Source organism: Oncorhynchus tshawytscha, linkage group LG08 (assembly GCF_018296145.1).
Source record: "Oncorhynchus tshawytscha isolate Ot180627B linkage group LG08, Otsh_v2.0, whole genome shotgun sequence".
NCBI classification, from domain to species: Eukaryota; Metazoa; Chordata; class Actinopteri; order Salmoniformes; family Salmonidae; genus Oncorhynchus; species Oncorhynchus tshawytscha.
Genome location: NC_056436.1, coordinates 90,317,289 through 90,389,377, shown reverse-complemented (window position 1 = coordinate 90,389,377; position 72,089 = coordinate 90,317,289). Strand labels below are relative to the sequence as shown.

Genomic DNA, 72,089 nt, shown 5'->3' with positions numbered 1-72,089 from the left:
CTATAGAACTCTCCACCACATAACTATACTATAGAACTCTCCACCACATAAACTATAGAACTCTCCACCACATAACTATCCTATAGAACTCTCCCACCACATAACTCTCCTATAGAACTCTCCACCACATAACTCTATCCTATAGAACTCTCCACCACATAACTCTCCTATAGAACTCTCCCACCACATAACTCTCCTATAGAACTCTCCCACCACATAACTCTCCTATAGAACTCTCCCACCACATAACTGTCCTATAGAACTCTCCCACCACATAACTCTCCTATAGAACTCTCCCACCACATAACTCTCCTATAGAACTCTCCCACCACATAACTATACTATAGAACTCTCCCACCACATAACTATACTATAGAACTCTCCCACCACATACTCTACTATAGAACTCCCAACCACATAACTATACTATAGAACTCTCCCACCACATAACTATCCTATAGAACTCTCCCACCACATAACTATACTATAGAACTCTCCCACCACATAACTCTCCTATAGAACTCTCCCACCACATAACTCTCCTATAGAACTCTCCCACCACATAACTATACTATAGAACTCTCCACCACATAACTATACTATAGAACTCTCCACCACATAACTCTCCTATAGAACTCTCCCACCACATAACTATCCTATAGAACTCTCCCACCACATAACTATACTATAGAACTCTCCCACCACATAACTCTCCTATAGAACTCTCCCACCACATAACTCTCCTATAGAACTCCCACCACATAACTATCTCCTATAGAACTCCCACCACATAACTCTCCTATAGAACTCTCCACCACATAACTATCCTATAGAACTCTCCCACCACATAACTATACTATAGAACTCTCCCACCACATAACTATACTATAGAACTCTCCCACCACATAACTATACTATAGAACTCTCCCACCACATAACTCTCCTATAGAACTCTCCACCACATAACTATCCTATAGAACTCTCCACCACATAACTATCCTATAGAACTCTCCCACCACATAACTACTATAGAACTCTCCCACCACATAACTCTCCTATAGAACTCTCCCACCACATAACTATACTATAGAACTCTCCCACCACATAACTATACTATAGAACTCTCCCACCACATAACTATCCTATAGAACTCTCCACCACATAACTATACTATAGAACTCTCCCACCACATAACTATACTATAGAACTCTCCCACCACATAACTATACTATAGAACTCTCCCACCACATAACTATCCTATAGAACTCTCCACCACATAACTATACTATAGAACTCTCCACCACATAACTCTCCTATAGAACTCTCCCACCACATAACTATACTATAGAACTCTCCCACCACATAACTCTCCTATAGAACTCTCCCACCACATAACTCTCCTATAGAACTCTCCACCACATAACTATCCTATAGAACTCTCTCCCACCACATAACTATCCTATAGAACTCTCCACCACATAACTATCCTATAGAACTCTCCCACCACATAACTATACTATAGAACTCTCCCACCACATAACTATACTATAGAACTCTCCCACCACATAACTCTCCTACAATAAAACATGTCCTGTAGAACTCTCCCACCACATAACTATCCTATAGAACTCTCCCACCACATAACTATACTATAGAACTCTCCCACCACATAACTATCCTACAGAACTCTCCCACCACATAACTCTCCTATAGAACTCTCCCACCACATAACTATCATACCACATAACTCTCCTATAGAACTCTCCCACCACATAACTCTCCTATAGAACTCTCCCACCACATAACTCTCCTATAGAACTCTCCCACCACATAACTATCCTATAGAACTCTCCCACCACATAACTATACTATAGAACTCCCACCACATAATTCTCCTATAGAACTCTCCCACCACATAACTATACTATAGAACTCTCCCACCACATAACTATACTATAGAACTCTCCCACCACATAACTCTCCTATAGAACTCTCCCACCACATAACTCTCCTATAGAACTCTCCCACCACATAACTCTCCTATAGAACTCTCCCACCACATAACTATACTATAGAACTCTCCCACCACATAACTATCCTATAGAACTCTCCCACCACATAACTCTCCTATAGAACTCTCCCACCACATAACTCTCCTATAGAACTCTCCCACCACATAACTCTCCTATAGAACTCTCCACCACATAACTCTCCTATAGAACTCTCCCACCACATAACTCTCCTATAGAACTCTCCCACCACATAACTATACTATAGAACTCTCCCACCACATAACTATCCTATAGAACTCTCCCACCACATAACTATACTATAGAACTCTCCCACCACATAACTCTCCTATAGAACTCTCCCACCACATAACTATACTATAGAACTCTCCCACCACATAACTATACTATAGAACTCTCCCACCACATACTATACTATAGAACTCTCCCACCACATAACTATACTATAGAACTCTCCCACCACATAACTCTCCTATAGAACTCTCCCACCACATAACTCTACTATAGAACTCTCCCACCACATAACTCTCCTATAGAACTCTCCCACCACATAACTATACTATAGAACTCTCCCACCACATAACTATACTATAGAACTCTCCCACCACATAACTATACTATAGAACTCTCCCACCACATAACTCTCCTATAGAACTCTCCCACCACATAACTATCCTATAGAACTCTCCCACCACATAACTATCCTATAGAACTCTCCCACCACATAACTATACTATAGAACTCTCCCACCACATAACTATCCTATAGAACTCTCCCACCACATAACTATCCTATAGAACTCTCCCACCACATAACTATACTATAGAACTCTCCCACCACATAACTATCCTATAGAACTCTCCCACCACATAACTATCCTATAGAACTCTCCCACCACATAACTATACTATAGAACTCTCCCACCACATAACTCTCCTATAGAACTCTCCCACCACATAACTCTCCTATAGAACTCTCCCACCACATAATTCTCCTATAGAACTCTCCCACCACATAACTATACTATAGAACTCTCCCACCACATAACTATACTATAGAACTCTCCCACCACATAACTCTCCTATAGAACTCTCCCACCACATAACTATACTATAGAACTCTCCCACCACATAACTATCCTATAGAACTCTCCCACCACATAACTATACTATAGAACTCTCCCACCACATAACTATACTATAGAACTCTCCCACCACATAACTCTCCTATAGAACTCTCCCACCACATAACTATACTATAGAACTCTCCCACCACATAACTATCCTATAGAACTCTCCCACCACATAACTATACTATAGAACTCTCCCACCACATAACTATACTATAGAACTCTCCCACCACATAACTCTCCTATAGAACTCTCCCACCACATAACTCTCCTATAGAACTCTCCCACCACATAACTATACTATAGAACTCCCACCACATAACTCTCCTATAGAACTCTCCCACCACATAACTATCCTATAGAACTCTCTCCACCACATAACTATACTATAGAACTCTCCCACCACATAACTATAGAACTCTCCCACCACATAAACTCTCCTATAGAACTCTCCAACCACATAACTATACTATAGAACTCTCCCACCACATAACTATACTATAGAACTCTCCCACCACATAATTCTCCTATAGAACTCTCCAACCATATAACTATACTATAGAACTCTCCCACCACATAACTATCCTATAGAACTCTCCCACCACATAACTATACTATAGAACTCTCCCACCACATAATTCTCCTATAGAACTCTCCCACCACATAATTCTCCTATAGAACTCTCCAACCATATAACTATACTATAGAACTCTCCCACCACATAACTATACTATAGAACTCTCCCACCACATAATTCTCCTATAGAACTCTCCCACCACATAATTCTCCTATAGAACTCTCCAACCATATAACTATACTATAGAACTCTCCCACCACATAACTATACTATAGAACTCTCCCACCACATAACTATACTATAGAACTCTCCCACCACATAACTATACTATAGAACTCCCACCACATAACTACTATAGAACTCTCCCACCACATAACTATACTATAGAACTCTCCCACCACATAACTATACTATAGAACTCTCCCACCACATAACTATCCTATAGAACTCTCACCACATAAATCTCCTATAGAACTCTCCACCACATAACTATATAGAACTCTCCCACCACATAACTATACTATAGAACTCTCCCACCACATAACTATACTATAGAACTCTCCCACCACATAACTACTATAGAACTCTCCCACCACATAACTATACTATAGAACTCTCCCACCACATAACTATCCTATAGAACTCTCCCACCACATAACTACTATAGAACTCTCCCACCACATACTCTCCTATAGAACTCTCCAACCACATAACTATACTATAGAACTCTCCCACCACATAACTATACTATAGAACTCTCCCACCACATAACTATACTATAGAACTCTCCCACCACATAACTATACTATAGAACTCTCCACCACATAACTATACTATAGAACTCTCCCACCACATAACTATACTATAGAACTCTCCACCACCACATAACTCTCCTATAGAACTCTCCCACCACATAACTATACTATAGAACTCTCCCACCACATAACTATACTATAGAACTCTCCCACCACATAACTCTCCTATAGAACTCTCCCACCACATAACTATCCTATAGAACTCTCCCACCACACTATAGAATAACCACATAACTATACTATAGAACTCTCCCACCACATAACTATACTATAGAACTCTCCCACCACATAACTCTCCTATAGAACTCTCTCACCACATAACTCTCCTATAGAACTCTCCCACCAAATAACTCTCCTATAGAACTCTCCACCACATAACTCTCCTATAGAACTCTCCCATCACATAAACTACTATAGAACTCTCCCATCACATAACTCTACTATAGAACTCTCCTATTGAACTCTCCCAACACATAACTCTACTATAGAACTCTCCCAACACATAACTCTACTATAGAACTCTCCCATCACATAACTCTACTATAGAACTCTCCCACCACATAACTCTACTATAGAACTCTCCCACCACATAACTCTCCTATAGAACTCTCCCACCACATAACTCTACTATAGAACTCTCCCACCACATAACTATACTATAGAACTCTCCCACCACATAACTCTCCTATAGAACTCTCCCACCACATACTATAGAACTCTCCCACCACATAACTATCCTATAGAACTCTCCCACCACATAACTATACTATAGAACTCTCCCACCACATAACTATCCTATAGAACTCTCCCACCACATAACTATAGAACTCTACACATAACTCTCCTATAGAACTCTCCACCACATAACTATACTATAGAACTCTCCCACCACATAACTCTCCTATAGAACTCTCTCCACCACATAACTATCCTATAGAACTCTCCCACCACATAACTATCCTATAGAACTCTCCCACCACATAACTATACTATAGAACTCTCCCACCACATAACTCTCCTATAGAACTCTCCCACCACATAACTATCTACTATAGAACTCTCCCACCACATAACTATCCTATAGAACTCTCCACCACATAACTCTCCTATAGAACTCTCCCACCACATAACTATCCTATAGAACTCTCCCACCACATAACTATCCTATAGAACTCTCCCACCACATAACTATACTATAGAACTCTCCCACCACATAACTATACTATAGAACTCTCCACCACATAATTCTCCTATAGAACTCTCCAACCACATAACTATACTATAGAACTCTCCCACCACATAACTATCCTATAGAACTCTCCCACCACATAACTCTCCTATAGAACTCTCCCACCACATAACTCTCCTATAGAACTCTCCCACCACATAACTATACTATAGAACTCTCCCACCACATAACTATACTATAGAACTCTCCCACCACATAACTATACTATAGAACTCTCCCACCACATAACTATACTATAGAACTCTCCCACCACATAACTATACTATAGAACTCTCCCACCACATAACTCTACTATAGAACTCTCCCACCACATAACTATACTATAGAACTCTCCCACCACATAACTATACTATAGAACTCTCCCACCACATAACTCTCCTATAGAACTCTCCCACCACATAACTCTCCTATAGAACTCTCCCACCACATAACTCTCCTATAGAACTCTCCCACCACATAACTATACTATAGAACTCTCCCACCACATAACTATCCTATAGAACTCTCCCACCACATAACTCTCCTATAGAACTCTCCCACCACATAACTCTCCTATAGAACTCTCCCACCACATAACTCTCTATAGAACTCTCCCACCACATAACTATACTATAGAACTCCCACCACATAACTATACTATAGAACTCTCCCACCACATAACTATACTATAGAACTCTCCCACCACATAACTATACTATAGAACTCTCCCACCACATAACTCCTATAGAACTCTCCCACCACATAACTATACTATAGAACTCTCCCACCACATAACTCTCCTATAGAACTCTCCCACCACATAACTCTCCTATAGAACTCTCCCACCAAATAACTCTCCTATAGAACTCTCCCACCACATAACTCTCCTATAGAACTCTCATACCACATAACTATACTGTAGAACTCTCCCACCACATAACTCTCCTATAGAACTCTCCCACCACATAACTCTCCTATAGAACTCTCCCACCACATAACTATACTATAGAACTCTCCCACCACATAACTACTATAGAACTCTCCCACCACATAACTATACTATAGAACTCTCCCACCACATAACTATCCTATAGAACTCTCCCACCACATAACTATACTATAGAACTCTCCCACCACATAACTCTCCTATAGAACTCTCTCACCACATAACTCTCCTATAGAACTCTCCACCACATAACTATACTATAGAACTCTCCCACCACATAACTCTCCTATAGAACTCTCCCACCACATAACTCTCCTATAGAACTCCCACCACATAACTATCCTATAGAACTCCCACCACATAACTATACTATAGAACTCTCCCACCACATAACTATACTATAGAACTCTCCCACCACATAACTATACTATAGAACTCTCCCACCACATAACTATCCTATAGAACTCTCCCACCACATAACTATACTATAGAACTCTCCCACCACATAACTATACTATAGAACTCTCCACCACATAACTATACTATAGAACTCTCCCACCACATAACTATACTATAGAACTCTCCACCACATAACTATACTATAGAACTCTCCCACCACATAACTATCCTATAGAACTCTCCCACCACATACTATACTATAGAACTCTCCCACCACATAACTCTCCTATAGAACTCTCCACCACATAACTATACTATAGAACTCTCCCACCACATAACTATACTATAGAACTCTCCCACCACATAACTATACTATAGAACTCTCCCACCACATAACTCTCCTATAGAACTCTCCCACCACATAACTCTCCTATAGAACTCTCCCACCACATAACTATACTATAGAACTCTCCCACCACATAACTATCCTATAGAACTCTCCCACCACATAACTATACTATAGAACTCTCCCACCACATAACTATCCTATAGAACTCTCCCACCACATAACTCTCCTATAGAACTCTCCCACCACATAACTATCCTATAGAACTCTCCCACCACATAACTATACTATAGAACTCTCCCACCACATAACTATACTATAGAACTCTCCCACCACATAACTATCCTATAGAACTCTCCCACCACATAACTATACTATAGAACTCTCCCACCACATAACTCTCCTATAGAACTCTCCCACCACATAACTATACTATAGAACTCTCCCACCACATAACTATACTATAGAACTCTCCCACCACATAACTATACTATAGAACTCTCCCACCACATAACTATACTATAGAACTCTCCCACCACATAACTATACTATAGAACTCTCCCACCACATAACTATACTATAGAACTCTCCCACCACATAACTATCCTATAGAACTCTCCCACCACATAACTATCCTATAGAACTCTCCCACCACATAACTATCCTATAGAACTCTCCCACCACATAACTATACTATAGAACTCTCCCACCACATAACTATACTATAGAACTCTCCCACCACATAACTATCCTATAGAACTCTCCCACCACATAACTATACTATAGAACTCTCCCACCACATAACTATACTATAGAACTCTCCCACCACATAACTATACTATAGAACTCTCCCACCACATAACTATACTATAGAACTCTCCCACCACATAACTATCCTATAGAAACTCTCCACCACATAACTATACTATAGAACTCTCCCACCACATAACTCTCCTATAGAACTCTCCCCCCACATAACTATACTATAGAACTCTCCCCCCACATAACTATACTATAGAACTCTCCCATCACATAACTCTCCTATATAACATATCTCTCCACCACGTAACTCTCCTATAGAACTCTCTCACCACATAATTCTCCTATAGAACTCTCCCCCCACATAACTATACTATAGAACTCTCCCATCACATAACTATCCTATAGAACTCTCCCACCACATAACTATACTATAGAACTCTCCCACCACATAACTATACTATAGAACTCTCCCACCACATAACTATACTATAGAACTCTCCCCCCACATAACTATACTATAGAACTCTCCCATCACATAACTATACGACAGAACTCTCCCACCACATAAATATACGACAGAACTCTCCCACCACATAACTATACTATAGAACTCTCCCACCACATAACTATACTATAGAACTCTCCCACCACATAACTCTATAGAACTCTCCCACCACATAACTATACTCCTATAGAACTCTCCCACCACATAACTATACTATAGAACTCTCCCACCACATAATTCTCCTATAGAACTCTTCCACCACATAACTATCTTATAGAACTCTCCCACCACATAACTCTCCTATAGAACTCTCCCACCACATAACTATCCTATAGAACTCTCCCACCACATAACTATCCTATAGAACTCTCCCACCACATAACTATCCTATAGAACTCTCCCACCACATAACTATACTATAGAACTCTCCCACCACATAATTCTCCTATAGAACTCTCCCACCACATAATTCTCCTATAGAACTCTCCAACCATATAACTATACTATAGAACTCTCCCACCACATAACTATACTATAGAACTCTCCCACCACATAACTCTCCTATAGAACTCTCCCACCACATAACTATACTATAGAACTCTCCCACCACATAACTATCCTATAGAACTCTCCCACCACATAACTATACTATAGAACTCTCCCACCACATAACTCTCCTATAGAACTCTCCCACCACATAACTCTCCTATAGAACTCTCCCACCACATAACTATCCTATAGAACTCTCCCACCACATAACTCTCCTATAGAACTCTCCCACCACATAACTATCCTATAGAACTCTCCCACCACATAACTATACTATAGAACTCTCCCACCACATAACTATCCTATAGAACTCTCCCACCACATAACTCTCCTATAGAACTCTCCCACCACATAACTATCCTATAGAACTCTCTCACCACATAACTATCCTATAGAACTCTCCCACCACATAACTATACTATAGAACTCTCCCACCACATAACTATCCTATAGAACTCTCCCACCACATAACTATCCTATAGAACTCTCCCACCACATAACTATCCTATAGAACTCTCCCACCACATAACTATACTATAGAACTCTCCCACCACATAACTCTCCTATAGAACTCTCTCACCACATAACTCTCCTATAGAACTCTCCCACCACATAACTATACTATAGAACTCTCCCACCACATAACTATCCTATAGAACTCTCCCACCACATAACTATCCTATAGAACTCTCCCACCACATAACTCTCCTATAGAACTCTCCCACCACATAACTATCCTATAGAACTCTCCCACCACATAACTCTCCTATAGAACTCTCCCACCACATAACTATACTATAGAACTCTCCCACCACATAACTCTCCTATAGAACTCTCCCACCACATAACTATACTATAGAACTCTCCCACCACATAACTCTCCTATAGAACTCTCCCACCACATAACTATACTATAGAACTCTCCCACCACATAACTATACTATAGAACTCTCCCACCACATAACTATACTATAGAACTCTCCCACCACATAACTCTCCTATAGAACTCTCTCACCACATAAATCTCCTATAGAACTCTTCCACCACATAACTATCCTATAGAACTCTCCCACCACATAACTCTCCTATAGAACTCTCCCACCACATAACTATCCTATAGAACTCTCCCACCACATAACTCTCCTATAGAACTCTCCCACCACATAACTATACTATAGAACTCTCCAACCACATAACTATACTATAGAACTCTCCCACCACATAACTATCCTATAGAACTCTCCCACCACATAACTATACTATAGAACTCTCCCACCACATAACTATCCTATAGAACTCTCCCACCACATAACTATACTATAGAACTCTCCCACCACATAACTCTCCTATAGAACTCTCCCACCACATAACTATCCTATAGAACTCTCCCACCACATAACTCTCCTATAGAACTCTCCCACCACATAACTCTCCTATAGAACTCTCCCACCACATAACTATACTATAGAACTCTCCCACCACATAACTATACTATAGAACTCTCCCACCACATAACTCTCCTATAGAACTCTCCCACCACATAACTCTCCTATAGAACTCTCCCACCACATAACTATACTATAGAACTCTCCCACCACATAACTCTCCTATAGAACTCTCCCACCACATAACTATCCTATAGAACTCTCCCACCACATAACTATAGACTCTCCCACCACATAACCTCCTATAGAACTCTCCCACCACATAACTCTACTATAGAACTCTCCCACCACATAACTATCCTATAGAACTCTCCCACCACATAACTATCCTATAGAACTCTCCCACCACATAACTCTCCTATAGAACTCTCCCACCACATAACTATCCTATAGAACTCTCCCACCACATAACTCTCCTATAGAACTCTCCCACCACATAACTATACTATAGAACTCTCCCACCACATAACTATACTATAGAACTCTCCCACCACATAACTCTCCTATAGAACTCTCCCACCACATAACTATACTATAGAACTCTCCCACCACATAACTATACTATAGAACTCTCCCACCACATAACTCTCCTATAGAACTCTCCCACCACATAACTATACTATAGAACTCTCCCACCACATAACTCTCCTATAGAACTCTCCCACCACATAACTATCTATAGAACTCTCCCACCACATAACTATCCTATAGAACTCTCCACCACATAACTATACTATAGAACTCTCCCACCACATAACTCTCCTATAGAACTCTCCCACCACATAACTCTCCTATAGAACTCTCCCACCACAGAACTCTCCCACCACATAACTCTCCTATAGAACTCTCCCACCACATAACTATACTATAGAACTCTCCCACCACATAACTATACTATAGAACTCTCCCACCACATAACTCTCCTATAGAACTCTCCCACCACATAACTCTCCTATAGAACTCTCCCACCACATAACTCTCCTATAGAACTCTCCCACCACATAACTCTCCTATAGAACTCTCCCACCACATAACTATCCTATAGAACTCTCCCACCACATAACTATACTATAGAACTATAGAACTCTCCACCACATAATTCTATCCTATAGAACTCTCCCACCACATAACTATCCTATAGAACTCTCCCACCACATAACTATACTATAGAACTCTCCACCACATAACTTCTCCTATAGAACTCTCCCACCACATAACTATCCTATAGAACTCTCCCACCACATAACTATACTATAGAACTCTCCCACCACATAACTATACTATAGAACTCTCCCACCACATAACTATACTATAGAACTCTCCCACCACATAACTATACTATAGAACTCTCCACCACATAACTATACTATAGAACTCTCCCACCACATAACTATCCTATAGAACTCTCCCACCACATAACTATCCTATAGAACTCTCCCACCACATAACTATCCTATAGAACTCTCCCACCACATAACTATACTATAGAACTCTCCCACCACATAACTCTACTAGAACTCTCCCACCCACATAACTCTCCTATAGAACTCTCCACCACATAACTATCCTATAGAACTCTCCCACCACATAACTATCCTATAGAACTCTCCCACCACATAACTATACTATAGAACTCTCCCACCACATAACTATACTATAGAACTCTCCCACCACATAACTATCCTATAGAACTCTCCCACCACATAACTATCCTATAGAACTCTCCCACCACATAACTATCCTATAGAACTCCCACCACATAACTCTCCTATAGACTCTCCCACCACATAACTACTATAGAACTCTCCCACCACATAACTATCCTATAGAACTCTCCCACCACATAACTATACTATAGAACTCTCCCACCACATAACTATACTATAGAACTCTCCACCACATAACTATCCTATAGAACTCTCCCACCACATAACTATCCTATAGAACTCTCCCACCACATAACTATCCTATAGAACTCTCCCACCACATAACTATCCTATAGAACTCTCCCACCACATAACTATCCTATAGAACTCTCCCACCACATAACTATACTATAGAACTCTCCCACCACATAACTATCCTATAGAACTCTCACCACATAACTATACTATAGAACTCTCCCACCACATAACTATCCTATAGAACTCTCCCACCACATAACTATCCTATAGAACTCTCCCACCACATAACTATACTATAGAACTCTCCCACCACATAACTATACTATAGAACTCTCCCACCACATAACTATACTATAGAACTCTCCCACCACATAACTACTATAGAACTCTCCACCACATAACTATACTATAGAACTCTCCCACCACATAACTATCCTATAGAACTCTCCCACCACATAACTATCCTATAGAACTCTCCCACCACATAACTATCCTATAGAACTCTCCCACCACATAACTCTCCTATAGAACTCTCCCACCACATAACTATAGAACTCTCCCACCACATAACTATCCTATAGAACTCTCCCACCACATAACTATCCTATAGAACTCTCCCACCACATAACTATACTATAGAACTCTCCCACCACATAACTATCCTATAGAACTCTCCCACCACATATAACTCTCCTATAGAACTCTCCCACCACATAACTATACTATAGAACTCTCCCACCACATAACTATCCTATAGAACTCTCCCACCACATAACTATACTATAGAACTCTCCCACCACATAACTATACTATAGAACTCTCCCACCACATAACTATCCTATAGAACTCTCCCACCACATAACTATCCTATAGAACTCTCCACCACATAACTATCCTATAGAACTCTCCACCACATAACTATCCTATAGAACTCTCCCACCACATAACTATACTATAGAACTCTCCCACCACATAACTATCCTATAGAACTCTCCCACCACATAACTACTATAGAACTCTCCCACCACATAACTATACTATAGAACTCTCCCACCACATAACTATACTATAGAACTCTCCCACCACATAACTATCCTATAGAACTCTCCCACCACATAACTATACTATAGAACTCTCCCACCACATAACTCTCCTATAGAACTCTCCACCACATAACTATACTATAGAACTCTCCCACCACATAACTATCCTATAGAACTCTCCACCACACCACTATAGAACTCTCCCACCACATAACTATCCTATAGAACTCTCCCACCACATAACTATCCTATAGAACTCTCCCACCACATAACTATCCTATAGAACTCTCCCACCACATAACTATCCTATAGAACTCTCCCACCACATAACTATACTATAGAACTCTCCCACCACATAACTATCCTATAGAACTCTCCCACCACATAACTATCCTATAGAACTCTCCCACCACATAACTATCCTATAGAACTCTCCACCACATAACTATACTATAGAACTCTCCCACCACATAACTATCCTATAGAACTCTCCCACCACATAACTAACTATAGAACTCTCCACCACATAACTATCTCCTATAGAACTCTCCCACCACATAACTATACTATAGAACTCTCCCACCACATAACTATCCTATAGAACTCTCCACCACATAACTATACTATAGAACTCTCCCACCACATAACTATACTATAGAACTCTCCCACCACATAACTATACTATAGAACTCTCCCACCACATAACTATCCTATAGAACTCTCCCACCACATAACTATCCTATAGAACTCTCCCACCACATAACTATCCTATAGAACTCTCCCACCACATAACTCTCCTATAGAACTCTCCCACCACATAACTCTCCTATAGAACTCTCCACCACATAACTCTCCTATAGAACTCTCCCACCACATAACTATACTATAGAACTCTCCACCACATAACTATACTATAGAACTCTCCCACCACATAACTATACTATAGAACTCTCCCACCACATAACTATACTATAGAACTCTCCCACCACATAACTATACTATAGAACTCTCCCACCACATAACTATACGATAGAACTCTCCCACCACATAACTATCCTATAGAACTCTCCCACCACATAACTATACTATAGAACTCTCCCACCACATAATTCTCCTATAGAACTCTCCAACCATATAACTATACTATAGAACTCTCCCACCACATAACTATACTATAGAACTCTCCCACCACAACTCTCCTATAGAACTCTCTCACCACATAAATCTCCTATAGAACTCTCCCACCACATAATTCTCCTATAGAACTCTCCAACCATATAACTATACTATAGAACTCTCCCACCACATAACTATCCTATAGAACTCTCCCACCACATAACTCTCCTATAGAACTCTCCCACCACATAACTATACTATAGAACTCTCCCACCACATAACTATACTATAGAACTCTCCCACCACATAACTATCCTATAGAACTCTCCCACCACATAACTATACTATAGAACTCTCCCACCACATAACTATCCTATAGAACTCTCCCACCACATAACTATACTATAGAACTCTCCCACCACATAACTATCCTATAGAACTCTCCCACCACATAACTATACTATAGAACTCTCCCACCACATAACTCTCCTATAGAACTCTCCCACCACATAACTATACTATAGAACTCTCCCACCACATAACTATACTATAGAACTCTCCCACCACATAACTATACTATAGAACTCTCCCACCACATAACTCTCCTACAATAAAACATGTCCTGTAGAACTCTCCCACCACATAACTCTCCTATAGAACTCTCCCACCACATAACTATACTATAGAACTCTCCCACCACATAACTATACTATAGAACTCTCCCACCACATAACTCTCCTATAGAACTCTCCCACCACATAACTATCCTATAGAACTCTCCCACCACATAACTATACTATAGAACTCTCCCACCACATAACTATACTATAGAACTCTCCCACCACATAACTATCCTATAGAACTCTCCCACCACATAACTATACTATAGAACTCTCCCACCACATAACTATCCTATAGAACTCTCCCACCACATAACTATCCTATAGAACTCTCCCACCACATAACTATCCTATAGAACTCTCCCACCACATAACTATACTATAGAACTCTCCCACCACATAACTCTCCTATAGAACTCTCCCACCACATAACTATCCTATAGAACTCTCCCACCACATAACTATCCTATAGAACTCTCCCACCACATAACTATACTATAGAACTCTCCCACCACATAACTATCCTATAGAACTCTCCCACCACATAACTATACTATAGAACTCTCCCACCACATAACTATCCTATAGAACTCTCCCACCACATAACTATACTATAGAACTCTCCCACCACATAACTATCCTATAGAACTCTCCCACCACATAACTATACTATAGAACTCTCCCACCACATAACTATATCCTATAGAACTCTCCACCACATAACTATACTATAGAACTCTCCCACCACATAACTATCCTATAGAACTCTCCCACCACATAACTATCCTATAGAACTCTCCCACCACATAACTATCCTATAGAACTCTCCCACCACATAACTATCCTATAGAACTCTCCCACCACATAAATACTATAGAACTCTCCCACCACATAACTATCCTATAGAACTCTCCCACCACATAACTATACTATAGAACTCTCCCACCACATAACTCTCCTATAGAACTCTCCACCACATAACTCTCCTATAGAACTCTCCCACCACATAACTATCCTATAGAACTCTCCCACCACATAACTATACTATAGAACTCTCCCACCACATAACTATACTATAGAACTCTCCCACCACATAACTATACTATAGAACTCTCCCACCACATAACTATACTATAGAACTCTCCCACCACATAACTCTCCTATAGAACTCTCCCACCACATAACTCTCCTATAGAACTCTCCCACCACATAACTCTCCTATAGAACTCTCCCACCACATAACTATACTATAGAACTCTCCCACCACATAACTATACTATAGAACTCTCCCACCACATAACTATACTATAGAACTCTCCCACCACATAACTATACTATAGAACTCTCCCACCACATAACTATCCTATAGAACTCTCCCACCACATAACTATCCTATAGAACTCTCCCACCACATAACTATCCTATAGAACTCTCCACCACATAACTATACTATAGAACTCTCCCACCACATAACTATACTATAGAACTCTCCCACCACATAACTATCCTATAGAACTCTCCCACCACATAACTATACTATAGAACTCTCCCACCACATAACTATCCTATAGAACTCTCCACCACATAACTATACTATAGAACTCTCCACCACATAACTCTCCTATAGAACTCTCCACCACATAACTATACTATAGAACTCTCCCACCACATAACTATACTATAGAACTCTCCCACCACATAAATCTCCTATAGAACTCTCCACCACATAACTATACTATAGAACTCTCCCACCACATAACTATCCTATAGAACTCTCCCACCACATAACTATCCTATAGAACTCTCCCACCACATAACTATACTATAGAACTCTCCCACCACATAACTCTCCTATAGAACTCTCCCACCACATAACTATACTATAGAACTCTCCCACCACATAACTATCCTATAGAACTCTCCCACCACATAACTATACTATAGAACTCTCCCACCACATAACTATACTATAGAACTCTCCCACCACATAACTATACTATAGAACTCTCCCACCACATAACTATACTATAGAACTCTCCCACCACATAACTATCCTATAGAACTCTCCCACCACATAACTATACTATAGAACTCTCCCACCACATAACTCTCCTATAGAACTCTCCACCACATAAATCTCCTATAGAACTCTCCCACCACATAACTATCCTATAGAACTCTCCCACCACATAATTCTCCTATAGAACTCTCCCACCACATAACTATACTATAGAACTCTCCCACCACATAACTATACTATAGAACTCTCCCACCACATAACTATCCTATAGAACTCTCCCACCACATAACTATACTATAGAACTCTCCCACCACATAACTATACTATAGAACTCTCCCACCACATAACTATCCTATAGAACTCTCCCACCACATAACTATACTATAGAACTCTCCCACCACATAACTATCCTATAGAACTCTCCCACCACATAACTATACTATAGAACTCTCCCACCACATAACTATACTATAGAACTCTCCCACCACATAACTATCCTATAGAACTCTCCCACCACATAACTCTCCTATAGAACTCTCCACCACATAACTATAGAACTCTCCACCACATAACTATACTATAGAACTCTCCCACCACATAACTATCCTATAGAACTCTCCCACCACATAACTATACTATAGAACTCTCCCACCACATAACTATCCTATAGAACTCTCCCACCACATAACTATACTATAGAACTCTCCCACCACATAACTATCCTATAGAACTCTCCCACCACATAACTATACTATAGAACTCTCCCACCACATAACTATACTATAGAACTCTCCACCACATAACTATACTATAGAACTCTCCCACCACATAACTATACTACTATAGAACTCTCCCACCACATAACTCTCCTATAGAACTCTCCCACCACATAACTATACTATAGAACTCTCCACCACATAACTATCCTATAGAACTCTCCCACCACATAACTCTCCTATAGAACTCTCCACCACATAACTCTCCTATAGAACTCTCCCACCACATAACTATACTATAGAACTCTCCCACCACATAACTATACTATAGAACTCTCCCACCACATAACTCTCCTATAGAACTCTCCCACCACATAACTCTCCTATAGAACTCTCCCACCACATAACTATACTATAGAACTCTCCCACCACATAACTCTCCTATAGAACTCTCCCACCACATAACTATCCTATAGAACTCTCCCACCACATAACTATACTATAGAACTCTCCCACCACATAACTATCCTATAGAACTCTCCCACCACATAACTATACTATAGAACTCTCCCACCACATAACTATACTATAGAACTCTCCCACCACATAACTATACTATAGAACTCTCCCACCACATAACTCTCCTATAGAACTCTCCCACCACATAACTATACTATAGAACTCTCCCACCACATAACTCTCCTATAGAACTCTCCCACCACATAACTCTCCTATAGAACTCTCCCACCACATAACTATCCTATAGAACTCTCCCACCACATAACTATACTATAGAACTCTCCCACCACATAACTATCCTATAGAACTCTCCCACCACATAACTATACTATAGAACTCTCCCACCACATAACTCTCCTATAGAACTCTCCACCACATAACTATACTATAGAACTCTCCCACCACATAACTATCCTATAGAACTCTCCCACCACATAACTATACTATAGAACTCTCCCACCACATAACTATCCTATAGAACTCTCCCACCACATAACTATACTATAGAACTCTCCCACCACATAACTATACTATAGAACTCTCCCACCACATAACTCTCCTATAGAACTCTCCCACCACATAACTATACTATAGAACTCTCCCACCACATAACTCTCCTATAGAACTCTCTCACCACATAAATCTCCTATAGAACTCTTCCACCACATAACTATCCTATAGAACTCTCCCACCACATAACTATCCTATAGAACTCTCCCACCACATAACTATACTATAGAACTCTCCCACCACATAACTCTCCTATAGAACTCTCTCACCACATAACTCTCCTATAGAACTCTCCCACCACATAACTCTCCTATAGAACTCTCCCACCACATAACTCTCCTATAGAACTCTCCCACCACATAACTATACTATAGAACTCTCCCACCACATAACTATCCTATAGAACTCTCCCACCACATAACTATCCTATAGAACTCTCCCACCACATAACTATCCTATAGAACTCTCCCACCACATAACTCTCCTATAGAACTCTCCCACCACATAACTATCCTATAGAACTCTCCCACCACATAACTCTCCTATAGAACTCTCTCACCACATAAATCTCCTATAGAACTCTTCCACCACATAACTATCCTATAGAACTCTCCCACCACATAACTATACTATAGAACTCTCCCACCACATAACTCTCCTATAGAACTCTCCCACCACATAACTATACTATAGAACTCTCCCACCACATAACTATCCTATAGAACTCTCCCACCACATAACTATCCTATAGAACTCTCCCACCACATAACTATACTATAGAACTCTCCCACCACATAATTCTCCTATAGAACTCTCCAACCATATAACTACTATAGAACTCTCCCACCACATAACTATACTATAGAACTCTCCCACCACATAACTATACTATAGAACTCTCCCACCACATAACTATCCTATAGAACTCTCCCACCACATAACTATACTATAGAACTCTCCCACCACATAATTCTCCTATAGAACTCTCCCACCACATAACTCTCCTATAGAACTCTCCCACCACATAACTCTCCTATAGAACTCTCCCACCACATAACTCTCCTATAGAACTCTCCCACCACATAACTATACTATAGAACTCTCCCACCACATAACTCTCCTATAGAACTCTCCCACCACATAACTATCCTATAGAACTCTCCACCACATAACTCTCCTATAGAACTCTCCCACCACATAACTCTCCTATAGAACTCTCCCACCACATAACTCTCCTATAGAACTCTCCCACCACATAACTATACTATAGAACTCTCCCACCACATAACTATACTATAGAACTCTCCCACCACATAACTATCCTATAGAACTCTCCCACCACATAACTCTCCTATAGAACTCTCCCACCACATAACTATACTATAGAACTCTCCCACCACATAACTATCCTATAGAACTCTCCCACCACATAACTCTCCTATAGAACTCTCCCACCACATAACTCTCCTATAGAACTCTCCCACCACATAACTCTCCTATAGAACTCTCCACCACATAAATCCTATAGAACTCTCCCACCACATAACTATACTATAGAACTCTCCCACCACATAACTATACTATAGAACTCTCCCACCACATAACTATCCTATAGAACTCTCCCACCACATAACTATACTATAGAACTCTCCCACCACATAACTCTCCTATAGAACTCTCCACCACATAACTATACTATAGAACTCTCCCACCACATAACTCTCCTATAGAACTCTCCCACCACATAACTATACTATAGAACTCTCCCACCACATAACTATACTATAGAACTCTCCCACCACATAACTATCCTATAGAACTCTCCCACCACATAACTATACTATAGAACTCTCCCACCACATAACTCTCCTATAGAACTCTCTCACCACATAAATCTCCTATAGAACTCTCCCACCACATAACTCTCCTATAGAACTCTCTCACCACATAAATCTCCTATAGAACTCTCCCACCACATAACTATACTATAGAACTCTCCCACCACATAACTATCCTATAGAACTCTCCCACCACATAACTATACTATAGAACTCTCCCACCACATAACTCTCCTATAGAACTCTCTCACCACATAAATCTCCTATAGAACTCTTCCACCACATAACTATCCTATAGAACTCTCCCACCACATAACTATCCTATAGAACTCTCCCACCACATAACTATCCTATAGAACTCTCCCACCACATAAATCTCCTATAGAACTCTCCCACCACATAACTATCCTATAGAACTCTCCACCACATAACTATCCTATAGAACTCTCCCCCACCACATAGAACTACCACATAACTATACTATAGAACTCTCCCACCACATAACTATACTATAGAACTCTCCCACCACATAACTATCCTATAGAACTCTCCCACCACATAACTATCCTATAGAACTCTCCCACCACATAACTATACTATAGAACTCTCCCACCACATAACTATACTATAGAACTCTCCCACCACATAACTATACTATAGAACTCTCCACCACATAACTATACTATAGAACTCTCCCACCACATAACTATCCTATAGAACTCTCCCACCACATAACTATACTATAGAACTCTCCCACCACATAATTCTCCTATAGAACTCTCCAACCATATAACTATACTATAGAACTCTCCCACCACATAACTATACTATAGAACTCTCCCACCACATAACTCTCCTATAGAACTCTCTCACCACATAACTCTCCTATAGAACTCTCTCACCACATAACTCTCCTATAGAACTCTCCTACCACATAACTATACTATAGAACTCTCCCACCACATAACTCTCCTATAGAACTCTCCCACCACATAACTATACTATAGAACTCTCTCACCACATAAATCTCCTATAGAACTCTCCCACCACATAACTCTCCTATAGAACTCTCTCACCACATAATTCTCCTATAGAACTCTCCCACCACATAACTATACTATAGAACTCTCCCACCACATAACTATACTATAGAACTCTCCCACCACATAACTATCCTATAGAACTCTCCCACCACATAACTATACTATAGAACTCTCCCACCACATAATTCTCCTATAGAACTCTCCAACCACATAACTATACTATAGAACTCTCCCACCACATAACTATACTATAGAACTCTCCCACCACATAACTATACTATAGAACTCTCCCACCACATAACTATACTATAGAACTCTCCCACCACATAACTATACTATAGAACTCTCCCACCACATAACTATAGAACTCTCCCACCACATAATTCTCCTATAGAACTCTCCAACCATATAACTATACTATAGAACTCTCCCACCACATAACTCTCCTATAGAACTCTCTCACCACATAAATCTCCTATAGAACTCTTCCACCACATAACTATCCTATAGAACTCTCTCACCACATAACTATCCTATAGAACTCTCCCACCACATAACTATACTATAGAACTCTCCCACCACATAACTCTCCTATAGAACTCTCCCACCACATAACTCTCCTATAGAACTCTCCCACCACATAACTCTCCTATAGAACTCTCCTACAATATACATGTCCAATAGAACTCTCCCACCACATAACTCTCCTATAGAACTCTCCCACCACATAACTATCCTATAGAACTCTCCCACCACATAACTATACTATAGAACTCTCCCACCACATAACTATACTATACTATAGAACTCCCCCACATAACTCTCCTATAGAACTCTCTCACCACATACATCTCCTATAGAACTCTTCCACCACATAACTATCCTATAGAACTCTCCCACCACATAACTCTCCTATAGAACTCTCCCACCACATAACTATCCTATAGAACTCTCCCACCACATAACTATAGAACTCTCCCACCACATAACTCTCCTATAGAACTCTCTCACCACATAATTATCCTATAGAACTCTCCCACCACATAACTATCCTATAGAACTCTCCCACCACATAACTATACTATAGAACTCTCCCACCACATAACTATACTATAGAACTCTCCCACCACATAATTCTCCTATAGAACTCTCCCACCACATAACTATACTATAGAACTCTCCCACCACATAACTATACTATAGAACTCTCCCACCACATAACTATCCTATAGAACTCTCCCACCACATAACTATACTATAGAACTCTCCCACCACATAACTATCCTATAGAACTCTCCCACCACATAACTATCCTATAGAACTCTCCCACCACATAACTATCCTATAGAACTCTCCCACCACATAACTATCCTATAGAACTCTCCCACCACATAACTATCCTATAGAACTCTCCCACCACATAACTATACTATAGAACTCTCCCACCACATAACTATCCTATAGAACTCTCCCACCACATAACTATCCTATAGAACTCTCCCACCACATAACTATCCTATAGAACTCTCCCACCACATAACTATCCTATAGAACTCTCCCACCACATAACTATCCTATAGAACTCTCCCACCACATAACTATACTATAGAACTCTCCCACCACATAACTATCCTATAGAACTCTCCCACCACATAACTATCCTATAGAACTCTCCCACCACATAACTATCCTATAGAACTCTCCCACCACATAACTATCCTATAGAACTCTCCCACCACATAACTATCCTATAGAACTCTCCCACCACATAACTATACTATAGAACTCTCCAACCATATAACTATACTATAGAACTCTCCCACCACATAACTATCCTATAGAACTCTCCCACCACATAACTATACTATAGAACTCTCCCACCACATAACTATCCTATAGAACTCTCCCACCACATAACTATCCTATAGAACTCTCCCACCACATAACTATACTATAGAACTCTCCCACCACATAACTATTCTATAGAACTCTCCCACCACATAACTATACTATAGAACTCTCCCACCACATAATTATCCTATAGAACTCTCCAACCATATAACTATATAACACTCCCACCACATAATTCTCCTATAGAACTCTCCCACCACATAACTATACTATAGAACTCTCCCACCACATAACTATACTATAGAACTCTCCCACCACATAACTATCCTATAGAACTCTCCCACCACATAACTATCCTATAGAACTCTCCCACCACATAACTCTCCTATAGAACTCTCCCACCACATAACTCTCCTATAGAACTCTCCCACCACATAACTATACTATAGAACTCTCCCACCACATAACTCTCCTATAGAACTCTCCCACCACATAACTCTCCTATAGAACTCTCCCACCACATAACTATACTATAGAACTCTCCCACCACATAACTATACTATAGAACTCTCCCACCACATAACTCTCCTATAGAACTCTCCCACCACATAACTATACTATAGAACTCTCCCACCACATAACTCTCCTACAATAAAACATGTCCTGTAGAACTCTCCCACCACATAACTCTCCTATAGAACTCTCTCACCACATAAATCTCCTATAGAACTCTTCCACCACATAACTATCCTATAGAACTCTCTCACCACATAACTATCCTATAGAACTCTCTCACCACATAACTATCCTATAGAACTCTCCCACCACATAACTATACTATAGAACTCTCCCACCACATAACTATCCTATAGAACTCTCCCACCACATAACTCTCCTATAGAACTCTCCCACCACATAACTATACTATAGAACTCTCCCACCACATAACTATCCTATAGAACTCTCCCACCACATAACTATCCTATAGAACTCTCCCACCACATAACTATACTATAGAACTCTCCCACCACATAACTCTCCTATAGAACTCTCCCACCACATAACTATACTATAGAACTCTCCCACCACATAACTCTCCTATAGAACTCTCCCACCACATAACTATACTATAGAACTCTCCACCCCTATAGAACCACCACATAACTATACTATAGAACTCTCCCACCACATAACTTCTCCTATAGAACTCTCCCACCACATAACTCTCCTATAGAACTCTCCCACCACATAACTATACTATAGAACTCTCCCACCACATAACTCTCCTATAGAACTCTCCCACCACATAACTCTCCTATAGAACTCTCCCACCACATAACTATACTATAGAACTCTCCCACCACATAACTATACTATAGAACTCTCCCACCACATAACTATCCTATAGAACTCTCCCACCACATAACTATCCTATAGAACTCTCCCACCACATAACTATACTATAGCATTCTGGATGGTAACAGAGAGTAACAGACATACTGGATGGTAACAGAGAGTAACAGACATGCTGGATGGTAACAGAGAGCAACAGACATACTGGATGGTAACAGAGAGTAACAGACATACTGGATGGTAACAGAGAGTAACAGACATGCTGGATGGTAACAGAGAGTAACAGACATACTGGATGGCAACAGAGAGTAACAGACATACTGGATGGTAACAGAGAGTAACAGACATACTGGATGGCAACAGAGAGTAACAGACATGCTGGATGGTAACAGAGAGTAACAGACATGCTGGATGGTAACAGAGAGTAACAGACATACTGGATGGTAACAGAGAGTAACAGACATACTGGATGGTAACAGAGAGTAACAGACATACCGGATGGTAACAGAGAGTAACAGACATTATGGATGGTAACAGAGAGTAACAGACATACTGGATGGCAACAGACAGCCAACAGAGTAACATACATTATGGATATTAACAGACAGCCAACAGAGTAACAGATATGCTGGATGGTAACAGACAGCCAACAGAGTAACAGACATTCTGGATGGTAACAGACAGCCAACAGAGTAACATACATGATGGATGGTAACAGAGAGTAACAGACATACTGGATGGTAACAGAGAGTAACAGACATGCTGGATGGTAACAGAGAGTAACAGACATACTGGATGGTAACAGACATACTGGATGGTAACAGAGAGTAACAGACATACTGGATGGCAACAGAGAGTAACAGACATGCTGGATGGTAACAGAGAGTAACAGACATGCTGGATGGTAACAGAGAGTAACAGACATGCTGGATGGTAACAGAGAGTAACAGACATGCTGGATGGTAACAGAGAGTAACAGACATACTGGATGGTAACAGAGAGTAACAGACATACTGGATGGTAACAGAGAGTAACAGACATGCTGGATGGCAACAGAGAGTAACAGACATGCTGGATGGTAACAGAGAGTAACAGACATACTGGATGGTAACAGAGAGTAACAGACATACTGGATGGTAACAGAGAGTAACAGACATACTGGATGGTAACAGACAGCCAACAGAGTAACAGACATGCTGGATGGTAACAGACAGCCAACAGAGTAACAGACATGCTGGATGGTAACAGAGAGTAACAGACATTATGGATGTTAACAGACAGCAAACAGACATGCTGGATGGTAACAGAGCGTAACAGACATTCTGGATGGTAACAGACATTCTGGATGTTAACAGACAGCAAACAGACATTATGGATGGTAACAGACAGCCAACAGAGTAACAGACATGATGGATGGTAACAGAGAGTAACAGACATACTGGATGGTAACAGAGAGTAACAGACATGCTGGATGGTAACAGAGAGTAACAGACATACTGGATGGTAACAGACATACTGGATGGTAACAGAGAGTAACAGACATACTGGATGGCAACAGAGAGTAACAGACATACTGGATGGTAACAGCCAACAGAGTAACAGACAACTGGATGGTAACAGTAACAGACATGCTGGATGGTAACAGAGAGTAACAGACATACTGGATGGTAACAGAGAGTAACAGACATACTGGATGGTAACAGACAGCCAACAGAGTAACAGACATGCTGGATGGTAACAGAGAGTAACAGACATGCTGGATGGTAACAGAGAGTAACAGACATACTGGATGGCAACAGAGAGTAACAGACATGCTGGATGGTAACAGAGAGTAACAGACATGCTGGATGGTAACAGAGAGTAACAGACATACTGGATGGTAACAGAGAGTAACAGACATACTGGATGGCAACAGAGAGTAACAGACATGCTGGATGGTAACAGAGAGTAACAGACATGCTGGATGGTAACAGAGAGTAACAGACATAATGGATGGTAACAGAGAGTAACAGACATACTGGATGGTAACAGAGAGTAACAGACATACCGGGTGGTAACAGAGAGTAACAGACATTATGGATGGTAACAGAGAGTAACAGACATACTGGATGGCAACAGACAGCCAACAGAGTAACATACATTATGGATGTTAACAGACAGCCAACAGAGTAACAGACATGCTGGATGGTAACAGACAGCCAACAGAGTAACAGACATTCTGGATGGTAACAGACAGCCAACAGAGTAACATACATTATGGATGTTAACAGACAGCCAACAGAGTAACAGACATGCTGGATGGTAACAGACAGCCAACAGAGTAACAGACATTCTGGATGGTAACAGACAGCCAACAGAGTAGCATACATTATGGATGTTAACAGACAGCCAACAGAGTAACAGACATGCTGGATGGTAACAGAGAGTAACAGACATACTGGATGGTAACAGAGAGTAACAGACATGCTGGATGGTAACAGAGAGTAACAGACATACTGGATGGTAACAGACATACTGGATGGTAACAGAGAGTAACAGACATACTGGATGGTAACAGAGAGTAACAGACATACTGGATGGTAACAGACAGCCAACAGAGTAACAGACATGCTGGATGGTAACAGACAGCCAACAGAGTAACAGACATGCTGGATGGTAACAGAGAGTAACAGACATTATGGATGTTAACAGACAGCCAACAGAGTAACAGACATACTGGATGGTAACAGACATGCTGGATGGTAACAGAGCGTAACAGACATTCTGGATGGTAACAGACATTCTGGATGTTAACAGACAGCAAACAGACATTATGGATGGTAACAGACAGCCAACAGAGTAACAGACATTATGGATGTTAACAGACAGCCAACAGAGTAACAGACATTATGGATGGTAACAGACAGCCAACAGAGTAACAGACATTATGGATGATAACAGACAGCCAACAGAGTAACAGACATTATGGATGGTAACAGACAGCCAACAGAGTAACAGACATTATGGATGGTAACAGACAGCCAACAGAGTAACAGACATTCTGGATGGTAACAGACAGCCAACAGAGTAACAGACATTATGGATGGTAACAGACAGCAACAGACATTCTGGATGGTAACAGACAGCCAACAGAGTAACAGACATTCTGGATGGTAACAGACAGCAACAGACATTCTGGATGGTAACAGACAGCCAACAGAGTAACAGACATGCTGGATGGTAACAGAGAGTAACAGACATTCTGGATGGTAACAGACATTATGGATGTTAACAGACAGCAAACAGACATGCTGGATGGTAACAGAGCGTAACAGACATGCTGGATGGTAACAGACATTATGGATGTTAACAGACAGCAAACAGACATGCTGGATGGTAACAGACATTATGGATGTTAACAGACAGCAAACAGACATTCTGGATGGTAACAGACAGCCAACAGAGTAACAGACATTCTGGATGGTAACAGACAGCAACAGACATTATGGATGGTAACAGAAAGCCAACAGAGTAACAGACATGCTGGATGGTAACAGACAGCCAACAGAGTAACAGACATGCTGGATGGTAACAGACATTATGGATGTTAACAGACAGCAAACAGACATGCTGGATGGTAACAGAGAGTAACAGACATTCTGGATGTTAACAGACATACTGGATGGTAACAGAGAGTAACAGACATACTGGATGTTAACAGACAGCCAACAGAGTAACAGACATGCTGGATGGTAACAGACAGCCAACAGAGTAACAGACATGCTGGATGGTAACAGACAGTCAACAGACCGTCCTTTGTTTTTACACTGCTGCTACTCACTGTGTATTATCTATGCATAGTCACTTTACCCCTACCTACATGTCCAAATTGTCTTGACTAACCTGTACCCCTGCACATTCTCTCTGTACCCCCTGTATATAGCCTCATTATTGTTATTTTATTGTGTTACTTTTTATTATTTTTTGGTAAATATTTTCTTAACTTTATTTCTTGAACTGCATTGTTAAGGGCTTGTAAGTAAGCATTTCACAGTAAGGTCTCCACCTGTTGTAATCGGTGCATGTGACAAATACAATTTGATTTGATTTGTAACAGACATTCTGGATGGTAACAGACAGTAACAGACATTCTGGATGGTAACAGACATTCTGGATGGCAACAGACAGCAACAGACATACTGGGTGGTAACAGACAGCCAACAGAGTAACAGACATTATGGATGGTAACAGACAGCAACAGACATAATGGATGGTAACAGACAGCCAACAGAGTAACAGACATTATGGATGGTAACAGACAGCCAACAGAGTAACAGACATTATGGATGGTAACAGACAGCCAACAGAGTAACAGACATTCTGCATGGTAACAGACAGTAACAGACATTATGGATGGTAACAGACATTATGGATGGTAACAGCCAGCCAACAGAGTAACAGACATTCTGGATGGTAACAGACAGTAACAGACATTCTGGGCAGAGTAACAACAGACAGAGTCGTCAGGTCAGTTATTATGGAGTCTGTTTATTGTTGTGTCTGATACTAGACCAGACAAGGCGTAGTGATAAGTAATATAAAAGGCATTGTGAGCCCAGCACAGTTAGTTTAGGATCCTTCCACAGGCACAGGGTGTGGAGTGTTTGTGTGTGTCAGTACAGTCACTCTGGTCCGGTCTCAGTCTCTAGTTCCTCTGATACAGACGACTCATTGAGCTCAGCAATCAATGAACCATCTTCGTTTATAGTGACCAATGGGAGGCCCTTGTTGGGGTTGACCAATGGTGTCTCGTCATTGCTCCCGGCCAACGGGGACTCGTGATTGGATGCAGAGTTTGTTGTTATGGAGATGGGGTTGGCTCCTCCCTCTGGACTCATGTCCCAGTCCTGATCTGCAGGCTGAGGTAGACTGGCTAGAAGTTCCTACACACACACACACACAGTCAGAGACACACTATGCTGTTTTGAAATGAAATTGTGTTGTGTAAGTGCATGTACATGTGTGTGTAAGTGTGGTTGTGTGTGTATACCTGTTGTCTGTCCAGGTTGTTGGTCCTTACAGCAGTCAGAAGACTCTTGGTGAAGGTCTCCAACTCATAATATCTCTGATTCTGATTCTCTAGTTGGCTCTCCAGATACTGCACCTCCTCAAGCTGAAACACACACAGACAACATGGCATACTGGCCTATACACATCATGGTATGGCTGTGTGTGTGTGTGTGTGTGTGTGTGTGTGTGTTCCATCACCTTAAACTCCAGGAGGTTCTGCATGTTTTCCATATCAGATCCGACCATCTCAACACCATCATCATCATCATCATCATCAATCACCTCTATCTTCTGTCAGGAAACACAACCCTATATAATCAGTGTCTAAATCTGTCAGGAAACACAACCCTATATAATCAGTGTCTAAATCTGTCAGGAAACACAACCCTATATAATCAGTGTCTAAATCTGTCAGGAAACACAACCCTATATAATCAGTGACTAAATCTGTCAGGAAACACAACCCTATATAATCAGTGTCTAAATCTGTCAGGAAACACAACCCTATATAATCAGTGTCTAAATCTGTCAGGAAACACAACCCTATATAATCAGTGGCTAAATCTGTGAGGAAACACAACCCTATATAATCAGTGACTAAATCTGTCAGGAAACACAACCCTATATAATCAGTGGCTAAATCTGTCAGGAAACACAACCCTATATAATCAGTGACTAAATCTGTCAGGAAACACAACCCTATATAATCAGTGACTAAATCTGTCAGGAAACACAACCCTATATAATCAGTGGCTAAATCTGTCAGGAAACACAACCCTATATAATCAGTGTCTAAATCTGTCAGGAAACACAACCCTATATAATCAGTGTCTAAATCTGTCAGGAAACACAACCCTATATAATCAGTGACTAAATCTGTCAGGAAACACAACCCTATATAATCAGTGTCTAAATCTGTCAGGAAACACAACCCTATATAATCAGTGTCTAAATATGTCAGGAAACACAACCCTATATAATCAGTGTCTAAATCTGTCAGGAAACACAACCCTATATAATCAGTGTCTAAATCTGTCAGGAAACACAACCCTATATAATCAGTGTCTAAATCTGTCAGGAAACACAACCCTATATAATCAGTGGCTAAATCTGTCAGGAAACACAACCCTATATAATCAGTGGCTAAATCTGTCAGGAAACACAACCCTATATAATCAGTGTCTAAATCTGTCAGGAAACACAACCCTATATAATCAGTGTCTAAATCTGTCAGGAAACACAACCCTATATAATCAGTGTCTAAATCTGTCAGGAAACACAACCCTATATAATCAGTGGCTAAATCTGTCAGGAAACACAACCCTATATAATCAGTGTCTAAATCTGTCAGGAAACACAACCCTATATAATCAGTGGCTAAATCTGTCAGGAAACACAACCCTATATAATCAGTGACTAAATCTGTCAGGAAACACAACCCTATATAATCAGTGTCTAAATCTGTCAGGAAACACAACCCTATATAATCAGTGTCTAAATCTGTCAGGAAACACAACCCTATATAATCAGTGTCTAAATCTGTCAGGAAACACAACCCTATATAATCAGGAAACAGGAAACCCTATATAATCAGTGTCTAAATCTGTCAGGAAACACAACCCTATATAATCAGTGACTAAATCTGTCAGGAAACACAACCCTATATAATAATCAGTGACTAAATCTGTCAGGAAACACAACCCTATATAATCAGTGTCTAAATCTGTCAGGAAACACAACCCTATATAATCAGTGTCTAAATCTGTCAGGAAACACAACCCTATATAATCAGTGTCTAAATCTGTCAGGAAACACAACCCTATATAATCAGTGTCTAAATCTGTCAGGAAACACAACCCTATATAATCAGTGGCTAAATCTGTCAGGAAACACAACCCTATATAATCAGTGACTAAATCTGTCAGGAAACACAACCCTATATAATCAGTGACTAAATCTGTCAGGAAACACAACCCTATATAATCAGTGACTAAATCTGTCAGGAAACACAACCCTATATAATCAGTGGCTAAATCTGTCAGGAAACACAACCCTATATAATCAGTGGCTAAATCTGTCAGGAAACACAACCCTATATAATCAGTGTCTAAATCTGTCAGGAAACACAACCCTATATAATCAGTGTCTAAATCTGTCAGGAAACACAACCCTATATAATCAGTGTCTAAATCTGTCAGGAAACACAACCCTATATAATCATAAATCTATATAATCAGTGTCTAAATCTGTCAGGAAACACAACCCTATATAATCAGTGTCTAAATCTGTCAGGAAACACAACCCTATATAATCAGTGTCTAAATCTGTCAGGAAACACAACCCTATATAATCAGTGTCTAAATCTGTCAGGAAACACAACCCTATATAAATCAGTGGCTAAATCTGTCAGGAAACACAACCCTATATAATCAGTGGCTAAATCTGTCAGGAAACACAACCCTATATAACTAAATCTGTCAGGAAACACAACCCTATATAATCAGTGGCTAAATCTGTCAGGAAACACAAATATAATCAGTGTCTAAATCTGTCAGGAAACACAACCCTATATAATCAGTGTCTAAATCTGTCAGGAAACACAACCCTAATCATAATCAGAAACACAACCCTATATAATCAGTGTCTAAATCTGTCAGGAAACACAACCCTATATAATCAGTGTCTAAATCTGTCAGGAAACACAACCCTATATAATCAGTGGCTAAATCTGTCAGGAAACACAACCCTATATAATCAGTGTCTAAATCTGTCAGGAAACACAACCCTATATAATCAGTGACTAAATCTGTCAGGAAACACAACCCTATATAATCAGTGGCTAAATCTGTCAGGAAACACAACCCTATATAATCAGTGACTAAATCTGTCAGGAAACACAACCCTATATAATCAGTGTCTAAATCTGTCAGGAAACACAACCCTATATAATCAGTGTCTAAATCTGTCAGGAAACACAACCCTATATAATCAGTGTCTAAATCTGTCAGGAAACACAACCCTATATAATCAGTGTCTAAATCTGTCAGGAAACACAACCCTATATAATCAGTGTCTAAATCTGTCAGGAAACACAACCCTATATAATCAGTGTCTAAATCTGTCAGGAAACACAACCCTATATAATCAGTGTCTAAATCTGTCAGGAAACACAACCCTATATAATCAGTGGCTAAATCTGTCAGGAAACACAACCCTATATAATCAGTGGCTAAATCTGTCAGGAAACACAACCCTATATAATCAGTGACTAAATCTGTCAGGAAACACAACCCTATATAATCAGTGACTAAATCTGTCAGGAAACACAACCCTATATAATCAGTGACTAAATCTGTCAGGAAACACAACCCTATATAATCAGTGACTAAATCTGTCAGGAAACACAACCCTATATAATCAGTGTCTAAATCTGTCAGGAAACACAACCCTATATAATCAGTGACTAAATCTGTCAGGAAACACAACCCTATATAATCAGTGTCTAAATCTGAAACACAACCCTATAGGAAACACAACCCTATATAATCAGTGGCTAAATCTGTCAGGAAACACAACCCTATATAATCAGTGGCTAAATCTGTCAGGAAACACAACCCTATATAATCAGTGGCTAAATCTGTCAGGAAACACAACCCTATATAATCATAATCAGAAACACAACCCTATATAATCAGTGACTAAATCTGTCAGGAAACACAACCCTATATAATCAGTGACTAAATCTGTCAGGAAACACAACCCTATATAATCAGTGACTAAATCTGTCAGGAAACACAACCCTATATAATCAGTGACTAAATCTGTCAGGAAACACAACCCTATATAATCAGTGACTAAATCTGTCAGGAAACACAACCCTATATAATCAGTGGCTAAATCTGTCAGGAAACACAACCCTATATAATCAGTGACTAAATCTGTCAGGAAACACAACCCTATATAATCAGTGACTAAATCTGTCAGGAAACACAACCCTATATAATCAGTGACTAAATCTGTCAGGAAACACAACCCTATATAATCAGTGTCTAAATCTGTCAGGAAACACAACCCTATATAATCAGTGACTAAATCTGTCAGGAAACACAACCCTATATAATCAGTGACTAAATCTGTCAGGAAACACAACCCTATATAATCAGTGTCTAAATCTGTCAGGAAACACAACCCTATATAATCAGTGACTAAATCTGTCAGGAAACACAACCCTATATAATCAGTGACTAAATCTGTCAGGAAACACAACCCTATATAATCAGTGATCTCAGGAAACACAACCCTATATAAATCTGTCAGGAAACACAACCCTATATAATCAGTGACTAAATCTGTCAGGAAACACAACCCTATATAATCAGTGACTAAATCTGTCAGGAAACACAACCCTATATAATCAGTGACTAAATCTGTCAGGAAACACAACCCTATATAATCAGTGTCTAAATCTGTCAGGAAACACAACCCTATATAATCAGTGTCTAAATCTGTCAGGAAACACAACCCTATATAATCAGTGGCTAAATCTGTCAGGAAACACAACCCTATATAATCAGTGTCTAAATCTGTCAGGAAACACAACCCTATATAATCAATCAGAAACACAACCCTATATGTCTAAATCTGTCAGGAAACACAACCCTATATAATCAGTGTCTAAATCTGTCAGGAAACACAACCCTATATAATCAGTGTCTAAATCTGTCAGGAAACACAACCCTATATAATCAGTGTCTAAATCTGTCAGGAAACACAACCCTATATAATCAGTGTCTAAATCTGTCAGGAAACACAACCCTATATAATCAGTGTCTAAATCTGTCAGGAAACACAACCCTATATAATCAGTGTCTAAATCTGTCAGGAAACACAACCCTATATAATCAGTGACTAAATCTGTCAGGAAACACAACCCTATATAATCAGTGTCTAAATCTGTCAGGAAACACAACCCTATATAATCAGTGACTAAATCTGTCAGGAAACACAACCCTATATAATCAGTGGCTAAATCTGTCAGGAAACACAACCCTATATAATCAGTGACTAAATCTGTCAGGAAACACAACCCTATATAATCAGTGAAACACAACCCTATATAATCAGTGACTAAATCTGTCAGGAAACACAACCCTATATAATCAGTGAAACACAACCCTATATAACTAAATCTGTCAGGAAACACAACCCTATATAATCAGTGTCTAAATCTGTCAGGAAACACAACCCTATATAATCAGTGTCTAAATCTGTCAGGAAACACAACCCTATATAATCAGTGTCTAAATCTGTCAGGAAACACAACCCTATATAATCAGTGTCTAAATCTGTCAGGAAACACAACCCTATATAATCAGTGTCTAAATCTGTCAGGAAACACAACCCTATATAATCAGTGTGTCAGGAAACACAACCCTATATAATCTAAATCTGTCAGGAAACACAACCCTATATAATCAGTGACTAAATCTGTCAGGAAACACAACCCTATATAATCAGTGACTAAATCTGTCAGGAAACACAACCCTATATAATCAGTGTCTAAATCTGTCAGGAAACACAACCCTATATAATCAGTGTCTAAATCTGTCAGGAAACACAACCCTATATAATCAGTGTCTAAATCTGTCAGGAAACACAACCCTATATAATCAGTGTCTAAATCTGTCAGGAAACACAACCCTATATAATCAGTGTCAGGAAACACAACCCTAAATCTGTCAGGAAACACAACCCTATATAATCAGTGACTAAATCTGTCAGGAAACACAACCCTATATAATCAGTGTCTAAATCTGTCAGGAAACACAACCCTATATAATCAGTGACTAAATCTGTCAGGAAACACAACCCTATATAATCAGTGTCTAAATCTGTCAGGAAACACAACCCTATATAATCAGTGTCTAAATCTGTCAGGAAACACAACCCTATATAATCAGTGACTAAATCTGTCAGGAAACACAACCCTATATAATCAGTGTCTAAATCTGTCAGGAAACACAACCCTATATAATCAGTGTCTAAATCTGTCAGGAAACACAACCCTATATAATCAGTGTCTAAATCTGTCAGGAAACACAACCCTATATAATCAGTGTCTAAATCTGTCATCTGGAAACACAACCCTATATAATCAGTGTCTAAATCTGTCAGGAAACACAACCCTATATAATCAGTGTCTAAATCTGTCAGGAAACACAACCCTATATAATCAGTGTCTAAATCTGTCAGGAAACACAACCCTATATAATCAGTGACTAAATCAGTGTCAGGAAACACAACCCTATATAATCAGTGTCTAAATCTGTCAGGAAACACAACCCTATATAATCAGTGGCTAAATCTGTCAGGAAACACAACCCTATATAATCAGTGTCTAAATCTGTCAGGAAACACAACCCTATATAATCAGTGTCTAAATCTGTCAGGAAACACAACCCTATATAATCAGTGACTAAATCTGTCAGGAAACACAACCCTATATAATCAGTGGCTAAATCTGTGAGGAAACACAACCCTATATAATCAGTGACTACATCTGTCAGGAAACACAACCCTATATAATCAGTGGCTAAATCTGTGAGGAAACACAACCCTATATAATCAGTGACTACATCTGTCAGGAAACACAACCCTATATAATCAGTGGCTAAATCTCAACGCTCTTCTTTACATTCCCATGTTTAGTGTAAAGTAACAGTCCCTCTAGTGTCTCTAGTGTCATAACAGTGTCTCTAGTCTCTCTAGTGTCTCTAGCATCATAACAGGGTCTCTAGTCTCTCTAGTGTCTCTAGCATCATAACAGGGTCTCTAGTGTCATAACAGGGTCTCTCTAGTGTCATAACAGGGTCTCTAGCATCATAACAGGGTCTCTAGCATCATAACAGGGTCTCTCTAATGTCATAACAGTGTCTCTAGTCTCTCTAGTGTCTCTAGCATCATAACAGGGTCTCTAGTGTCATAACAGGGTCTTTCTATTGTCAAAACAGGGTCTCTAGTGTCATAACAGGGTCTCTAGTGTCATAACAGGGTCTTTCTAGTGTCTCTAGTGTCATAACAGTGTCTCTAGTCTCTCTAGTGTCTCTAGCATCATAACAGGGTCTCTAGTGTCATAACAGGGTCTTTCTATTGTCAAAACAGGGTCTCTAGCATCATAACAGGGTCTCTAGCATCATAACAGGGTCTCTCTAATGTCATAACAGTGTCTCTAGTCTCTCTAGTGTCTCTAGCATCATAACAGGGTCTCTAGTGTCATAACAGGGTCTTTCTATTGTCAAAACAGGGTCTCTAGTGTCATAACAGGGTCTCTAGTGTCATAACAGGGTCTTTCTAGTGTCTCTAGTGTCATAACAGGGTCTCTAGTGCCATAACAGGGTCTCTAGTCTCTCTAGTGTCATAACACACACACACACACACTTCCGGCGCCGACAGAGATGGCCGCCTCGCTTCGCGTTCCTAGGAAACTATGCAGTGTTTTGTTTTTTTACGTGTTATTTCTTACATTGGTACCCCAGGTCATCTTAGGTTTCATTACATACAGTCGAGAAGAACTACTGAATATAAGATCAGCGTCAACTCACCATCAGTACGACCAAGAATATGTTTTTTGCGACGCGGATCCTGTGTTCTGCCTTACAAACAGGACAACGGAGTGGATTCCATGCAGCGACCCAAAAAAACGACTCAGAAAAAGAGGGAAACGAGGCGGTCTTCTGGTCAGACTCCGGAGACGGGCACACCGTGCACCACTCCCTAGCATTCTTCTTGCCAATGTCCAGTCTCTTGACAACAAGTTTGATGAAATCCGAGCAAGGGTAGCATTCCAGAGGGACATCAGAGACTGTAACGTTCTTTGCTTCACGGAAACATGGCTCACTGGAGACACTATCCGAGGCGGTGCAGCCAACGGGTTTCTCCACGCATCGCGCCGACAGAAACAAACATCTTTCTGGTAAGAAGAGGGGCGGGGGCGTATGCCTTATGACTAACGTGACATGGTGTGATGAAAGAAACATACAGGAACTCAAATCCTTCTGTTCACCTGATTTAGAATTCCTCAAAATCAAATGTAGACCGCATTATCTACCAAGAGAATTCTCTTCGATTATAATCACAGCCGTATATATATCCCCCAAGCAGACACATCGATGGCTCTGAACGAACTTCATTTAACTCTTTGCAAACTGGAAACCATTTATCCGGAGGCTGCATTCATTGTAGCTGGGGATTTTAACAAGGCTAATCTGAAAACAAGACTCCTAAATTTTATCAGCATATCGATTGCGCAACCAGGGGTGGAAAAACCTTGGATCATTGTTACTCTAACTTCCGCGACGCATATAAGGCCCTGCCCCGCCCCCTTTCGGAAAAGCTGACCACGACTCCATTTTGTTGATCCCTGCCTACAGACAGAAACTAAAACAAGAGGCTCCCACGCTGAGGTCTGTCCAACGCTGGTCCGACCAAGCTGACTCCACACTCCAAGACTGCTTCCATCACGTGGACTGGGATATGTTTCGTATTGCGTCAGATAACAACATTGACGAATACGCTGATTCGGTGTGCGAGTTCATTAGAACGTGCGTTGAAGATGTCGTTCCCATAGCAACGATTAAAACATTCCCTAACCAGAAACCGTGGATTGATGGCAGCATTCGCGTGAAACTGAAAGCGCGAACCACTGCTTTTAATCAGGGCAAGGTGTCTGGTAACATGACTGAATACAAACAGTGCAGCTATTCCCTCCGCAAGGCTATCAAACAAGCTAAGCGTCAGTATAGAGACAAAGTAGAATCTCAATTCAATGGCTCATACACAAGAGGCATGTGGCAGGGTCTACAGTCAATCACGGACTACAGGAAGAAATCCAGCCCAGTCACGGACCAGGATGTCTTGCTCCCAGGCAGACTAAATAACTTTTTTGCCCGCTTTGAGAACAATACAGTGCCACTGACACGGCCTGCAACGAAAACATGCGGTCTCTCCTTCACTGCAGCCGAGGTGAGTAAGACATTTAAACGTGTTAACCCTCGCAAGGCTGCAGGCCCAGACGGCATCCCCAGCCGCGCCCTCAGAGCATGCGCAGACCAGCTGGCCGGTGTGTTTACGGACATATTCAATCAATCCCTATACCAGTCTGCTGTTCCCACATGCTTCAAGAGGGCCACCATTGTTCCTGTTCCCAAGAAAGCTAAGGTAACTGAGCTAAACGACTACCGCCCCGTAGCACTCACTTCCGTCATCATGAAGTGCTTTGAGAGACTAGTCAAGGACCATATCACCTCCACCCTACCTGACACCCTAGACCCACTCCAATTTGCTTACCGCCCAAATAGGTCCACAGACGATGCAATCTCAACCACACTGCACACTGCCCTAACCCATCTGGACAAGAGGATTACCTATGTGAGAATGCTGTTCATCAACTACAGCTCGGCATTCAACACCATAGTACCCTCCAAGCTCGTCATCAAGCTCGAGACCCTGGGTCTCGACCCCGCCCTGTGCAACTGGGTACTGGACTTCCTGACGGGCCGCCCCCAGGTGGTGAGGGTAGGTAACAACATCTTCTCCCCGCTGATCCTCAACACTGGGGCCCCACAAGGGTGCGTTCTGAGCCCTCTCCTGTAGTAGTGGAGAGGGTAGCAAGTTTTAAGTTCCTCGGCATACACATCACAGACAAACTGAATTGGTCCACTCACACAGACAGCATCGTGAAGAAGGCGCAGCAGTGCCTCTTCAACCTCAGGAGGCTGAAGAAATTCGGCTTGTCACCAAAAGCACTCACAAGAGCATCCTGGCGGGCTGTATCACCGCCTGGTACGGCAACTGCTCCGCCCTCAACCGTAAGGCTCTCCAGAGGGTAGTGAGGTCTGCACAACGCATCACCGGGGGCAAACTACCTGCCCTCCAGGACACCTACACCACCCAATGTTACAGGAAGGCCATAAAGATCATCAAGGACATCAACCACCCGAGCCACTGCCTGTTCACCCCGCTGCCATCCAGAAGGCGAGGTCAGTACAGGTGCATCAAAGCTGGGACCGAGAGACTGAAAAACAGCTTCTATCTCAAGGCCATCAGACTGTTAAACAGCCACCACTAACATTGAGTGGCTACTGCCAACACACTGACACTAACACTGACTCAACTCCAGCCACTATAATAATGGGAATTGATGGGAAATGATGTAAATATGTCACTAGCCACTTTAAACAATGCTACCTTATATAATGTTACTTACCCTACATTATTCATCTCATATGCATACGTATATACTGTACTCTATATCATCGACTGCATCCTTATGTAATACATGTATCACTAGCCACTTTAACTATGCCACTTTGTTTACATACTCATCTCATATGTATATACTGTACTCGATACCATCTACTGTATCTTGCCTATGCTGCTCTGTACCATCACTCATTCATATATCCTTATGTACATATCCTTTATCCCCTTACACTGTGTATAAGACAGTAGTTTTGGAATTGTTAGTTAGATTACTTGTTGGTTATTACTGCATTGTCAGAACTAGAAGCACAAGCATTTCGCTACACTCGCATTAACATCTGCTAACCATGTGTATGTGACAAATAAAATTTGATTTGATTTGACAGGGTCTCTCTGGTGTCATAACAGGGTCTTTCTAGTGTCTCTAGTGTCTTAACAGGGTCTCTATAGTCTCTAGTATCATAACAGGGTCTCTCTAGTTTCTCTAGTGGCATAACAGGGTCTTTCTAGTGTCATAACAGGGTCTCTAGTGTCATAACAGGGTCTCTAGTGTCATAACAGGGTCTCTCTAGTGTCTAGTGTCATAACAGGGTCTCTAGTGTCATAACAGGGTCTCTCTTGTGCCTCTAGTGTCATAACAGTGTCCCTCTAGTGTAATAACAGTGTAGTGTACTAGTGTATACTGCAGTACCACGTCGTGAGCCATGGGAGCGCTGCTGCTGTCCTCTACTCCATTCTCTTCTTCTCTCTGGTACGAATCACTGGTCCCATCTAAAACAACAACACTGTTACACTGGACACTGCTACTGGGGGTGGTTGTGTGTGTGTGTGTGTGTGAGCCTCACCCTCGGACAGACAGAAGGACGCTCCATCGTTTAGGTTGTCTCCCAACTCTGGTGTTCCAAGCCCCTCCCCATCGGAACTCAGCGCAGAGGGAGACTCCTCCCCTTCCTGTGATGTCAGGAACACGGCCGGCCCACATTTAGGGGACGGGATCTCGATGCCCATCAGACGGTACTTCCTCCTCCGGTTCCCGATCCACGTCTGTCAAACAAACACATAGCCCAACATATAATATACTGTTAAGATCCACGTCTGTCAAACAAATACATCACTTAAAAAAATTAAGGACAGCCACACACTCTAGGAGCTCAGATGCAAAAATATTTACAGTTGAAGTCGGAAGTTTACATAAATACATTTAAAGTCAGTTTTTCACAATTCCTGACATTTAATCTTAGTAAAAATTCCCTGTCTTAGGTCAGTTAGATCACCACTTTATTTAAAGAATGTGAAATGTCAGAATAATAGTAGAGAGGATGATTTATTTCAGCTTTTATTACATTCATCACATTCCCAGTGGGTCAGAAGTTAACATACAAAAGTTTTGAGAATGACACAAATATTAATTTTCACAAGGTCTGCTGCCTCAGTTTGAATGATGGCAATTTGCATATACTCCAGAATGTTATGAAGAGTGATCAGATGAATTGCAATTAATTGCAAAGTCCCTCTTTGCCATGCAAATGAACTGAATCCCCCCAAAATGTTTCCACTACATTTCAGCCCTGCCACAAAAGGACCAGCTAACATCATGTCAGTGATTCTCTCGTTAACACAGGTGTGAGTGCTGACGAGGACAAGGGTAGAGATCACTCCGTCATGCTGATTGAGTTCGAATAACAGACTGGAAGCTTCAAAAGGAGGGTGGTGCTCGGAATCATTGTTCTTCCTCTGTCAACCATGGTTACCTGCAAGGAAACACGTGCCGTCATCATTGCTTTGCACAAAAAGTGCTTCACAGGCAAGGATATTGCTGCCAGTAAGATTGCAACTAAATCAACAATTTATCGGATCATCAAGAACTTCAAGGAGAGCGGTTCAATTGTTGTGAAGAAGGCTTCAGGGTGCCCAAGAAAGTCCAGCAAGCGCCAGGACAGTCTCCTAAATTTGATTCAGCTGTGGGATCGGGGCACCACCAGTACAGAGCTTGCTCAGGAATGGCAGCAGGCAGGTGGGAGTGCATCTGCATGCACAGTGAGGCGAAGACTTTTGGAGGATGGCCTGGTGTCAAGAAGGGCAGCAAAGAAGCCACTTCTCTCCAGGAAAACATCAGGGACAGACTGATATTCTGCAAAAGGTACAGGGATTGGAATGCTGAGGACTGGGATAAAGTTTCTCTGATGAATCCCCTTTCCGATTGTTTGGGGCATCCGGAAAAAAGCTTGTCGGAGAAGACAAGGTGAGCGCTACCATCAGTCCTGTGTCATGCCAACAGTAAAGCATCCTGAGACCATTCAGGTGTGGGGTTGCTTATCAGCCAAGGGAGTGGGCTCACTCACAATTTTGCCTAAGAACACAGCCATGAATAACGAATGGTACCAACACATCCCCCGAGAGCAACTTCTCCCAACCATCCAGGAACAGTTTGGTGACAAACAATGCCTTTTCCAGCACGATGGAGCACCTTGCCATAAGGCAAAAGTGATAACTAAGTGGCTCGGGGAACATAACATCGATATTTTGAGTCCATGGCCAGGAAACTCCCTAGACCTTAATCCCATTGAGAACTCGTGGTCAATCCTCAAGAGGTGGATGGACAAACGAAAACCAACAAATTCTGACAAACTCCAAGCATTGATTATGCAAGAATGGGCTGCCATCAGTCAGGATGTGGCCCGGAAGTTAATTGACAGCATGCCAGGGCGTTTTGCAGAGGTCTTGAAAAAGAAGGGTCAACACTGCAAATATTGACTCTTTGCATCAACTTCATGTAACTGTCAATAAAAGCCTTTGACACTTATGAAATGCTTGTAATAATACTTCAGTATTCCATAGTAACATCTGACAAACATTTAAAGACACTGAAGCAGCAAACTTTGTGGAAATTAATGTGTCATTCTTAAAACGTTTGACCAGGACTGTACACGCAATTAGTATTTGGTAGCATTGCCTTTAAATTGTTTGACTTGGGTCAAACGTTTCGGGTAGCCTTCCACAAGCTTCCCACAATAAGTTGGGTGAATTTTGGCCCATTCCTCCTGATAGAGCTGGTGTAACTGAGTCAGGTTTGTAAGCCTCCATGCTCACACACACTTTTTCAGTTCTTCCCAAAAATGTTCTATAGGATTGAGGTCAGGGCTTTGTGATGGCCACTCCAATACATTGACTTGTCCTTAAGCCATTTTGCCACAACTTTGGAAGTATGATTGGGGTCATTGTCCATTTGGAAGACCCGTTTTGAGACCAAGCTTTAACTTCCTGACTGATGACTTGAGATGTTGCTTCAATATATCCACAAAAATTATATTTCCTCATGATGTCATTTATTTTGAAGTGCACCAGTCCCTCCTGCAGCAAAGCACCCCCACAACATCATGCTGCCCCCCCGTGCTGCCCCCACGGTTGGGATGGTGTTCTTCGGCTTGCAAGCCTCCCCATTTTACCTCCAAACATAACGATGGTTATTATGGCCAAACAGTTCTATTTTTGTTTCATCAGACCAGAGGACATTTCTCCAAAAAGTATGATCTTTGTCCCCATGTGCAGTTGTTGACCGTAGTCTGGCTTTTTTATGGCGGTTTTGGAGCAGTGGCTTCTTCATTTCTGAGCAGCCTTTCAGGTTATGTCGATATAGGACTCATTTTACTGTGGATATAGATACTTTTGTACCTGTTTCCTCCAGCATCTTCGCAAGGTCTTTTGCTGTTGTTCTGGAATTGATTTGCACTTTTCACACCAAAGTACGTTCATCTCTAGGAGACAGAACGCGTCTCTTTCCTGAGCGGTATGACGGTTGTGTGGTCCCATGATGTTTATACTTGCGTACGAACGTGGTACCTTCAGGCGTGTGGATTGCTCCCAAGGATGAACCAGATGTGTGGAGGTCTACAATTTTTATTCTGAGGTCTTGGCTGATTTCTTTGGATTTTCCCATGATGTCAAGCAAAGAGGCACTGAGTTTGAAGGTAGGCCTTGAAATACATCCACAGGTACACCTCCAATTGACTCAAATTATGTCAATTAGCCTATCAGAAGCTTCTAAAGCCATGACATTTTCTGTAATTTTCCAAACTGTTTAAAGGCACAGCCAACTTAGTGTATGTAAACTTCTGACCCACTGGAATTGTGATACAGTGAATTATAACTGAAATAATCTGTCTGTAAACAATTTTAGTAAAACTTATGTGTCATGCACAAAGTAGATGTCCTTACCGACTTGCCAAAACTATAGTTTGTTAACAAGAAATGTGTGGAGTGGTTGAAAAACGAGTTTTAATGACTCCAACCTCAGTGTATGTAAACTCCCCACTGTAGGTCCAACGCATCATCAGGGTACAATGACAAACACTGTGGGGTGACTCATTATATCGTGTCAAAGGACACACAGGTGTCTGTAATCATGGTGTGGCCTGATATCATTGGTTAATCACATGGCCTGATATCATTGGTTAATAACAGACGAGCTGTCTTCATCAGGGTATAATGACAAACACTGTGGGGTGACTCATTATATCGTGTCAAAGGACACACAGGTGTCTGTAATCATGGCCGGGTGTGGCCTGATATCATTGGTTTATTCTCATATATTAAATATTAAAATAGCATACAAAAAAACAAATGGATTGTGTACGATCATAGATCCATTTGGCTGCATAAGCAGACAGACATTTAGAAAAGCAAAATCACAATAATCACAAGAATGGCTTCAGATCAAAGTCTACGTTGAGACCGAAGGGAGCAAGGGTCTTTAAGTTAAAGATCCAGGCAGCCTTTCGTTTTAACAATAAATTGTCGAGGTCACCACCGTCTGTCGAAACATTGGACATAAATATTTTTGCATCTGATCTCCTAGAGTGTGCGGCTCTCCTTTATTTTTTAAGTGTTCCACTCCTCTAGCCAGCACCTCGCCTAAATAGGCGTGCGTTTCTTTCGCCTCTAAATCAAAAACATCACAAAATATAATATACGGTGAAGATCCACATCTGTCAATCAAACACAACTAATGTTAATACTGTACAACACTCAAAGGGAGTGTGTGATTGCCTGATACAGCTGAGAGGAAGCCTCTGATTGGTTGCTACCTTGACTATCTCAGTGTCTACGTTGAGCTGATTGGCTGCTGCGTTGATCTTCTCTCTGCAGACAGAACCCAGACTGGTCATCCCTCGGTCCCAGTACCGCTTCAACTGGCCCAGGTCCACATCACTGAACTGGGTCCTGTCCTGTAGCTACACACACACTATACATTATAGACACATGAACGATTATGGAACAGTATAGATGGTCTGATGGTGACAGTGCTCTAATCTCCTAAAGACTGCTAGATGAAGACTTACAGTTCTCTTCCTGGAGTTACTGATGAGCCACGGAGCAGAGGGACTGACTGGAACCTAGACAGGGGAGGAGACGAGAGGAGGATAGAGGAGACGAAAAGAGGAAAGAGGAGTAGATGGGAGGAGACGAGAAGAGGAAAGAGGTGGAAAGAGGAGAAGAGAGGAGGAAAGAGGAGGAGAGGCAACAAGAAGTATAAAAGGAGGAGAGGAGGAGAGTTACTGATGAGCAATGGAAAGGCTGACTGGAACCTAGACAGATAACAGGAGAGGACTGCATGTACAGAACAGTAGTAAACTTTCAGTTTAAAATGATTCCTATCCCTTACCTGTATGCTGGGTTATGCAATAGGTGAGATCTGTAGGGTTGTAGTAACTGGGTAGCAGTAGTAGTAGTAACAGTAACCCCTACCTGTATACTAGGGGATGTGTGTAGTGTTGTAGTAACTGGGTAGTAGTAGTAGTAGTAACAGTAACCCCTACCTGTATACTAGGGGAGGTATGTAGTGTTGTAGTAACTGTGTAGTAGTAGTAGTAGAGGTAGCAGTAGTAGTAGTAGTAACAGTAACCCCTACCTGTATACTAGGGGAGGTATGTAGTGTTGTAGTAACTGGGTAGTAGTAGTAGGAGTAACAGTAACCCCTACCTGTATACTAGGGGAGGTCTGTAGTGTTGTAGTAACTGGGTAGTAGTAGTAGTAGTAACAGTAACCCCTACCTGTATACTAGGGGAGGTCTGTAGTGTTGTAGTAACTGGGTAGTAGTAGTAATAGTAACAGTAACCCCTACCTGTATACTAGGGGAGGTCTGTAGTGTTGTAGTAACTGGGTAGTAGTAGTAGTAGTAGTAGTAGTAGTAGTAGTAACAGTAACCCCTAACTGTATACTAGGGGAGGTCTGTAGTGTTGTAGTAACTGGGTAGTAGTAGTAGTAGTAACAGTAACCCCTACCTGTATACTAGGGGAGGTATGTAGTGTTGTAGTAACTGGGTAGTAGTAGTAGGAGTAACAGTAACCCCTACCTGTATACTAGGGGAGGTCTGTAGTGTTGTAGTAACTGGGTAGTAGTAGTAGTAGTAACAGTAACCCCTACCTGTATACTAGGGAGGTCTGTAGTGTTGTAGTAACTGGGTAGTAGTAGTAATAGTAACAGTAACCCCTACCTGTATACTAGGGGAGGTCTGTAGTGTTGTAGTAACTGGGTAGAAGTAGTAGTAGTAATAGTAACAGTAACCCCTACCTGTATACTAGGGGAGGTCTGTAGTGTTGTAGTAACTGTGTAGTAGTAGTAGTAGTAGTAGTAGTAGTAGTAGTAGTAGTAACAGTAACCCCTACCTGTATACTAGGGGAGGTCTGTAGTGTTGTAGTAACTGGGTAGCAGTAGAGGTAGCAGTAGTAGTAGTAGTAACAGTAACCCCTAACTGTATACTAGGGGAGGTCTGTAGTGTTGTAGTAACTGGGTAGTAGTAGTAGTAGTAACAGTAACCCCTACCTGTATACTAGGGGAGGTCTGTAGTGTTGTAGTAACTGGGTAGTAGTAGTAGTAGTAGTAGTAACAGTAACCCCTAACTGTATACTAGGGGAGGTCTGTAGTGTTGTAGTAACTGGGTAGTAGTAGTAGTAGTAGTAACAGTAACCACTACCTGTATACTAGGGGAGGTCTGTAGTGTTGTAGTAACTGGGTAGTAGTAGTAGTAGTAGTAGTAACAGTAACCCCTACCTGTATACTAGGGGAGGTATGTAGTGTTGTAGTAACTGGGTAGAAGTAGTAGTAGTAACAGTAACAGTAACCCCTACCTGTATACTAGGGGAGGTCTGTAGTGTTGTAGTAACTGGGTAGTAGTAGTAACAGTAACAGTAACCCCTACCTGTATACTAGGGGAGGTCTGTAGTGTTGTAGTAACTGGGTAGTAGTAGTAGTAGTAGTAGTAGTAGTAGTAACAGTAACCCCTACCTGTATACTAGGGGAGGTCTGTAGTGTTGTAGTAACTGGGTAGTAGTAGTAATAGTAACAGTAACCCCTACCTGTATACTAGGGGAGGTCTGTAGTGTTGTAGTAACTGGGTAGTAGTAGTAATAGTAACAGTAACCCCTACGTGTATACTAGGGGAGGTCTGTAGTGTTGTAGTAACTGGGTAGTAGTAGAGGTAGCAGTAGTAGTAGTAGTAACAGTAACCCCTAACTGTATACTAGGGGAGGTCTGTAGTGTTGTAGTAACTGGGTAGTAGTAGTAGTAGTAACAATAACCCCTAACTGTATACTAGGGGAGGTCTGTAGTGTTGTAGTAACTGGGTAGTAGTAGTAGTAGTAACAGTAACCCCTACCTGTATACTAGGGGAGGTCTGTAGTGTTGTAGTAACTGGGTAGTAGTAGTAGTAGTAACAGTAATCCCTACCTGTATACTAGGGGAGGTCTGTAGTGTTGTAGTAACTGGGTAGCTGTCCCGAGGATATGGACCAGGCCTGGAGCTGCTGAGGACCAGTGAGGGGGATGTGAGGACTCTCTCCCCAGATCCCTCTCCCCTGCTGGGGCTGTCCCTCACCCCCTGGCCTCTCTGGAGGTCCCCATGGGCCGTGGCTGCCATGTTGGATAACTCTTCCTCCCTCCGCCACTCATCCTCTTCATCACCCGTCTCCATGGCGATAGAGAGGCAACCAATAGTGTCCGAGGGGTGGGGAGTCTGTCTGTGTTTCTCCAGCCTGCTCCTATCAGAAGGCTGTCCTTGTCCTAATCCCTCCCCTTCCCCCCTCTCTGATAGGCTGAAGACCTGATGAATGCGGGGGGAGTGGTCTGAAGGGGGAGGGATGGGGTGAGGAGGGGGGAGGGACGGGGCCTGGGGGATGAGGTGGGAGAGTCTGGTGGTTGGATTGAGGCCTGGTCTGGGGCTGGGAGGGAGAGGGCCAGGGGCCAGACTGGAGAGAACCATACTGTCTAGCCCAGCTCCGAGGTACCCCCCCTCCTACCGCGGCCACTCCTGCTGCCCCCCCGGACCTGGCCCCACTTGTGGGGAAACCCACCCTCTTGGACATGCTGTTTATGGGGGGGCCGGGGGGTGAGGAGGAGGGGGGTGAGGAGAAGGAGGGGGAAGAGGAGAGGGAGGGGGTTTTATAGTGAGGAAGTGACAAGGTACCCAATCTGGAGTGGAGCTGGAGAGGGGAGGAGACAGAACTGTTACTCCTGTGCTGTGATTGGTTAAGCAGAGTTTGATGGACATGTGCAGGCAGCTCAGAGTCAGAAGGGAGGGGCTTAACAGTGGGCCGGGAACTAGAGGCGGAGCCTAGAGAGTAAATCCCAGTCAAGATGACATCATTGTTGTTGTTGACAGAGCTAAGCGGAGAGGAAGAAGAAGAGGAGGAGGAGGAAGGGAGGAGATGGGAGGAGCCTCTCTGGATGTTCCGAGCCGCCGCCATCTCTGCTGTCAGCATGGCGCCCGCGACTAAAGCCCCGCCTGCTAGTGTGTGATTGGACAGAGCTACCCCAGCCACGCCGTGATTGGACAGAGCTCCCCCAACCATGCTGTGATTCGATAAGGAGTGGGATACGCCCGCATTCTGGTCATTCCTCGAGGCCAGCTTCCGTCTCTTGTTCCCCACCCAGGTCTGGAGAGAGACAGACACATAGTTAACACTACCACTGCTACAACATCACCCAGGTCTGGAGAGACAGACAGACACATGGTAGTAATAGTAGTCTAGTAGAAGTAGTAGTACTATAGTAGTAGTAGTAGTAGTAGCAGCAGCAGCAGCAGCAGTAGTAACAGTAGTACTATGGTAGTAGTAGTAGCAGTAGTAGTAGTAGTATTAGTAGCAGTAGTAACAGTAGTAGTATTAGTAGTAGTTTTGTTAACTATGTGTCGCTCTCCATAACTGGGTGATGTTATTGTAGTAGTATTAGTAGTGTTAACTATGTGTCTGTCTGTCTCGCTCCAGAATTGGGTGATGTTGTTGTAGTAGTAATAGTAGTGGTAGTTTTGTTAACTATGTGTCTCTCACCAGACTGAGTGAGGGTAAATGGTTGGCATGTTCTCTGCCCACTCAGCCCATCTACCCACTGGCCACACACTGGTTGAATCAACATTGTTTCCATGTCATTTCAACTAAATAAGGTTGAACCAACGTGGATTAGACATTGAATTGACGTGTGTGCCCATTGGGTACTTAATGTTTTAATGATTCATCTGGGTAGAAGGAACGTCACGTGAAAATATATTTCACTTGAGGAAAGTTATTTGGTATTTTATTAGGATCCCCATTGGCTGTTGGTATTTTATTAGGATCCCCATTGGCTGTTGGTATTTTATTAGGATCCCCATTAGCTGTTGGTATTTTATTAGGATCCCCATTAGCTGTTGGTATTTTATTAGGATCCCCATTGGCTGTTGGTATTTTATTAGGATCCCCATTGGCTGTTGGTATTTTATTAGGATCCCCATTGGCTGTTGGTATTTTATTAGGATCCCCATTAGCTGTTGGTATTTTATTAGGATCCCCATTAGCTGTTGGTATTTTATTAGGATCCCCATTGGCTGTTGGTATTTTATTAGGATCCCCATTGGCTGTTGGTATTTTATTAGGATCCCCATTGGCTGTTGGTATTTTATTAGGATCCCCATTAGCTGTTGGTATTTTATTAGGATCCCCATTGGCTGTTGGTATTTTATTAGGATCCCCATTGGCTGTTGGTATTTTATTAGGATCCCCATTGGCTGTTGGTATTTTATTAGGATCCCCATTAGCTGTTGGTATTTTATTAGGATCCCCATTAGCTGTTGGTATTTTATTAGGATCCCCATTGGCTGTTGGTATTTTATTAGGATCCCCATTGGCTGTTGGTATTTTATTAGGATCCCCATTAGCTGTTGGTATTTTATTAGGATCCCCATTGGCTGTTGGTATTTTATTAGGATCCCCATTGGCTGTTGGTATTTTATTAGGATCCCCATTAGCTGTTGGTATTTTATTAGGATCCCCATTGGCTGTTGGTATTTTATTAGGATCCCCATTGGCTGTTGGTATTTTATTAGGATCCCCATTGGCTGTTGGTATTTTATTAGGATCCCCATTGCTGTTGGTATTTTATTAGGATCCCCATTAGCTGTTGGTATTTTATTAGGATCCCCATTGGCTGTTGGTATTTTATTAGGATCCCCATTAGCTGTTGGTATTTTATTAGGATCCCCATTGGCTGTTGGTATTTTATTAGGATCCCCATTGGCTGTTGGTATTTTATTAGGATCCCCATTAGCTGTTGGTATTTTATTAGGATCCCCATTAGCTGCTGGTATTTTATTGGTATTTTATTAGGATCCCCATTGGCTGTTGGTATTTTATTAGGATCCCCATTGGCTGTTGGTATTTTATTAGGATCCCCATTAGCTGTTGGTATTTTATTAGGATCCCCATTGGCTGTTGGTATTTTATTAGGATCCCCATTGGCTGTTGGTATTTTATTAGGATCCCCATTGGCTGTTGGTATTTTATTAGGATCCCCATTGGCTGTTGGTATTTTATTAGGATCCCCATTAGCTGTTGGTATTTTATTAGGATCCCCATTGGCTGTTGGTATTTTATTAGGATCCCCATTAGCTGTTGGTATTTTATTAGGATCCCCATTGGCTGTTGGTATTTTATTAGGATCCCCATTGGCTGTTGGTATTTTATTAGGATCCCCATTAGCTGTTGGTATTTTATTAGGATCCCCATTAGCTGTTGGTATTTTATTAGGATCCCCATTAGCTGTTGGTATTTTATTAGGATCCCCATTAGCTGTTGGTATTTTATTAGGATCACCATTAGCTGTTGGTATTTTATTAGGATCCCCATTAGCTGTTGGTATTTTATTAGGATCCCCATTAGCTGTTGGTATTTTATTAGGATCCCCATTAGCTGTTGGTATTTTATTAGGATCCCCATTGGCTGTTGGTATTTTATTAGGATCCCCATTGGCTGTTGGTATTTTATTAGGATCCCCATTAGCTGTTGCAAAAGGAGCAGCTTCTCTTCCTGGGGTCCACACAAAACATGACATAATACATTAATAGACAAGAACAGCTCAAGGACAGAACTACATTCATTTTAAAAAGGCACACGTAGCCGACACATCACTACATACACACAAACTATCTAGGTCAAATGGGGGAGAGGCGTTGTGCCGTGAGGTGTTGCTTTATCTGCTTTTTGAAACCAGGTTTGCTGTTTATTTGAGCAATATGAGACGGAAGGAAGTTCCATGCAATAAAGGGTTTTATATAATACTGTATGCTTTGTTGAATTTGTTCTGGATTTGGGGACTGTGAAAAGACCCCTGGTGACATGTCTGGTGGGGTAAGTGTGTGTGTGTCAAAGCTGTGTGTAAGTTGACTATGCAAACAAGTTGGGATCAAATCAAAGTTTATTGGTCACGTGCCCCAAATTCAACCTTACAGTGAAATGCTTACTTACAGGCTCTAACCAATGGTGCGGGGAAAAAAGGTGTGTGTGTGTAGGTAAGTAAAGAAATAAAACAGCAGTAAAAATACATTTGAAAAAAGAGTAGCAAGGCTATATACAGACACCTGCTAGTCAGGCTTATTGAGGTAGTATGTACATGTAGGTATCGTTATCTTCAACACGTTAATGTTTCTTATCAAAAGAAGAAGTGATGCAGTCAGTCTCTCCTCAACTCTTAGCCAAGAGAGACTGGCAGCATAGTATTTATATCAGCCCTCTGATTACAATGAAGAGCAGAACGTTACGCTCTGTTCTGGGCCAGCTGCAGCTTAACTAGGTGTTTCCTTGCAGCACTGGACCACACGACTGGACAATAATCAAGACTAGACAAAACTAGAGCCTGCAGAACTTGCTTTTTGGAGTGTGGTGTCAAAAAAGAAAAGCAGAGCATCTCTTTATTATGGACAGACCTCTCCCCATCTTTACAACCATTGAATCTATATATTTTGACCATGACAGTTTACAATCTAAGGTAACGTCAAGTAATTTAGTATCCTCAATTCATTCAACAGCCACACCATTCATTACCAGATTCAGCTGAGGTCTAGAACTTAGGGAATTATTTGTACCAAATACAATGCTCTTAGTTTTAGAGATGTTCAGGACCAGTTTATTACTGGCCACCCATTCCAAAACAGACTGGAACTCTTTGTTAAGGGTTTCAGTGACTTCATTAGCTGTGGTTGCTGATGTGTATATGGTTGAATAATCAGCATACATGCTTTGTTTAATGCCAGTGGCAGGTCATTGGTAAAAATAGAAAAGAGTAGAGGGCCTAGAAAGCTGCCCTGCGGTACACCACACTTTACATGTTTGACATTAGAGCAGCTTCCATTGATGAAAACCCTGAGTTCTACTAGATAGATTGCCATATCGTGGATTTAGAGCTGAGATTGAAAAGCCATAAGACATATGTTTTTTTTCAACAACAGGTTCTGGTCAATAATATCAAAACGCTACACTGAAATCTAACAGTACCGCTCCCACAATCGTCTTATTATCAATTTCTTTCAACCAATCATCAGTCATTTGTGTCAGTGCAGTACATGTTGAGTCACCTTCTCTATAAGCATGCTGAAAGTCTGTTGTTCATTTGTTTACAGAGAAATAGCATTGTATTTGGTCCCCAAAAAATTCCATCAGTTTGCTAAGAGCTGGCAGCAAGCTTAAAGGTCTGCTGTTAGAACCAGTAAAGGCTGCTTTACCACTCTTGGGCAGCGGAATTACTTTGGCTTCCCTAAAGGCCTGAGGACAAATACTTTCCTCTAGGCTCAGATTAAAAATATGACAGATAGGAGTGGCTATAGAGTCAGCTACCATCCTCAGTAGCTTTCCATCTAAATTGACAATGCCAGGAGGTTTGTCATTATTGATCAATAACAATTTTTCCACCTCTCCCACACTAACTTTACAAAATTCAAACGTGACCTGCTTTTCTTTCATTATTTGTTTTTAAATGCATGAATACAATTGCTCACAGTTCGTTGTTGGCATTTCCTGCCTAAGTTTGCCAATGAAGTAATCATTAAAATAACTGGCAAATTAAAATGGTTTTGTGATGAATAAGCCACCTGATTGGATGAATTTGTCTTTCTGTCCATAATTTCATTTAAAGAACTCCATCATTATTTATATCATTGATCTTGGCGTCATAATACAGTTTCTTCTTCTTTTTATTGAGTTTAGTCACATAACTTCTCAATTTGCAGTAATTAAGTCAGTCAGCTCCTCATTAATCACATCAGAGAAACAAATATTTTAAACATCATCCACATAAGAGTCACAGCAAAATCTTTTGTATGATCTCTAATACACTATTTTAGGCCCAGCTGTTGGAACTTTGGCTTTCCTGCATATAGCCACTATATTGTGATCACTGCATCCAATGGGTATGGATACAGCTTTAGAACAAAGTGCTACACTATTAGTAAAAATGTGATCAATGTGGATGATGTTGTTCCTGTAGTGTTTGTAAACACCCTGGTAGGTTGATTAATAACCTGAACCAGATGACAGGCACTGGTTACAAGGAGAAGCTTCCTCTTGAGCAGACAGCTTGATGAAAATCAGTCAATATTCAGTAGTGTTAACTATGTGATGAATGGATCTGTCTCCAGACCCCCCCAATTTGTTTTTACACTGCTGCTACTCGCTGTTTAGTATCTATGCATAGTCACTTTACCCCTACCTACATGAACAAATGACCTTGAATTACCTGTACCCCTGCACATTATCTCTGTACCCCCTGGTTATAGCCTCATTATTGTTATTTTATTGTGTTACTTTTTATTATTTGGTAAATATTTTCTTAACTATTTCTAGAACTGCATTGTTAGTTAAGGGCTAAGTAGGCATTTCACGGTAAGGTCTACACCTGATGTATTCAGCGCATGTGACAAAAAAAGTTGGATTTGATGTTAGTTGTAGTAGTGTTAACTATGTGTCTGTCTGTCTGACCTGGGTGATGCTGTAGTAGTAGTAGTGTTAACTATGTGTCTGTCTGTCTGACCTGGGTGATGCTGTAGTAGTAGTAGTGTTAACTATGTGTCTGTCTGTCTGACCTGGGTGATGCTGTAGTAGTAGTAGTGTTAACTATGTGTCTGTCTGTCTGACCTGGGTGATGCTGTAGTAGTAGTAGTGTTAACTATGTGTCTGTCTGTCTGACCTGGGTGATGCTGTAGTAGTAGTAGTGTTAACTATGTGTCTGTCTGTCTGACCTGGGTGATGCTGTAGTAGTAGTAGTGTTAACTATGTGTCTGTCTGTCTGACCTGGGTGATGCTGTAGTAGTAGTAGTGTTAACTATGTGTCTGTCTGTCTGACCTGGGTGATGCTGTAGTAGTAGTAGTGTTAACTATGTGTCTCAGCTCGTGGGTTACTGAATGTTTTTCTATTGACTGCAATAGTCCAATTGGCTGTAAAAAATGTTTTACATTGTTCATTTTTCAGATATCAAAATTGGGTTGTGGGCCGAAAAAGGTGTGGGAAACCTGCACTAGAGGATAACAGCTGATAGATAAATACCCTGCGTTAGAGGATAACAGCTGATGGATAAATACCCTGCATTAGAGGATAACAGCTGATGGATAAATACCCTGCATTAGGGGATAACAGCTGATAGATAAATACCCTGCATTACAGGATAACAGCTGATGGATAAATAATAATAGGCGTGTATAGATAGAGGTCATAGATCGTACTGGCATCATGCTGAATGTATAGATATAGAGAATAGATTGTACCTAGGGCCTTAGAAAATCCACAATGCAGAGAAAACAGAAAAAAAGTGGTCTCAAAGTAGCAAAACATTTTGAGATTTTCTATGTCCCTACATACCCGCACCACACTGAAGTCCAGCTTGGTCTCCTGAGCACACTGAAGGATCAGCTGGAAGCAGCTCTTGCTCTGATTGGTCATCCCGTTGTCATAGTAGCTCTCCAGGACTCGCTGCTGCTCCAATGTGAACACAGACCGCAGGTTCATCTGACGGAGACATGGCATTGGTCAATAAACTATCCAATAAAAACAACAGACAACATTGAGTTCACTATGTAGACCTAAATTCACAGTGGACAAAACATTGACATTGACTGACCAGGTGAAAGCTATGATCCCTTATTGATGTCACTTCTTAAACCCACTTAAAATCAGTGTAGGAGAAGAGACAGGTTAAATAATGATTTTTAAGCCTTGAGACATAGAACACCTTCGTAAGATTGAGAAGCACACCGTTTGACCTCAGAACAGCCTCAATTCATCTGGGGTTGGACTCTACAAGGTGTCGAAAGCATTCCACAGGGATGCTGGCCCATGTTGATTACAATCCTATCCATAGTTGTGTCAAGTTGGCTGGATGGCCTTTGGGTGGTGCACCATTCTTGATACACACGGGAAACTGTTTAGCGTGAAAAACCCAGCAACATTGCAGTTCTTGACACAAACCGGTGCGCCTGGCACCTACTACCATACCCCATTGAAAGGCACTTAAATATTTTGTCTTGTTCATTCACCCTGTGAATGTGACAGCCCATGTCTCAAGACTTAAAAGTCCTTCTTTAACCCGTCTCCTCCCCTTCATCTACACCGATATAAGTGAAAATACAAGTGACATCAAAAAGGATCATAGCTTTCATCTTTTCGGGTCTCATGGAAGGAGCAGTTTTGTACACTCAGTGTGTATATAATAGGTATATTAGAATATAAAGGCTAACTCATAGTCCACCAGCTGGTCTGGTTTCTCTAGCCACTGTCTGTATGTATCCAAACAGTATATGATACACTACCCTTCAAAGGTTTGGGGTCACTTAGAAATGTCCTTGTTTTTGAAAGAAAAGCTCATTTTTGGTCCATTAAAATAACATTAAATTGATAAGAAATACAGTGCAAAGAAAAGGCCATATCTCAGACTGGCCAATAAAAAGATTCAGATGGAAAAAAGAACAGACACTGGACAGAGGAACTCTGCCTAGAAGGCCAGCATGGTGTTTTGTGGGTACTATTTAATGAAGCTGCCAGTTGAGGACTTGTGAGGCATCTGTTTCTCAGACTAGACACTCTAATGTACTTGTCCTCTTGCTCAGTTGTGCACCGGGGCCTCCCACTCCTCTTTCTATTCTGGTTAGGGCCAGTTTGCTCTGTTCTGTGAAGGGAGTAGTACACAGTGTTGTACGAGATCTTCAGTTTCTTGGCAATTTCTCACATGGAATAACACTCATTTCTCAGAAAAGTATAGACTGATGAGTTTCAGAAGAAAGTTCTTTGTTTCTGGCCATTTTGAGCCTGTAATTGAACCTACAAACGCCGATACTCCTGATTCTCAACTAGTCTTCTTTAATCAGAACAACAGTTTTCAGCTGTGCTAACATAATTGCAAAAGGTCAATGATCAATTATACTTTCAAAATGATAAACTTGGATTAGCTAACACAACATGCCATTGGAACACAGGAGTGATGGTTGCTGATCATGGGCCTCTGTACATCTATGTAGATATTCCACAGAAAACAAAAAATCTGCCATTTCCAGCTACAATAGTCATTTACAACATTAACAATGTCTACACTGTATTTCTGATCAACTTGATGTTATTTTAAATGGACAAAAAAACTAACTTTCTTTCAAAAACAAGGACATTTCTAAGTGTCCCCAACCTATTGAATGGTAGTGTATATTAGAATATAAAGGCTAACTCATAGTCCAGCTGGTCTGGTTTCTCTGGCCACAGTCTGTATGTATCCAAACAGTATATAATAGATAAATTAGGCAACGCGGAGTGCCTGGATACACCCGTTGGCCATAAATCACCAACCCCCGAGGTGCCTTATTGCTTATAAACTGGTTACCGACGTAATTAGAGCAGTAAAAATAAATGTTTTGTCCTACATACGGTCTGATATACCACTGCTTTCAGCATTCAGGGCTTGAACCACCCAGTTTATAATAGAATATAAAGGCTCATTGTCCAGGTGGTCTGGTAGTGGTTTCTCTACTTACCGTCTGCAGGCCTCGTTTCTCCTGCCATTCCTCCATACTGCTGCTACTGCAGGGGGGCAGATCAGCCATACAGCAGAACCACGAGCAGGGCCAGACCGGGGTGTGGTCTAGGCAGCCGGGCCAGACCGGGGTGTGGTCTAGGCAGCCGGGCCGGGGTGTGGTCTAGGCAGCAGGGCCGGGCCGGGGTGAGGTCTAGGCAGCAGGGCCGGGCCGGGGTGAATTCTAGGCAGCAGGGCCGGGCCGGGGTGAGGTCTAGGCAGCAGGGCCGGGCCGGGGTGAGGTCTAGGCAGCAGGGCCGGGCCGGGGGGTGAGGTATAGGCAGCAGGGCCGGGCCGGGGTGAGGTCTAGGCAGCAGGGCCAGGCCGGGGTGAAGTCTGGGCAGCAGGGCCAGGCCGGGGTGAGGTCTAGGCAGCAGGGCCAGACCGGGGTGAGGTCTAGGCAGCAGGGCCAGACCGGGGTGAGGTCTAGACAGCAGGGCCAGACAGCAGATACCTCTGTGCGTCCGTCTGTCTGGGGGTTATGGTGGTCTGGCTGCAGTACTGGTCATGCTAGCTCAGTCTCCTGGGCTGCAGGGTGCAGAGGCTGTGACATGGTTCCGGCGTCTTTGTCTCCCTGAGGTTCTGCAAGACAAGAAAGTGTCATCAGTTAGAGTGGAATCAATGGAAACTTTATTAATCAGAACATTTCAGCTTTTCCATCTTAGACTGCTTTATATGTTTATATTTATAGTTGTCATATTTTTATAACATCACACTTCTTCTATGGTGGTGTGTTTTAAACATAGAGAATGATAGAGGACTCCTCTTTCATCTGTCCCATTATGGCGTCTGTGTGGGCATGGGCAGCACCATTAAGGCCATCTCCATTTTGAAGTGGTACATTTTCTGCTTCTACTACGTCTATGAGTTGGTAAACAAATCAAATCTATTTATAAAGCCCTTCTTACATCAGCTGATATCTCAAAGTGCTTTTCAGAAACGCAGCCTAAAACCCCAAACAGCAAGCAATGCAGGTGTAGAAGCACGGTGGCTAGGAAAAACTACATAGAAAGGCCAAAACCTAGGAAGAAACGTAGAGAGGAACCAGGCTGTGGGGTGGCCAGTCCTCTTCTGGCTGTGCCGGGTGGAGATAATAAACCTAGAGAAGAACCAGGCTATGAGGGGTGACCAGTCCTCTTCTGGCTGTGCCGGGTGGAGATTAGAACAGAAATATAACTGAAAGGGTGCATACTGTCACCTAGAGTATGTTGTTTGAATAGGTATAAAGCCAAGGTTGGCGATTTACCTGCAGTTATGCAATGTTTGCTCACCACTATAATTCATTGGCTGATCCCTACTGATGACCTAAATGGAATTATGTGATCCTTCCTTAACCGATAGGAAGTCCCACCCAGTTGACTACTTAAAAATGGTGGAAGTCCTCAAAGGCACGCATGCAAAACTGGCTTTTGGGCATTTGTGAGCTCTATCAATTAAATTTCAAACTAAGGGCTTTTATTGGCATGGGAAACATATGTTTACATTGCCAAAGCAAGTGAAATAGATAAACAAAACATGTACAGTAAACATTACACTCACAAAAGTTCCAAAAGAATAAAGACATTTAAAATCTATGGTTTTAATAGACTGGAAGAGAGCTGTCACATGAGCTCACCTGGTCACATGACATGAAGTTGAACAGGTAACAACTGTGGACATTTCAAACACTCAGATTATAAAACCATAGTAGTAGAGCAGAACTAGCAAATTGACTGGGCTCTGGATCAGAGCTAACGGAGTGGGACCTGGATCAGAGCTAGCTATGTGAATGGGACCTGGATCAGAGCTAGCTGGCTGAGTGGGACCTGGTTCAGAGCTAGCTGGCTGAGTGGGACCTGGATCAGAGCTAACTGGCTGAGTGGGACCTGGATCAGAGCTAGCTGGCTGAGTGAGACCTGGATCAGAGCTAACTGGCTGAGTGGGACCTGGATCAGAGCTAGCTGGCTGAATGGGACCTAGATCAGAGCTAGCTGGCTGAGTGGGACCTGGATCAGAGCTAGTTGGCTGAGTAGGACCTGGATAAGAGCTAGCTGGCTGAATGGGACCTGGATCAGAGCTAGCTATGTAAATGGGACCTGGATCAAAGCTAGCTGGCTGAGTGGGACCTGGATCAGAGCTAGCTGGTTGAGTGGGACCTGGATCAGAGCTAACTGGCTGAGTGGGACCTGGATCAGAGCTAGCTGGCTGAGTGAGACCTGGATCAGAGCTAGCTGGCTGAGTGGGACCTGGATCAGAGCTAGCTGGCTGAATGGGACCTAGATCAGAGCTAGCTGGCTGAGTGGGACCTGGATCAGAGCTAGTTGGCTGAGTAGGACCTGGATCAGAGCTAGCTGGCTGAATGGGACCTGGATCAGAGCTAGCTGGCTGAGTGGGACCTGGATCAGAGCTAGCTGGCTGAGTGGACCTGGATCAGAGTTAGCTGGCTGAGTGAATTGGACCTGGATCAGAGCTAGCTGGCTGAGTGGGACCTGGATCAGAGCTAGTTGGCTGAGTGGGACTTGGATCAGAGCTAGCTGGCTGAGTGGGACCTGGATCAGAGCTAGCTGGCTGAGTGGGACCTGGATCAGAGCTAGCTGGCTGAGTGGGACCTGGATCAGAGCTAGCTGGCTGAGTGGGACCTGGATCAGAGGTAGCTGGCTGAGTGGGACCTGGATCAGAGCTAGCTGGCTGAGTGGGACCTGGATCAGAGCTAGCTGGCTGGCTGACCTGGATGAGCTAGCTAGCTGAGTGGAACCTGGATCAGAGCTAGCTATTTGAATGGGACATGGATCAGAGCTAGCTGGCTGAGTGGGACCTGGATAAGAGCTAGCTAGCTGAGTGGAACCTGGATCAGAGCTAGCTATGTGAATAGGCCCTGGATCAGAGCTAGCTGGCTGAGCTGGACCTGGATAAGAGCTAGCTAGCTGAGTGGAACCTGGATCAGAGCTAGCTATTTGAATGGGACCTGGACAAGAGCTAGATGGCTGAGTGGGACCTGGATCAGAGCTAGCTGGCTGAGTGAATGGACATGGATCAGAGCTAGCTGGCTGAGTGGGACCTGGATCAGAGCTAGCTATGTGAATAGGCCCTGGATCAGAGCTAGCTGGCTGAGTGGACCTGGATCAGAGCTAGCTGGCTGAGTGGGACCTGGATCAGAGCTAGCTGGCTGAGTGGGACCTGGATCAGGAGTTGGCTGAGTGGTACCTGGATCAGAGCTAACTGGCTGAGTGGGACCTGGATCAGAGCTAGCTGGCTGAGTGGAACCTGGATCAGAGCTAACTGGCTGAGTGGGACCTGGATCAGAGCTAGCTGGTTGAGTGGGACCAGGATCAGAGCTAGCTGGCTGAGTGGGACCTGGATCCGAGCTAGCTATTTGAATGGGACATGGATCAGAGCTAGCTGGCTGAGTGGGACGTGTATCAGAGCTAGCTATGTGAATAGGACCTGGATCAGAGCTAGCTGGCTGAGTGGGACCTGGATCAGAGCTAGCTGGCTGAGTGGGACCTGGATCAGAGCTAGCTGGCTGAGTGGGACCTGGATCAGAGCTAGCTGGCTGAGTGGGACCTGGATCAGAGCTAGTTGGCTGAGTGGGACCTGGATCAGAGCTAGCTGGCTGAGTGGGACCTGGATCAGAGCTAGCTGGCTGAGTGGGACCTGGATCAGAGCTAGCTGGCTGAGTGGGACCTGGATCAGAGCTAGTTGGCTGAGTGGGACCTGGATCAGAGCTAGCTGGCTGAGTGGGACCTGGATCAGAGCTAGTTGAGTGGGACCTGGATCAGAGCTAGCTGGCTGAGTGGGACCTGGATCAGAGCTAGCTATTTGAATGGGACCTGGATCAGAGCTAGCTGGCTGAGTGGGACCTGGATCAGAGCTAGCTATTTGAATGGGACCTGGATCAGAGCTAGCTATTTGAATGGGACCTGGATCAGAGCTAGCTATTTGAATGGGACCTGGATCAGAGCTAGCTGGCTGAGTGGGACCTGGATCAGAGCTAGCTGGCTGAGTGGGACCTGGATCAGAGCTAGTTGGCTGAGTGGGACCTGGATCAGAGCTAGCTGGCTGAGTGGGACCTGGATCAGAGCTAGTTGGCGAGTGGGACCTGGATGAGCTAGCTGGCTGAGTGGGACCTGGATCAGAGCTAGCTATTTGAATGGGACCTGGATCAGAGCTAGCTGGCTGAGTGGGACCTGGATCAGAGCTAGCTATTTGAATGGGACCTGGATCAGAGCTAGCTATTTGAATGGGACCTGGATCAGAGCTAGCTATTTGAATGGGACCTGGATCAGAGCTAGCTGGCTGAGTGGGACCTGGATCAGAGCTAGCTGGCTGAGTGGGACCTGGATCAGAGCTAGTTGGCTGAGTGGGACCTGGATCAGAGCTAGCTGGCTGAGTGGGACCTGGATCAGAGCTAGTTGGCTGAGTGGGACCTGGATCAGAGCTAGCTGGCTGAGTGGGACCTGGATCAGAGCTAGCTATTTGAATGGGACCTGGATTGAGCTAGTGGGACCTGGATCAGAGCTAGCTGGCTGAGTGGGACCTGGATCAGAGCTAGCTATTTGAATGGGACCTGGATCAGAGCTAGCTATTTGAATGGGACCTGGATCAGAGCTAGCTATTTGAATGGGACCTGGATCAGAGCTAGCTGGCTGAGTGGGACCTGGATCAGAGCTAGCTGGCTGAGTGGGACCTGGATCAGAGCTAGCTATTTGAATGGGACCTGGATCAGAGCTAGCTATTTGAATGGGACCTGGATCAGAGCTAGCTGGCTGAGTGGGACCTGGATCAGAGCTAGCTATTTGAATGGGACCTGGATCAGAGCTAGCTGGCTGAATGAGACCCGTTCAATCCTTCCTTGTGTCTGGCATCCATTACCAATACAGCGTATCGATTATGTGGAGCCACGTAACTACTGTTATGCATTATAACTTGGGAGATTGCAGTAACTCAGCGCAAATATTGCTAACTAGCAATCTAGCAAGTTATCAAGTCAGTAGCTAGCTATAGCTAACGTTAGCCCACCTCAATCAACACAAGCTAATGCTAGCTAAGTGTCAGCATCCCAAATATATCTAGCTACTAGTTAGCTAGCTAAGCAGTACCAAAGTTATAGAGGAAAATAGTCTAGACGCGTTGTTGAAAAGCTATTTGTTTTGATGATGATGCAAATTAGCCAGCCAGACAGTCTCTTCTAACCCAACAGCAGCGGGGCTAGTGGCTTTCCCATCCTCACCCTCCTGTTTCAGCATTTTGGCAAAGCTCACTGCGCATGGCCACTGAATGGAAAACATTGGGAAAAACATTGCAAAGCGAATTGATGTATAAAACGCACATCCACCCATTCAGCCACAAGGGCAGAGACAGAGAGAGAGGCAGAAATAAGATTCCAACACAGGAAGCGGAATGATCTAACTTTCCGACAGCTAGTTTACAGACAGTCAGCAACCCGCTGAAAGCAACACAACAATAACGCGGAGAACACGCCATACGAGCAAGACAGGCCGTGGCAGCCATAGCCAGGCCACTGGATAAACTTTTCCTTTAAATCCCGTCCTAACACGGTCTCTGACCCCCCTGCCTACAGCGAACTGAAGCCGGAACTCGTCGAAATCCGGCAGCGAAGTGTGAAGTCATTTTGGAATGTACCTGTTTTTTTTGTCGTCAAATCAAACGACTGCTCGAATTCATCAGATTTCTTCAGCAGTCCCCTTTTAGCCAGACAATGAAATCAGAACGTCCGATCATCAATTCTAATCATGATCGTGACGTATACGCAGACAGGAGCCAATTAGATCTCGAAATCAGGGCTGTGACATTCAACCCAGTGATGTCCCGCCCAGCGATGACTCTGTGGGGAGGAGAGAGAAAACATTTATACCGAACAAAAATATAAATGCAACATGCAAAGTGTTGATCCCATATTTCATTAACTGAAATAAAAGATTCCAGAAGTGTTCCATACCCACAAAAAAGCATATTTATCTTTTTTTTAACCAAATTTGTTTACATCCCTGTTAGTGAGCAAATCTCACTAACAGGGATTTGCCAAAATAATCCATCCACTTGACATGTGTGGCATATCAAGAAGCTGATTTAAAGAGCATGATAATTACACAGGTGCACCTTGTGCTGGGGACAATAAAAAAAAACTCTGAAATTAGACTTGTTTCAGGAAACTAGGCGTATGTCACACGTCACTACTTCACAGGAGGCATTTGAACGTAACATACTTGATTGACAGAAATGCCTTCTGGAACATTTGAACTTTCATGTGCCTTCATAACAAACTTATATGCCATCTGTAAATCCAAATACAATTGCTAAATTACATGGCTAGATGGTTTGCCAAAAGGGAAAAGACAGGAACCTTCCCGCTAGCCATGATTGGCTGAGATAATGGATGGGCTAGACATGTCAAGAGATGAGTTCAGATTGGTCTGATAGGCTAGAGATGCCGAGAGATGAGTTCGGATTGGTCTGATAGGCTAGACATGCCGAGAGATAAATTCGGATTGGTCTGATAGGCTAGACATGCCGAGAGATAAGTTCGGATTGGTCTGATAGGCTAGACATGCCGAGAGATGAGTTCGGATTGGTCTGATAGGCTAGACATGCCGAGAGATGAGTTCGGATTGGTCTGATAGGCTAGACATGCCGAGAGATAAGTTCGGATTGGTCTGATATAGACATGCCGAGAGATGAGTTCGGATTGGTCTGATAGGCTAGACATGCCGAGAGATGAGTTCGGATTGGTCTGATAGGCTAGACATTGGTCTGATAGGCGAGAGATGAGTTATTGGTCTGATAGGCTAGACATGCGAGAGATGAGTTCGGATTGGTCTGAGAGATAAGTTCGGATTGGTCTGATAGGCTAGACATGCCGAGAGATGAGTTCGGATTGGTCTGCAATGTATCATGCTTTTGTCTATTACATGATTTGCTCAGTATGTGTCAGTAATCCTTTCTAACACTGCTTTTTTTAAAGATATCATGAAGAACTCCAACGTGGAAGTTGGGTTTTAAAATTAGTTGTCCAGTGGAAGCAGAGTATGATAGCTAAGGAGATGGAGAAATTCTGCCATTTGATTGCAAATGTTATGCGCAGGGAGTTGAAAAGAGAACACCTCTCTCTGGATTACATCTTCAAACTATGGGTAACCATGGCATCCGTGACAGAGAAGCATTCATCCATGTATACCGGTAAAAGAGTCTAGCTAGCGACATTTTCAGATATTATATGTTTCTAATTTTGTCACAAAGACATTTTCATTGCAAGTTAAAGCGTACTGGTAGCTAGCTAGCTAACATTAGCTGACAGGCTTGCTAGCTAATGTTACATGTATGATCTGTGTAGTAATAGTATTCGTATCTCAGAAAGTGATTTGCATTGCTAGTTATAGCCTAATGTTAGCTAGCTAGCTACCATTGAACCTAGTTGGTTAAATTCAGTTACCTGCAGATACATGCATGGTAGTAACATTATGAATTGGGATGATGGTTCATTGTTTTGCTAGATAGCTAGCTACATGTATAAACAAAAGACTGCTATGTAAGTAACCATTTCACTGTACAATTTACATCTTCTGTATCCTGTGCATGTGACAAATAAATGTTGATTTTATTTGATATAGTGTGTTTTTACCAGAGACGGTAATGCGAAGAACAACATGATCTGCACCAAAGTCAGATCAGGATATAACATTACGCCAACGAGACAGTGCCCAAGTTCTACAATTTTCCGGCCCTGCTTTTATTTGGTCACACTCACAACCCTAAGCTATTTTCTGTAATTAGCTCACCATCAACTTGGAAATAATTATCTTTTTGTGAGTTTATTTTCCTGTAATAATTAATAAAAATGAGCTAAAGTTAAGACGCTGTCAGCTATGATATGGTCATTATTTGAACTGGCTAGCCGGCTAACTTAATGTTAGCTAGCTAACAAGCTAGAAACAAACCAAAACATTGTTTAGAAAGTTGCTTTTAGGTGCCTGGTTTGCTAGATTGACAAATTTGGTGTTAAAATACACCAGTTATGCTATTTTGAACCACCAGGCTTTTTTGTGTTTATACTTTTTCATAGCGACAAGTTTGATGTCGGACGTAGATGTAGTAGAAACCAGCATTTAGTCTTGAAATCTTTGGCTGTTTAACAAATTATCTCACATGTGAATCCTTAAAGAGATGGGCGGGGCTAAGGCTTAAGTGAACCATTTCACCTGGATCGCAGCTAACTCACTGCAATCCGAGTGACTACTCCTGGCTAACGTCTGTCCCGAAGCAAGCACCATTTAGCCTGGAGCTAGCCCATGCTAGGCCCATTTTCCCAGCTAGCTGAAGAGGCCCATCAGCCACTCCTGGGCTACAATACCCGGACCCCTTCTACTGCCAGTACGGGGCACGGAACCCCGGGGATCCTTCACTACAGGACTTCCGACATAACCTGCTCGAGGGGGTACTCAACTGGCACCTATGTCACGACGTCCCCTGAATGCCCATCTGCTAGCCCGCTAGCTGTCTAGAGCATATTGGGCTGTTAGCTGAATAGATCCATCGGCCAATTTCTTGGGCCACTATACCTATTTTGCCAATTTTACCCCTCTGCTACTCGAACCCTACTAATCCACCGCGACGTCTATCGACGTGACCGCACGTGGAGGCAAAAGTCAGACTCCTCTGTTGCGACGTCCCTCTAAGGCCCTTCCGCTAGCTTGCTAGCCCCGGCCTGCTAGCTGTCTGAATCGCCGTGTCTCCAGCCAGCCCAACAACTCACTGGACCCCAATGATCACTCGGCTACGCATGCCTCTCCCTAATATCAATATGCCCTGTCCATTGCTGTATTGGTTAATGATTATTGTCTTATTTCACAGTAGAGCCTCTAGCTCTGCTCAATATACCTTAACCAACCATTTAGTTCAACATCCCTCCAACCTCCAACACAGGCACCCTCATAGATATCATCCTAACCAACTTGCCCTCCGAATATACCTCTGCTGTTTTTCAACCAAGATCTCAGTGATCACTGCCTCATTGCCTACATCCGTAATGGGTCTGCGGTCAAACGACCACCCCTCATCACTGTCAAACGCTCCGTAAAACATTTCAGCGAGCAGGCCTTTCTAATCTACCTGGCCCGGGTATCCTGGAAGGATATTGACCTCATCCCTTCAGTAGAGGATGCCTGGTTATTCTTTAAAAGTAACTTCCTCACCATATTAAATAAGCATGCTCCGTTCACCAGGAACAGATATAGCCCTTGGTTCTCTCCAGACCTGACTGCCCTTGACCAGCACAAAAACATCCTTTGATGTTCTGCATTAGCATCGAATAGCCCCTGTGATATGCAACTTTTCAGGGAAGTTAGGAACCAATATACACAGGCAGTTTGTACACACAATATACACAGGCAGTTAGTACACAATATACACACTTTTTATGGCTACTTGTTACAGGCCTCCTGGGCCATATACAGCATTCCTCATTGAGTTCCCTGAATTCATATCGGACTTTGTAGTCATAGCAGATAAAATTCAAATTTTTGGTGATTTTAATATTCACATGGAAAAGTCCACAGACCCACTCCAAAAGGCTTTCGGAGCCATCATCGACTCAGTGGGTTTTGTCCAACATGTCTCTGGACCCACTCACTGTCACAGTCATACGCTGGACCTAGTTTTGTCCCATGGAATAAATGTTGTGGATCTTAATGTTTTTCCTCATAATCCTGGACTATCGGACCACCATTTTATTACGTTTGCAATTGCAACAAATAATCTGCTCAGACCCCAACCAAGGAGCATCAAAAGTCGTATTATAAATTCCCAGATAACCCAAAGATTCATTGATGCCCTTCCAGACTCCCTCTGCCTACCCAAGGGCGTCAGAGAACAAAAATCTGTTAACCACCTAACTGAGGAACTCAATTTAAACTTGCGCAATACCCTAGATGCAGTTGCACCCCTAAAAACTAAAAACATTTGTCATAAGAAACTAGCTCCGTGGTATACATAAAATAGCTCTGAAGCAAGCTTCCAGAAAATTGGAACGGAAATGGCGCCACACTAAACTGGAATTCTTCCGACTAGCTTGGAAAGACAGTACCGTGCAGTATCGAGGAGCCCTCACTGCTGCTCGATCATTCTATTTTTCCAACTTAATTGAGGAAAATAAAAACAATCCGAAATTTCTTTTTGATACTGTCGCAAAGCTCACTAAAAAGCAGCATTCCCCAAGAGAGGATGGCTTTCACTTCAGCAGTAATAAATTCATGAACTTCTTTGAGAAAAAGATCATGATCATTAGAAAGCAAATTGCGGACTCCTCTTTAAATCTGCGTATTCCTCCAATGCTCAGTTGTCCTGAGTCTGCACAACTCTGCCAGGACCTAGGATCAAGAGAGACACTCAAGTGTTTTAGTACTATATCTCTTGACACAATGATGAAAATAATCATGGCCTCTAAACCTTCAAGCTGCATATTGGATCCTATTTCAACTAAACTACTGAAAGAGCAGCTTCCTGTGCTTGGCCCTCCTATGTTGAACATAATAAATGGCTCTCTATCCACCGGATGTGTACCAAACTCACTAAAAGTGGCAGTAATAAAGCCTCTCTTGAAAAAGCCTAAACTTGACCCAGAAAATATAAAAAACTATCGGCCTATATCGAATCTTCCATTCCTCTCAAAAATTTTAGAAAAAGCTGCAACTCACTGCCTTCCTGAAGACAAACAATGTATACAAAATCCTTCTGTCTGGTTTTAGACCCTATCATAGCACTGAGACTGCACTTGTGAAGGTGGTAAATTACCTTTTAATGGCATCTGACCGAGGTTCTGCATCTGTCCTCGTGCTCCTAGACCTTAGTGCTGCTTTTGATATCATCGATCACCACATTCTTTTGGAGAGATTGGAAACCCAAATTGGTCTACACAGACAAGTTCTGGCTTGGTTTAGATCTTATCTGTCGGAAATATATCAGTTTGTCTCTGTGAATGGTTTGTCCTCTGACAAATCAACTGTAAATGTTGGTGTTCCTCAAGGTTCCGTTTTAGGACCACTATTGTTTTCACTATATATTTTACCTCTTGGGGATGTCATTCGAGAACATAATGTTAACTTTCACTGCTATGCGGATGACACACAGCTGTATATTTCAATGAAACATGGTGAAGCCCCAAAATTGCCCTCGCTAGAAGCATGTGTTTCAGACATAAGGAAGTGGATGGCTGCAAACGTTCTACTTTTAAACTCGGACAAAACAGAGATGCTTGTTCTAGGTCCCAAGAAACAAATAGATCTTCTGTTGAATCTGACAATTAATGTTGATGGTTATACAGTCATCTCAAATAAAACTGTGAAGGACCTCGGCGTTACTCTGGATCCTGATCTCTCTTTTGACGCACAAATCAAGACTGTTTCAAAGACAGCTTTTTTCCATCTACGTTGCAAAAATCCGAAACTTTCTGTCCAAAAATGATGCAGAAAAATTAATCCATGCTTTTGTTACTTCTAGGTTAGACTACTGCAATGCTCTACTTTCCGGCTACCCGGATAAAGCACAAAATAAACTTCAGTTATTTAGTGCTCTGTTCTGCCTGTGGCTATGGAATCCTGACCTGTTCACCGGACGTGCTACCTGCTAAATACGGTTGCTATAATCCTGACTAGAACCAAAACATTGGATCATATTACTCCAGTGCTAGTCTCCCTACACTGGCTTCCTGTTAAGGCAAGGGCTGATTTCAAGGTTTTACTGCTAACCTACAAAGCATTACATGGGCTTGCTCCTACCTATCTTTCTGATTTGGTCCTGCCGTACATACCTACACGTACGCTGCGGTCACAAGACGCAGGCCTCCTAATTGTCCCTAGACTTTCTAAGCAAACAGATGGAGGCAGGGCTTTCTCCTATAGAGCTGCATTTTTATGGAATGGTCTGCCTACCCATGTGAGAGACGCAGACTCGGTCTCAACCTTTACGTCTTTACTGAAGACTCATCTCTTCAGTGGGTCATATGATTGAGTGTAGTCTGGCCCGGGAGTGTGAAGGTGAACCGAAAGGCTCTGGAGCAACAAACCGCCCTTGCTAACTCTGCCTTGCCGGTTCCCCTCTTTCCACTGGGATTCTCTGCCTCTAACCCTATTACAGGGGCTGAGTCACTGGCTTACTGGTGCTCTTTCATGATGTCCCTAGGAGGGGTGCATCACTTGAGTGGGTTGAGTCACTGACGTGATCTTCCTGTCTGGGTTGGCGCCCCCCCTTGAGTTGTGCCGTGGCGGAGATCTTTGTGGGCTATACTCGGACTTGTCTCAGGATGGTAAGTTGGTGGTTGAAGATATCCCTCTAGTGGTGTGGGGGCTGTTGTTTGGCAAAGTGGGTGGGGTTATATCCTTCCTGTTTGGCCCTGCCCGGGGGTATCATCGGATGGGGCCACAGTGTCTCCTGACCCCTCCTGTCTCAGCCTCCAGTATTTATGCTGCAGTAGTTTATGTGTCGGGGGGCTAGGGTCAATTTATTATATCTGGAGTACTTCTCCTGTCTTATCCGGTGTCCTGTGTGAATAAGTATGCTCTCTCTAATTCTCTCTTTCTTTCTCTCTCTCGGAGGACCTGAGCCCTAGGACCATGCCTCAGGACTACCTGGCATGATGACTCCTTGCTGTCCCCAGTCCACCTGGCCATGCTGCTGCTCCAGTTTCAACTGTTCTGCCTGTGGCTATGGAATCCTGACCTGTTCACTGGACGTGCTACCTGTCCCAGACCTGCTGTTTTCAACTCTCTAGAGACAGCAGGAGCGGTAGAGATACTCCTAATGATCGGCTATGAAAAGCCAACTGACATTTACTCCTGAGGTGCTGACTTGCTGCACCCTCGACAACTACTGTGATTATTATTATTTGACCATGCTGGTCATTTATGAACATTTGAACATCTTGGCCATGTTCTGTTATAATCTCCACCCGGCACAGCCAGAAGAGGACTGGCCACCCCTCATAAATGGGTTCCTCTCTAGGTTTCTTCCTAGGTTTTAGCCTTTCTAGGGAGTTTTTCCTAGCCATCGTGCTTCTACACCTGCATTGCTTGCTGTTTGGGGTTTTAGGCTGGGTTTCTGTACAGCACTTTGAGGAATCAGCTGATGTACGAAGGGCTATATAAATACATTTGATTTGATTTGAGTTGAGTTAGGAAAGCTATAGAAATTTGCATCCTGCAGCACAAACTCAAAAAAGTTCTGGGACACTGTAAAGTCCATGGAAAATAAGAGCACCTCCTCCCAGCTGCCCACTGCACTGAGGCTAGGAAACACTGGCACCACCGATAAATCCACTATTATTGAGAATTTCAATAAGCATTTTTCTACGGCTGGCCATGCTTTCCACCGGGCTACCCCTACCCCGATCGACAGCCCTGCATCCCCCATAGCAACTCGCCCAAGCCTCCCCATTTCTCCTTAACCCAAATCCAGATAGCTGATGTTCTGAAAGAGCTGCAAAATCTGGACCCCTACAAATCAGCCGGGCTAGACAATCTGGACCCTCTCTTTCTAAAATGATCTGCCGAAATTGTTGCAACCCCTATTACTAGCCTGTTCAACCTCGCTTTCGTATTGTCTGAGATTCCAAAAGATTGGAAAGATGCTGCAGTCATCCCCCTCTTCAAAGGGGGGGACACTTTCGACCCAAACTGCTACAGACCTATATCTATCCTACCCTGCCTTTCTAAGGTCTTCGAAAGCCAAGTTAACAAACAGATTACCAACCATTTAGAATCCCACTTTACCTTCTGCAATCTGGTTTCAGAGCTGGTCATGGGTGCACCTCAGCCATGCTCAAGGTCCTAAATGATATCATAACCACCATTGATAAGAGACATTACTGTGCAGCCATATTCATCGACCTGGCCAAGGCTTTTGACTCTGTCAATCACCACATTCTTATCAGAAGACTCAACAGCCTTGGTTTCTCAAATGATTGCTTCGCCTGGTTCACCAACTACTTCTCTAATAGAGTTCAGTGTGTCAAATCAGAGGGCCTGTTGTCCAGACCTCTGGCAGTCTCTATGGGGGTGCAACAGGGTTAAATTCTCGGGCAGACTCTCTTCTCTGTATACATCAATGATGTCGCTCTTGTTGCTGGTGAGTCTCTGATCCACCTCTACGCAGACAACACCATTCTGTGTACCTCTGGCCCTTC

The 72,089-nt window shown here is 42.4% G+C and overlaps 1 protein-coding gene across 1 annotated transcript; it reads right to left on the bottom strand.

Moving 5' to 3' along the window:
- Window positions 1-29,771: 29,771 nt before the first annotated feature.
- Window positions 29,772-63,693, bottom strand: hdx (highly divergent homeobox). The gene is given in 12 exon segments (XM_042326193.1): window positions 29,772-30,186; window positions 30,294-30,416; window positions 30,512-30,604; window positions 41,265-41,344; window positions 41,419-41,617; window positions 45,658-45,804; window positions 45,913-45,966; window positions 48,299-48,769; window positions 48,771-49,502; window positions 55,726-55,872; window positions 57,882-58,501; window positions 63,542-63,693. Coding segments are annotated over 11 exon segments (2,376 nt in total). The 5' UTR covers window positions 57,951-58,501; window positions 63,542-63,693; the 3' UTR covers window positions 29,772-29,925.
- Window positions 63,694-72,089: the final 8,396 nt, after the last annotated feature.